At 49.3% G+C, this 70609-nt stretch overlaps 3 protein-coding genes across 3 annotated transcripts in view; 1 reads left to right on the plus strand and 2 right to left on the minus strand.

Moving 5' to 3' along the window:
- The first annotated feature begins 13614 nt into the window (after positions 1-13614).
- LOC131753108 (ATP-binding cassette sub-family C member 6-like) lies at positions 13615-30728 on the plus strand. The gene is made up of 6 exons (XM_059058066.1): positions 13615-13653; positions 16516-16646; positions 22068-22271; positions 24820-24997; positions 27716-27877; positions 30624-30728. Exons 1-6 carry the CDS (start codon positions 13615-13617, stop codon positions 30726-30728), a joined length of 819 nt encoding a protein of 272 aa, XP_058914049.1.
- Positions 30729-33106: 2378 nt separating this feature from the next.
- On the minus strand, positions 33107-33820 carry LOC131759055 (Golgi-associated RAB2 interactor protein 4-like; the record flags this gene model as incomplete). The annotated part of the gene is made up of 1 exon (XM_059067763.2): positions 33107-33820. A coding segment is annotated over one exon (714 nt), but the record flags the coding sequence as incomplete, so codon positions are not given.
- Positions 33821-69780: 35960 nt separating this feature from the next.
- The window catches only part of LOC131761706 (Golgi-associated RAB2 interactor protein 4-like), a 5768-nt gene continuing 4939 nt past the window's right edge, over positions 69781-70609 (minus strand). Inside the window, exon 2 of the mRNA XM_059072754.2 lies at positions 69781-69885. Within this exon, the coding sequence (XP_058928737.2) occupies positions 69781-69885 (105 nt within the window). The remainder of the gene's footprint in view (positions 69886-70609) is intronic.

The raw sequence follows: 70609 nt of genomic DNA on the forward strand, positions 1-70609 counted from the left end.
AGCCCCCGAGAAATCCTTCTTCAAAAATGAAATATTTCGGGCTTCCCTGGTGGCGCAGTGGTTGAGAGTCCGCCTGCCGATGCAGGGGACATGGGTTCGTGCCCCGGTCCGGGAAGATCCCACATGCCGCGGAGCGGCTGGGCCCGTGAGCCATGGCCGCTGAGCCTGCGCATCCGGAGCCTGTGCTCCGCAACGGGAGAGGCCACGGCAGTGAGAGGCGCGCGTACCGCACACACACACAAAAATAAATAAATTAAAAAAGAAAAATATTTCATAGAAGCTCTACATATATTATATATACCTCGGGTATTGTGGGCTCGGTTCCAGATCACCACAATAAGGTGAATATTGCAATAAATCGAGTCTCACAATTTTGGGCGTTCCCCAGTGTATAGAAAAGTTATGTTTACACTGTACTGCAGTCTATTAAGCCAAAGTAGTATGTCTAAAAAAATGTATTAAAAATATATAAGGGGCTTCCCTGGTGGTGCAATAGTTAAGAATCTGCCTGCAAATGCAGGGAACACGGGTTCGAGCCCTGGTCCAGGAAGATCCCACATGCCGCTGAGCAACTGAGCCCGTGTGCCACAACAACTGAGCCTGTGCTCTAGAGCCCGCGAGCCACAACTACTGAGTCCACGTGCCACAAGTACTGAAACCCACACGCCTAGAGTCCGTGCTCCGCAACAAGAGAAGCCACCGCAATGAGAAGCCTGCCCGCCGCAATGAAGAGTAGCCCCTGCTCGCCGCAACTAGAGAAAGCCCGCAAGCAGCAAAGAAGACCCAATGCAGCCATAAGTAAATAAACAAATTTATTTAAAAATAGAGAGAGAGAGAAAATAAAAATTTATTAAAAATATTTTATCACTAAAAAGTGCCAAAATAATTACAATAGTAACATCAAAGATCACTGATCACAGATCACCATAGTGTAATAATAACAAAAAAGTTTGAAATATTACAAGAATTACCAAAATGTGACACAGAGACATGAAGCGAGCAAATGCTATTGGAAAAATGGCACCAATAGACTTGCTTGATGCCAGGTTGCCACAAACCTTCAGTTTGTAAAAACCACAATATCTGTGAAGCGCAATAAAGTGAAGTGCAATAAAAAATAAAATGATATATATATACGTGTATATATATATATATCCATATGTATGTATATATGCATATATATATCCATATATATGTGTATATATATATCTTGCTCAGTTAAAGCAGGAGAAGGACCCCGAGCACCCAGGCCCTGGCCGTTCCCTTTTTTTGAGGCATCCTTACCAAGCCTTAGCTCTGGGGATCCCTGTTTGTAAACCACCAGTCTGCTCCATGGAAAACATGCTGCAATACTTAGTATGTCATTTTGATGCAAAAAATAAGGAAGTGAGATGGTTTCTTATGACCTTTTGGACAATTTGCTAACTAGTGGTGGAATGCTAAGGAATGAAATGCTAAAGAATTCACTAGTATCTAACAGAAAAGAACTGTGAACGAAAACAAGTCTTGGGGTTTGCCTGGTGGCGCAGTGGTTGAGAATCCGCCTGCCGATGCAGGGGACACGGGTTCGTGCCCCGGTCCCGGAAGAGTCCACATGACGCAGAGCGGCTGGGCTTGTGAGCCATGGCCGCTGAACCTGCGCGTCCAGAGCCTGTGCTCCGTGACGGGAGAGGCCACAACAGTGAGAGGCCCGTGTACCAAAAAAAAAAAAAAAAAAAAAAAAAAAAGTCTTATTGACTCTTCTATTATAAAAGATAATCATTGTGAGTTTAAGTAACAATTTGGTCTTAAATATTACTGATGGAATGTCACAGTTAAATGTGGGTCCTTCATGTGAAATGTAGAAGAAAAACTTCAGAAGTCATGATGGAACAGAGTTTTAACTGATAACTGACACAACATCTCTATCAGCTGCCTCTGTCTCCCCCATACCAGTGAATTCCCCATTCCTCAAAATGCCTCCACTTTCCGGTCTCCCTCCTTAAAGAGGGTTTAACCCTCTTTCTTCTCAACTCCCAACTCCATGAAGCCTCTTGTAACCTACCTAGTCCAAACCTTGTAGCACTATGTCAAGCACAGGCTGCTCTGAGTTAGGATGCGGGCCTGGCTCCCCCAGGGAGGGGATAACGTGGTGTCTGAATCACTTTGCACTTAATGGTCAGCCTACACTAGGGCAGTGGCACCAAATAACTGCCACCGTTATGCTCTAATTCTGCCTGGTACCTAACACAGTGCCAGCTTCTAAAATAATTCAAACTTTTACGGCCGTGTTGGTATAAGTCAAATATATTAATATCATATGTCAAAACATCTTCTTCAGACCTAAAATTAATTTTTTTCTTCTGATTAAAAAAAAATTGCAGCATTTTTTTTAAGTCCCGCCAAAATTCTGTAGTACTTGGTACTCGGCAGGTATATAAGTCTGCTGCCTGCTAGCTATGTGGACTGGGCAATTTACTTAACTTCTCTGGGTTTAGTTTTCTCATTTGTAAAATGAGGATAATAATAGGACCCAATTTGCAAAATTAAACGTTATCTATCACTTGTTTTGCACAGTTAAAAACTGGGAAGCACAAAGGAGAAAATCTTAATTTCTTCTTGTGCTCTGATCCAACCTCAAATCTAGTGTTTCACTGTACTCTTGGCAAAAACAGACTTCCTATTTCAAAGGAAAAGCACCACAAAAAACAAATGAAACCAAACCAAAAGCCCTTTCTGAGACATCCAAGGACTCTTGCCAAGCACCAGCTTGATGAGTTCATAGTAAATGAATCAGAGACACACGCTTTAGATTTCCCTCTCAAAGTCCCAAGAGAGAAACAGGAAGGTGAGGATTTGAGAGAGCTCCTGGCTGTGCCAGCCCCACTCCACCAGCTGAGCGAGAGATCAGAGTGTCCAAGAGCCCCTCAGACATCCTTCCCCTGGGCTCAACTCACATTTCTCATTTGAATGTGTCCTGTCCCAGAGAGTAGATGCCATCGAGGGGCCCTGACAAGAAACCAGATAGTAAACACGGCACCCCAAACCCACTATTTGGTTATTGCTTAATCCTCCACCTCTATTCCGCCCATTTCTAGCTGCAGACAGGTAGGATTTCTAAGAAAGATCTGGGGGGTGGAGGTGGTGGACTGGCTCTTTGTGGGTGATGTTCTCCAGGAAACTCAGCTAGCTTCCTGAAAGATGTCATACACTGGAATGTTCTCAGGGGCTGGCAGGGGAACCCTGGAATGACTCAAGTGAGGACCTGAACCAGGAAAGGGTGGGTTATGGCCTAAAACCACACTCTCCTCTCACTTTGTCAAACTGCCTCCATTTTACTCACAGCTTTATCTCCTACCCCAATAACCAGGAAGACTTCCTAGATGAACTAGAAGCCATTTCCACCCCAGGTCCCGCTCACACCTCCAACACCCTCATTTGCATATGCCGTTAGATTTTATTGACAGCTGAGTGATCTGTGAATAGCTTCAGCAGGGTCCACTAATGGAATGCAACGAGTTGGATCGCAGCTTTTAAAAAGATCTGCTCGACATCCAGTTTGGTTGAGCCCCGCCCCCCCCGCCCCAGAGCCAATTTGTCAGAAAGTCAGTCAATACACGTGGAGTGATCGTGCACTGCTAGCAAGTCCTTTTGCCAAGCACTGGTTAGTGCAAGACCGAGACAGATGTTAAAGAAAGACCTGACCCTGACTCCTAGAGATGGAGAAGTCAGGAAAAATATAAACGGAAGCCACCAAGAACTCCAGACACAAACATCTACAACCTGACTTGTTAACCTGTGTGGTCATGCCCAGCAGAGGTAAGTGTTCCCCACTGTCTTAATCTGGCTAAGGGTCTAGAGGCGGCTTCTTCCTCTCTGCCCAAGCAGGCCTTTATATGGAGCACACAGTATCTCCAATCCTAAGTGGAAACAAAACAAGTTTGGCACTACCGCTCACCCGCTCTAGGCATCCCCCCAGCCCCAGGAAGCAGGAGGGGCTTCCTGCCTAGAGGAGAGTAAAAGGCTCTCATCACTCAAAACTGGGCACCACGCATCCCACAGCAGAGAAGGGGAGCACTCAGCAGTTGCATCAGCAGATCTGTGTAAGAACCCACCACCTGGAGAAGACAACATGAATGCAGAATTGTAGCTGGAGGCTGTGGTTTGCGGTGACCACTGTGACCCACTGTAATTATCATGCACCAGGAGAGGGCCTGTGCTGGGCGTTTTGGAGCACAGAGATATAGAAGACAGCTCTCTGGCCTTGGGACATCCTATATGAAGAGTCAACCAAAAGCACAAGGCTGTCTGCATTCAATGCCAAATGGCTGATGTGCACAGTGTATCAGAGGAAAAGAAATAATAATGGTAACATTTATTGAGCGCTTCCCATGTGTCAGAGCGCTGTTCTAAATGGTTTATATATACTTAATTTTTCCAACAACCCGTAAGGTGGGTACTCATAGTATTCTCATTTTATTGATGAGAAAAGTGAGGCTCAAGGAGATTAAAGAATTCACTTGGTGTCACATGATTTTTAATGGTAGATCCAGGATTTGAACTCAAAATATCACTCCCACAAGCGTGTTTTTCTTAAGAGATGGGAAAGGACTCTGGGAATGAGAGGTAACAGAAGGCACAGGACTCTGACTCTTTTTTTTTTTTTTTTTTCCTGTGTGTGTGTGTGTGTGGGGGGGGGGGGGGGTACGCAGGCCTCTCACTGCCGTGGCCTCTCCCGTTGCGGAGCACAGGCTCCGGACGCTCAGGCCCAGCGGCCATGGCTCACGAGCCCAGCCGCTCCGCGGCATGTGGGATCTTCCCGGACCGGGGCACGAACCCGTGTCCCCTGCATCGGCAGGCGGACTCTCAACCACTGCGCCACCAGGGAAGCCCTGACTCCTATTTCTGTTACTTATTTTTGATATAGACAGGGAAATTCAATGGCTGAGTTTTAAAGTAGGAGCATGCCTTAACAGTCGAGAGATCGTTTCTGATGTTTAGTTTTGCAATATTTAAAATCCTCAACTTGTGAGCATGGTTTTAAATTATATATTCAGTATCTTGTAATAATTCTCTCTATATATATGAATCACTTTGCTGTACACCTGAAACCAACACGATATTTAAAATCAACTATATTTCAATTATAAAAAAATTATAAAGTGCGAGAGCAGTGGGCTGGGACTGGCTGGCTGGCTGGGAAGGGGAGGAGCTGAGGGGCAAAGAGGAAGGGAGGGCCGGGAGGGAGAAGCAGCTCTCCTGGGGGCTGCCTGCGTGTCGCTGCGGAGTCCCAGGCTTGCCTCTGCATCCTGCGCTCCCTGATGCGGCCTCCGTGTCACAGGCGGGAAGGAGGACGGAGGGGAGGGGCATCCCGGTCGGGTGGGCGTGGGAGAGCGTCCTCAACAACCTCTTTCTTCCTCCTTGGGGTCGAGTCGTTCGCGAGGCAGCTCTCTTATCCTGGTGGGTCCCGTCCCGCAAGGGTCCCGGGTCCTGACCCTCGGTCCTCGGAGACCCTGTCAGGCAGGACCCAGAGTCTCCTGAAGCACAGCGCCATCGTGTGGCCGCTGACAGGTGCCTCTGGGGCTCCTCTGGCTCCGCTCTCCCGCGCTCTACCCACCTGTGCTTGTGGGTTTCAGTTGGCTGTCTTCTGGGGCAGGGAGCCGAGAGGGAAAGTGGGCCTGCCTGCCGAGGCCGGGAGCAGATTTGCCTGGCTCTGAGAACTGGCTTCTCAGAGCGTAGCATATTGGAAGGAATGATCATTAGAGCTGGGCGGGCCAAGAGCCCTGCCCCCCTTGCTTAGGAGCTTTTGTCCCTGAGCCTCTTGGGGCCTCAGTTTTCCCATCTGTTAAAGGGGCATAATCATACCTGGTGGAAGATAAATCGCGAAGCCTCTAGAAGCCTCCACCTCCTGCAAGCGGTGGGAGCTCAACGTGTCATTGATGGTGCCATAATCCTCAGTCACCCCAACAGGTCTCAATGCTGCTGAGACTCAGGCTTGGCAGACGGCAGGTGTTCGGGGTGCAAACCACTAGGAATGCCTTCTTAGTGCCAGCTTAATAGTGGGATAGCCCCAGGGCTAAATATTTGCCTATTCTCATAAAAGATAACAGTCCAGTTGGTCTTGCAAACCACATAGGAACAGCTGGCTAATCTGTTCACCAGCCCAGGAGAATGCTCCGTCTTCACCATTTACTTCTGCCTCCCACGTCTGCCCGAGGGAAGCCCTCTGGGAGCAAACACATCCCACTTCTGAGAGGCACTGCAGTTGCAGTGGTGAGGGGGAGGCAATAATGCAGGGGATCCCGCAGACCCAGAGTTCACTTGCCGGGTGAGGACCTGGGGCAAGTCACTAACTTCTCCAAACCCCTGTCTCTCACCTGTGAGTCAGACATCTTAGCTCCCAATTCCTTAGGCTTTGTGGAATTAAATGAGGTATTCATGTGAAACGCTTAGTACACTGGATTTAGTATGTATTAACAACACCAGAGAACTTATTAAAATACTAGTAACCGGGCTCCACCCTGAGTTTCTGAATCAGTATATCTGGGGTGAGGCTCAAGAGTGTGCATTTCTAATTTGCATTTCACGAGATGCTGCTACAGTCTGTCCCAGGACCAAACTTTGAGAAGGACTAATCTCGCATATACTAGACCTGAAATTCATGTTCACGGGGACTCCCCAACCATCCAAGTACAAATCAAAAGGGAGATGACAAGATATGGGGAATATGAACCCAAACCTTATCAAGCAAAAGCTGCAAGCCCAACATCCAGCTAGTAGTAAGAACAGTTCCATTTAACAAACGTAAATTGAATGTCTTCTCTCCATTGCTTCCATATGCTCCGTTGGACAGTGCTTTGCTCACATGCACCGTCTCATTTGATACTCATCCTAGCCTTCTGAAGTGTGTGACGATCAGGAGGAAGGGACTCTCGGAGAGGTCCAGTGATTGCTGAGGGCACAGAGCTCTGGAAGGCAGAGCACAGGCAGCTGGAGCCGGCTGACTATGATGGGGGCCCTTTCAAGCTGCCTCTCAGACACCTGAGCATGCTTGGCCGAGGCTGGGTGGGCCCCTGTGAACCTGCCTCGGGCCCTGCCCTCTGACGGCTTCTGTCCCGTCTGAATTCCCATCGCGAGCACACTCTCTTAGCCAGCTGAGTCTGCTCTGGGGTCAAGGGCCAAATCATCTCACCCTTGCCAGGCTCATTGGCTCTGCCTCTCTTCTCACCCACAGGACACTTTGTCCTTCTAAGAGTGTGGCATGTATCCTCACCTCTGGCTATTTGCTCTGGGCTCCAAGGCTCCCAGCAAAAGGAGGAGGTCCTCAGGGTTTGGGGTAGCACCAGTAGGCCGTCCCTTGGCAAGCAGCACATACCAGGGCCTGCAGGTCTCAGAGGGAGTCCTCCCTTCCCTATCTTGGGCATCTGAGAGGCTGCAGAGACCCAGCCATAGCAACACCCCAGGAGCGAGCCACCTCGAGAGGCTCAGCTGGAGGTGCTGCTCTCCCCCACTCAGCCTGGGTCGGGGAGGGAAGGGGCACTAACTGCACGGACTTCAGGATGCCAGGGTTCCCTCCTCCAGGCCCAAGATCCATTTGTTTTTATGGTTGCTGGAGGGAACAGGGGCTTGAGAGCAAAAGGCCGTCATCTGAACCAACGCTGGGTCTCTGCTACCGAAATAGCTGTGTGGTCTAAGGAAGTCGCAACGTCTTCGCCTGCATTTGTTTCCTCCTTTGCAAAGAGCTGAGGAGGACCCTCCTCCTAGGGCCGCTGGGCGGGCTGAATGACATCGGTGTGTTCGAGCTGCTGGCACCTAATGAGCAGTGAATAACCCCATCTTCCTTCCTTTGGTGAGCCTGTTCCTGAAGGTACACAGGCCGTGAGACAAAGACCCCACCTGCTAGGAGCTTCTACCCCAGAGTCTTGCCCAAACAGGGCAATGGCAGGAGGTCTGAGACTGGACCCGGCTGGGGGCATTGGGTTCAGGAGGTTGAGGCTGCTGGTCCAAGGGATGGGCACCCAGTGTGTGAGCTCTGCAGCTGGGTGACTGAAGCCTGCTCCGTGCCAGCTGGGCTTGAATCAGAGCTAATGGCCTGCTAATGGTTTTCAGAGCTTTGCCTTGGAGGTGTGGAGAGCCGTGTGACTCACTGAGAGCCCCGTGTGGCTCACTGCCGTGGCAGCCGGTGCGACTGGAGGCTCTTCCATCCAGCAGCCTCTGCTCTCAGCACCTTTCGTTTCAGGTTCCTTCATTTATATTTATTCATTCTGCAAACACTAGTCAGGAACCCAGAATGTGCTTGGCCCTGGGAGCACAGGCCCGGCTGAGGAAGACAGACTTGAAGGGGGGAAGGACTGAAGGTGGGTGACCTCCCACCCATCACCCCCTCTCCTCATCAGGCTCTGAGTGGCGGGGGGTGGATGAGTCAGAGCTTTCCTCCAGGCTCCCGAGGCTCACCCCCTTTCTCATGGGGTCACAGGAAAGGCCTGATGAAGGAGAAGTGTTTGAGGTTAATTGTGCTGAACTTGGCTCCTGAAGGGATGTGGGATGGGGAAGGAGGAAGCATGGAAGATAGTGCCCGGGGGACCAAGAGAAGGTACCACTGACAGCTGCGGCCATAGAACTGCCTTGGAAGGGGAGAAGATCAACTTGGTTTCAGTTTGTTTTCTTGAGTTTCTTTTCTTTTAGAAGATGAAAAGGGAGTCAAGAAGCCCAGTGTGAGGATACTGGGGGATAAAAGTGAGGACGGAGAAAGGGTAAATGAAATGCTTCCTTGGCCCCAGCTCCCTCGAGCCTTCCTTCCCGGTTTCTCTGTCTCCAGAATCTCCCCTCTTCCTCTGGCCATCCTCTCTACCCTCTTGTCTCTTCAGTGCCTCTCCATCCCAGACTACCTCTGAAGCTCCCGAGGAATAACTGAAAAGTACAGCGACCGCCAAAATTGCTTCCCTGGCCCTGGCTCCACCTCTGCATCTGCTGTCCAGATTTTGCTTCAAAGTTCTGCCCGCCACTCACAACCAGAAAAGAAGTATTGATTAGAAAAGAAAAAGAAGTTGGGAATTTGAGTTGGAAAGTGGAAGGAGCAAGGGATCTCTTTCACATTCAGCTAATGGCACTGTGGCTAGTGAGCTGTAGTGGGACATCAATACCAACTCCAAACCCCACTCACATCCTGCTGAACTGAGGTCTGAGTAAAGGCTAACTGATGGATGGTGACAGTGAAGTGACTTGTCTAAGGGTATTCGATAAAGACTAGTTCTTCTCTCCCTCTCCTCCTCCAAATTTCCTGGAGGTCCCAGGACATTCCTAAGACCCTCCCCCCCCATCATCTCTGTGGCCATAAACTAGCTTCTAACCTCTTGTCCAATTGCCGGAGCCTAGAGGCGGTTGGGAGCTTTGGAGTAATGAGCCTGGGCTCTTACTAGCTGTGGGAACTTGGGAAGTACTTAACTTCTCAGAGTCTCAGTTTCCTCATCTTAAAAAGGGGGGTAATAATATCTACCCAATGGGATGCTGTGAGGATTCAATGAGATCATGAGTTTGAAGGGCTTAACATGGTACCCAGAAGGGAGTATGTTCTCAATATGTGTCAGTCAATAATAATTCCAATAAAATCTCTACTTGGACGACCTACGAGTACCTTACACTCAGTATTGCTTGCCCACAAACCAGCTCCCTGGCCTCACTTTCTAGTTCCCTTACTGGAGTTAGCATTCCTCCTACATGTCCTCGGTGGTCTGGTCACCTGGATTCTATTCTGGTCTTTCCTCGTGTGAACTTTCTACCATCTCCTCATGCCCAAGTTCAGCCTTTCGTTATGTTTTCCCTGGGCCCCCTGACATCAGCGCTCCTGTTCAATCCCTCTCCACAGAGCCACCAGATTTAGCTTTTGGATTATGTCACTCTCTTCCTCAGGAACCTCCGGTGACTCCCCAGTGACCACTACTAATGTAACTACACACTCGTCACCCTGACGGTTCAGGGCCTCCACACTATGGCCTGATGCACCCCACCCCCCTCCTCCCTGTCCTTTCCCTCTCCCAACTCTTCCCCTCGGATGGGACATCACTGTCCCCACCGCCCTCTTGCTCCCCAGGGTATGCTCTGTCAACAGAACAGATTGTAGAGACTATCCTAGGCAAAAAAAAAAAAAAAAAAAAAAGGAATCTTTTGATGCTACCCTCAACCCACCAGTACACTGGTCTACTCAGTCAAGGTTCTCCAGAGGAACAGATTTATATATAGAATGTATGTATATATACATGAATTGGCTCATGCAATTATGGAAGCTAGCAACTCAGAAACCTGCTGAGCTGGCAGGCTGAAGACCCAGGAGCACCAATGCTGGATCCATTCTGAAGGCCATCTGCTGTAGAATCAGGATAAGCCAATGCTGCAGATGAATTCCAAAGGCCGTCAGTTGGAGAATTCTCTCTTACTTGAGAGAGGCTGGTCTTTTGCTCTATTCAGGCCTTCAACTGATTGGATGAGGCCCACCCACATTATGAAGGGCAATCTGCTTTGCTCAAAGTCTACCAATTAATATGTTCAACTCAGTAAAACAACACCCTCACAGAAACACCCAGAATAATGTTTGATCAGATATCTGGGCATCGTGTGGCTGAGCCAAGTTGACTCATAAAATTAACCATCACCCCACTCATACTCCTCTCAATGTCTGCCCTCTTGAAAGGATCATAAAAAAGTCATCCACCTTGAAGACTTCAATGGGGCATTTTGCGTCCCAGAAATATTTACACTGTATCTCTAATTGTGGAATTTCAGCACTGATTTCCTATGCAAAGGAAATATGATTTTGAGTGGGGTGTAGGGGTCCAGATTCCTGAAGCCTGTGAAGAAATCACAGCACACTGGCATTTCAGCCAGCTGGCTGCTGTCCCTGCCTGACATTCCGGCTAGGCTTGGTTCACTCTTTTGCAGCTTTGCAGACAGTATGTACAAAAGTTAATTTCTAGCCTTTCTTCAAGCTCTCTTTGGTCCCAGCACAGCCGTAAGAAAAATTGTGAAGTAGAGCAACATACAGGGCATGAAACCAACCAGAAACCACCAAGAGTACTCATCCGTGAGAGGAAGAGGACCTCATTGCCAGGCCAGTGGGGAAACAAGAGACCCCTGGGCTCCAGGAGCTGAGAAGTGGAGCCCAGGGTGAAGGGGTGTGTGTATGTGTGTCTGTGGTGTGTGTTTGTGTGTATGTATGGGTGCCTGTGAAAGTTTGTGTGTATGTGTATGCATGGGTGCCTCTGTGTGTGTGTATGCATGGGTGCCTGGGAGTGTATGTGTGTGTGTGAGTGTATGTATGTTTGTGTGTGTGTGTGTGTGTGTGTGTGTGTGTGTGTGTGTGTGTGTGTGTGTGTGTGTATGAACCCTGACAGAAAGAGCTGGACACACATCTTGCCCTTCCTCAGGCTCTGGTGTTTCAGGTGTCTCTGGCCACAGCCCTGCTCAAGCTTAGTCCACTCTGCCCTTCTTTTGCGCCCCTTTGCCCATGACTCTCAGATGCCAGGATCCAGGCTCTGAGCCCTGGTTCCTCACCATTGCCCTGCCCAGGATGCTCAGTCTCCTCAGGGTGTTGGGGAATCTGCTATGGGGCAAGACCCAGGAGGCCACGCTTCTCCTTTTGGTTCTGTCTCTACATCTGCCTCAGGTTCTTCTATCACAAAGTGACTCAAAGCTAGTTGATCTGCCAGCTTCTCTTCTAGCTCCAACAATGTGTAAGTAATTATTTTGGAAAACAGTGAAATTTAATGAATCAGTATATCAGGATGTTTCAGCTGCAAATAACAAAACACTTGGAATAAAGAACTAAATGACCGGGCTGATTAATCACAGCAAACCTGCAGGTCAGAGACAGGTGATGCCAGGATTGGTGTGGAATCTCTGAGAGATCATCAAGGACTCAGGCCCTTCCACCTTCTCTCTCTGCCTTCTTCACGGCTGCCGCGGTCTTCCCTCATGGCGGCAAGATGGCTGCAGTGGCTCCAAGCTTCCATTCTCATGTAGCAGCTTCTCAAGTAGGAAGAAAAGGGGTAAGGGTGAAATCAGTGAGGAAAATCTTTCTCAGAGCTCTAGTAGCTTCTTTCTGGGTCTCTGGTCAGAACTGGGTCACAGGTCTAATCTTAAACCAATCACTGGACAAAGGGATGGGAAGGACCAATCATGATACATCTACCTGGGCCTGATGGATGTACGAACAATTGAAAACTTGGGATTCTGTTAGCAAGAAAGGTTTGGAGCAGCTGTTTGGTGGGTTACACTGTTTCTTTCAGGAGAAAGAAACAGTGTCTGGCTGTTGTAGCCAAAAAGGGAATTTATTGGGAAGAAAATATAGGGTGGGGCCTGGAGGAAATAGGCAGAAAACAGCAGGAGCTTTTGAAATAAATGCTTTTCAGCCAGAATGGCCTGGTACAGACCCCTCATCACTGGGAAAGAATTCTAGTGCCTCTGTGCCTTGCATCACTTGTTCAAGACAAGTCTTGGCAGAAGTAGCGTATTGAATCAGGCTGGGGTTCAGGTCTATGACCTGGACACCTGGGTGCAGAGAGGAGCACCTGGCCTGTTTAGTCTCCCAAGTAGCCACCTACCAAGACCTTATCCAATGGGAGATTCTCATCCAATAGGAAAGAGGAGTTGGAAGCTGCACAGACAACACAATGCCAGACAGCACAGCTAATATCCAGGAATTAGAAAAGCCTCTGTGAAGCCTGTGGCTTGGGAGATGCAGTCCTTGGGAAGCAGTGGTTGGCCTTATTTATTTCCACCATGATTAATTACCAGGAAACAAAGTAATGACTATATGCTCCATATCATTTTGCAAATCTTATTAACTGTTGGGTAAGTTCAATTTATTTACAACACTAATATCTGTTTATGTCAGCCAAGTTGGCAGTGTGGTTAGCCGTTGGCAACTTCAAGGAATTAGAATATGGTTAAAACAAACAACAAACATTAGAAGGAACATCGTCTCTGAGGAGGCTGGGCTGGGGAGGAGTTTGATCTCAGGGCCTAAACTGCAGCTGCTTCTCCCTTGGGTCTTTTCTGCAGCCCCGTGCCCCCACCCCCGCCACTGCCCTCCCCCATCCCGCCCAGGTAAGACATTGATAGGAGCAGAGGCTCCTGAGGGGCCCAGGTTACATCTCCAGTGACTCGGCGATGGGTTGAGTTGGTTAGGAGGAGAGAAGCAGGTGGTCTTGCATTTTACAAGTTCTATTGAATTGAGGCAAAATGTCTGGTCATCTGTAGGACCTTCAATTAAAATGAGTTGAATACAAGTTTACACAGCCCTGTTTCATCAGCCCTGAATGCAGGGACCTGGGTCTGGGATGGAGGAAAGGATGGGGAAAGAGTGCGAACAGGGCCTTCCCTGGTGGCGCAGTGGTTGAGAGTCCGCCTGCGGATGCAGGGGACACGGGTTCGTGCCCCGGTCTGGGAAGATCCCACATGCCGCGGAGCGGCTGGGCCCGTGAGCCATGGCCGCTGAGCCTGCGAGTCCGGAGCCTGTGCTCCGCAACGGGAGAGGCCACAACAGTGAGAGGCCCGCGTACCACAAAACGAAAAAAAGAAAAGAAAAATAAAGAGGGCGGACAGCCAGTGATGCACGCTCGCACCTGCGCACACTCGCGCATGCGCACAGTCACCGCTGCCCACAAGGGCGCAAACCGTGTGCGTGGGCGGTTGGTCCATTCGGCGCCGGCCTCCTGCGATGTTCGTTGAAGTGAAATTGGGTCCTGGTGCCAGTCTAGTCAGCCTTGAGAATCCTGTGCCGGCTGTTCCTTCGTCTGGAGAGGATGAAGCCAGGGAGTCTGCTGAGGTAATGGCCTGGATTTTTTTTTCTTTTTTTTTTTTTTGGTGGTACGCGGGCCTTCCACCATTGTGGCGTCTCCCGTTGCGGAGCACAGGCTCCGGACGCACAGGCTCAGCGGCCATGGCTCACGGGCCCAGCTGCCCCGCAGCATGTGGGATCTTCCCGGACCGGGGCACGAACCCGTGTCCCCTGCATCGGCAGGCGGACTCTCAACCACTGCGCCACCAGGGAAGCCCTGGCCTGGATTTTAATTGGTGCTAAGTGACCTCTTTGCGGGAGGCTTCAGGGTTCGATTCATGCTTACACTTAGGGACAGACGGGGTCCCCTCTTCTTGGGGGCCCACGGGGGTGGGGACCGTCAGCTTAGGGCACGTCAAATGTCCTTTGCTACATCCACTACAATTTAGACGCTTCAGATACTTAGTATCTTTCCTCGCGGTGCACACTCAACCTTGGCGGAGAAACTCAACAGTGGTGGTGGTCACATCATCTAAAAAGAAACATTCTCTTATCAATAAACCTCCTGACTAGAATATTCAAATCTAATCACTATGCAACTTTAGTCATCTTCTTTAAGCCCCGCTCCCCGGCCCGCCGCTTATCAGGCCCACTAAATAGCCTCCTGAGGGACCATCACAAAGTCTCTTACCAGGAGCTGCATGGGAGGAGGGATTGATCCCCGTGCTCACATCACCAGGCCTGAGGCGACCCTGCACAGCCAAAGAGGAGTGAGAGAGGGGAGAAGGGGAGCCCACCCTCCTTCTGCCACCTGGATTCCTCTGGGACTCAGGAACCCAGCTGAAGTTGTCTCTCTGCCCTCACATACCCCTCACACACTCAGATTTCCTCCTCAGAGCCTCTTCCTTGCCCAGGTGGAGCCATGGCTGTGTGTGACAGCTCAGTTTCCATCTACCCACCAAACCCAACCTTCTCAATGACCCCGTGAAGGCCTGCTTTCTTCGAAGACTCCTTTCCTGACTGTCCTGCCCCTCCTAGACCTCGCACCCCAAACTCACTCTCTCCCCCACCATCGTTAAGGCAAAGGCGTTTATTTCCCCACAACACTGAGAGTCCCGCGTACCGCAAAATAAAATAAAATAAAATAAAATAACAAAGGAAACTTTCTATCGCTACCAAAATCAGAAAAATCTAGAATCCCTTGCCATGTAGAACACCAGAAATAATTTTAGTGAAAACCAAGTACTGTGAATAATTTCTGGATCCAAACTGTTGCTTGCCTGAGTTTGCTCTGCATTAGAAAAGGGAACTGGAAAGTCTCAAAGAGGAGCTCAAGACCAGCTCCAAACAAGACCTTCTCCTTGGTGTCAGGAGAAGAAAGAGACCTAAAAAGATAAGAACACTCCTGCTGTGGAAGCCTGCAGTCGTTAATTTCTTGTGCGTGCGTGTTGGTTTGAAAACTGGCCCCAATAGACGGTAGGCTTGGAGAGACAGAAGAAAGAGGCAGCCACTCCAGACTGGTAGGAGGCAGGGTTAACGCGCAAGAGAACTTACATATGAGGCTTGTCTTGAGTGCCGCAATATGAGTAGATCTCTGCACTTGCCCACCAGAATCTCAACAGTTTACAGAGAGGCCTTAACAGGGTTCAGACACATATACGCCGTCCAGATGGTATAACACTTAACTGCTGCATCCTTGAAGTAGCTCCTAGTGTGAGAACAGTGGGTGGAATGTACATTCCAAGGACAGGGGAGGGAGGAGCCTCAGATTGCCTGGGTCCAGGTCACAGGTCCACAAGTGGTCACATCCTCTCGGTGACCTCTTCCAACAATGCACCCACTACAGTCATCTCATATACCAGTCCCAAGCACTGGGAAACACTATTATTTTAAGGTGAGAAAATTGAGGTCCATTGCTGGGCAGTGAGTGACTTGCCCAAGGTCACAGGGCTGAAAAGTAGTGACTTTTATTTGACAAATCCTGTGCCCCGAGCCAGGATGTGAGGATCCAGAAGAGGGAGAATCAAGGCAAGTACTTTCTTTGCCCCTGTGGAGCTTACTGTCCAGTGGAGGAGAAAGACTAAATAAATAATCAGACTGAAAAATTAAATAATGATAATTGCAGCAAGCATTATAAAGAAAAAGCTCAGGAAACTAGAGGATCTTGCAGTGGGAGAATCTACCTGGACTTGGGTGTGTGGGGGGTCATCAAGTGGGCTCTTAAGGAAATCACATGTAGGCTAGAGGTGAAGGACAAGTAAGAAGTGGCAGGGAATAAGTTTTAAGCAGAGTGACGTGCGTGTGCAAAGGTCCCAAGGCCAGGTGGCTGGCGCAGTGACTGAGGAGGAGAATGGGTACATTTAAAGCTGAGGGAGGAAGGAGTTCAGGTTTCCTCCACAGCAATAGTTTTCTTCAACTCAGGACTTCTGACTCCTAGGGAGGTTTATTTCCCCTGTCACATGTCACCCTTTGGTTAAGTCACTTAATCTCTCTGAGCCTCTGTTTTCTTTCTTTTCTGTAAAATGGATCAATAGTAATCTACTGTATAGGCTCACATGAGAATTAAATGAGATGTTCTTTGTAGACCAAGAAGTGCCCTCCAGTGTTAGCGCAGTTAGGTAAATTGCTTTCCTTGTGCCGAGGGGCCAGCAGAGGTGCAGAGAGGTGAAGTGACTTACTAGGGTCACACAGCTACCAAGCCAAGACCCTTCAGGGATGGACACAGGAGGAGCTTGCTCTGGTGATCCTCTTTTACAGGTTAGTTTGGAGGGGCTACTGGATGGAAGCCGCTGGGACCAAAAGACCTCTGGTCGCTTGGGAGAGAAAACTCCTCAGAAGAACTTGTTTCCCAGCTTGAAAAGGAATGGACAAGGAACCGCAGCGCAGCCCAGCGGTGAGTGTGTGGAAGATGGGCGCTCAGCCCAAAGCTGGGTCAGCAAATCACTCGACCCCAAATACAACCACGCCCCTACTCCAGGTTCCACCGCCACAGTCCCCTCCCTGTCAGCTGACCTCACTAAGCATTAGCAGGTCGGGCTCAAGATGCTTTTCCTCCCAGATGCTTTGCAGGTTCCAAAAGGATATTGACAGAGGGGGAACCTCTCCAGGCTCCCAGAAGGAAGCTCGGATGGTGGGATGGAGGCAGGGAACAGAAGGACTATTTTAAGACTGGGGGTGGAGAGGTAGGTATGGTCCATAACATGCAGGCAACTACTCACTTACTACTTAACCTGAGTGATTAGTTTCCTGGCTTTTAGTTTTCTTATCTGTTCAAGGGGTGGGGGGGCGGGGGGGATGCCATTAGCCCTAGCTCCTCATAGCTTGTGTGAGATGAGAAAAAAAATAGATTTATAGAAAAGAACTTAGCGAATTTCTTAAAAATGGTAAAATTTCCAGCAATATCGGTTATCCAGAGGATTTCAATCTCTTTCTAGTCTTGCCCACTTGCCTCACTCTTGCCCTCTCTGGCATCTCTGGAAACTTCTGTGAAGTGCTCAGAGCCTGAGGAACCTGGTTTGTGAAACTTTGGTCTAGAGAAATAAGCTCTCTAATAGGATTAATTAAACCCGGGTTAAACATAGCCCTGCCATCGAGTAGTTGATGACCTTGGACAAGTCGCTTGACCTCCCCGGGGCCAGGTGTTTCAGGGCACAGACAAAAGTAGCTCTGTGGAAAGTTACAGGGTTCCCCTGCATACTCTATTATTTTGTGGTGATTGTTATAGGTGGCTAAATCCCACAAATTAGAAGGAGCCAGAGAGAGACCGAGTCTGCTGGCTCCCATAGCTGAGAAGGTAGGTCTGGCCTCAGGTGTGGCTGGATCCAGGACTTGAATGACGTCCAAATTCTTTCCCTCCATCTCTCAGCTCAGCTGTTGTCTGGGCACTGGTCTCTCTATAAACGCCTGTCCTGTATCATGCCAACTCAGCAACCCCTACTACCATCCACATAGACAATCCCAAGGAAGGCCTTTTATTAGCTGGCTTGAATCCTGTGCCTCTCAGGGGCCATTCCCATGGCTGGAGAGCAGGCCCCATAATTGGTGGTCCCTTCAGAGCCACACAGGGAGGGGAAGAGCTGCTCCCCAAAGGAAGGGAGTATGTTTTGCAAAAGGGGTAAGTAATATGAGCAAATCAAAAGAGCAGCTCTCGCTCTCACCCCGGGCATATCTTGCTGTACGGTGAGTTTAAGTACAGCTGAAGTGACTTTTGAGTGGCAGAATTAATTCGAAAGGACCCTGGAGGTCTTGTCCACCCTCTCCCAGCTCTGGCCTCCCCTGCCAGCCTGGGAATGATAGTCACCCAGTGTTAGAGCTAGCACATAGAAACACTCTCCAGAACAGTTTGAGAATCCGTGAACAACTGACAGAAAGAGAGGAGGATGGCAGGGTTGTAGAGAGATCTGGTTCAGGCATTTTCTAAGCTGACTCATTACACACCAAGAGAACTTTGGTTTTATTTCTAAACTATTTTGCAGCCTTTGGGGGAAGGGAGAAGATGTCATCTTAAGAGGTCACAGACCAATCTGTCTGCTGGCCAAGTCAGGGTCACAGGTGTGTTTGGCCAGCACGGTGTCTTGTTGTTTAAGGTTTTTTTCTTTGTTTTGTTTTTGGAGAAGTCACCAACATTTAAAATGTTGGAGATGTCACAGGAAAATGTGGAATTTTGGCCTCTCTTAAAGTAGAATGGCAGTACGGGCCACATCCCTGCATGGCAACAGGAGGGTGGATCTGGGTAGCAGCTTCCCCATTGAACAGGGCATGTGAGCTGCAGTCGCCACCACTCCCTTTGATATCCCCCAGCTTGCACCTGGCCACTCACTCACGCCCCCTGCCTTGGCCTGTGGTCATTTTTGGGTCCTGCACTAAATGGCTTTGGGGCCACAGACCAAAGACCAGCCACCAGTCTAGAGACCTTCCCTGATGGAAAGTGAGACCAGCTAGAAAGGAAGAAGTTTGTTCCCAAGCCTGCAGGCTGAACACAGTGACTCAGAATTTTGGTGTGAGCAGCTAGAACAGAACAGAGCAAAACATCCAGCGGGAAAGAGGCTTTCACAGTGGCCTCTTCACCCACCCCATTTTATGGATGGGAACACCGAGGCTCAGAGGGAAGGGCATTTGGACCTCGGTTTTCCTGCTCAAAGGCCAGGTTCTATCAACCAAACCAAATCATTTCCTTCCTTCCTTTGCTTCCTTCCACAAATCTTTATTAATAGCAAGCAGTAGGCCCTTTGCACACATCACTCCCTCTGTTTTTTCCCATTCACTGGACAAGTATTTATTGAGCCACTTATGCATTCAGGTGCTGAACTCGGTGCTGGGGGAAATACGAGTAAAAAGAAAATACAAGCAGGAAGCCTACCCACCTGGGTCCCACTTTAGGCGGGGCCGGAGGCGGCGGGGGCGGGGCGGGGCGGGGCGGGGCGGCGGGGTTGGCCCTGGTTGGCACTTGCCCAGCCCAGTGGGTGTGCAGCAGCAGCTGAGCCAGGACCAGCACCCAACATCGGGCATCGAGGCACGGTGCGGACGCCGCGCTGGCCTTGCCTCCGACCCGGACCGACCCCAGGCAAATTGTGGGTGCCAAGGAGAGGCCACATCTCAGGGCTACGGAGGTGACAAGGGAGAGAGGTGAGCGCAGGGTTAGAAAAATGGCTGAATTGCAAATCCCGGAAGGGGAGGTTGGGGGGTGGGGGTCGGCTTCAAGACAAGGGTAGAAAGTTAACATTTGCTTATTTCTTAGCAAACCGGGTGGTAAAGACTGGTTCCTTATAGCCTCTTGTGCTAAAAATACCACTTTTCCTTTGGACTGCCTGCTGAGATTTGTCCCTCCCCTCCATCCTGAGTAGATGCTGAGAGGATTCTTGAGGGGAAGGGAGGGAGGGACTGGACGTCTGGCTTGTGGTGGAGGGGTATTCACACTGCTGGCTGGGCCTTGGGGGTAAAAAGGCTGACTTCCGGGGTCTCAACCCACCTCTCTGAAAAAGGAGGCCCAGGCACACCACCGATCCTTCAGCTAGTTCAGGTGGAGTGGGACTAGGCGGTTTGCTTTGCTGGACAACAGGAAACTTGTATCTGTTTAAACTGGGCCAAGAGACTAGTTGCACCTGGTCCTAGTGAAAGCAACCAACAGGTTAAGTCCAGTGTCACGAGGAGATCTTGAAAAGTTCAGTCTATTCCCAGGTAGTGAGTGCTTGATTCAGTGCCTGATCTGTGCCAGGCCCTGTTCTGATGCTGGGGATACAGCAGTACACAAGACAGCCGTGGCCTCTTGTTCCAGAAAGCTGCTTTTTGGTGGAGAAGACAGATAATTGCAAGTTGAAGTAAATGCTGGGACAAAAAACAAGGGACTGGGATAGAGGACCAGAGCTCCTTTAGTTGTACCCTGCAGGGAAAGTGTCTTTGAGGAGGTGATGTTGAAATTGAAGTCAAGCCTTGGGAAGAGCGGGGCAGAGACATTCCAGACCATGGAGAGTCTGTGCTGAAGTCCTGAGAAAGGTAAGTTGTGGATGTGTCAAGGAGCTGAAAGAAAACCAGAGAGGGACTTCCCTGGTGGTGCAGTGGTTAAGAATCCGCCTGCCAATGCAGGGGACACGGGTTCGAGCCCTGGTCTGGGAAGATCCCACATGCCGCAGAGCAACTAAGCCTGTGTGCCACAACTACCGAGCCCGAGTGCCACAACTTCTGAAGCCCGTGCTCCGCAACAAGAGAAGCCACCGCAATGAGAAGCCTGCGCACCGCAACGAAGACAACGCAGCCAAAAATAAATAAGTAAATAGATAAATTTAGAAACAGAGAAAGAAAAAAGAAAACCAGAGAGGACCAGGATGAAGTGGGGAGGTGGGCAGGGGCCAGGCCATGCAAGACTGTGTCTAGGAATGGAGAGTTTTTATTAAACCATTGAAGGGTTTTATGAAAAAAAAAAAAAAAGTCCACCCACCTGGAGGTCTAACAGAACAGATAAGAAAAGGAGAGAGTTGGAGACAGTGAACATGGCTATGAAGGCAATGAATTAAATGGTGTGATACGATGGGGAGGGGTGGTCAGGGGTAGCCTTTATAAGAAGGTACCATCCTTTTGGCATTCAAGACCCAAATAGCAAGACGTGAGCGGCAGGCATGCCCAGCTCACGATGGAGGCCAAGTCACAACTCTCCAGAGATGCCAAACTAAACAACAAGCCGGGTCAAGGGGTGAGGGGCAAGACCTTGACCTTGTTAATGAGGGTCTGGGTACCTGCACTCATCAAGGGTTTTTTTTTTCCGTTTTCCTTTCTTTTTAATTTTTGGGTGGGGGGCGTGGGGCTCACAAAGAGGCTCTCTGTGAATCGTGAGTCAAGATCTGGGCTTAAATCCCTGCTCCGTCCTCTATGTGTGACCTCGGGCACCTGTCACACCTCTCAGAGCCTCAGTCTCCTCCAAGGTAAAATGGGGACCCCATGACACCCATGGGGCAGGGAGGTTGAGAGGAGTTGATGAGCTTGTGTGTGTAAAGGGCTGATCCCAGTGCCTGGCCCTGGGTCCCAGCTCTGAAAACAGCACTGAAATTCTGATAACCCTGTAAGTTGTCAGAGCTGGAAGGGACTCAGAGAGTGGGGCCAGCCCCATCCTTTTGCATGTGAAGACAGAGAGGGGAGCAGCCTGCCCAAGGCCACACAGCAACTGCACTGTCAGTAGCTGCATCACTGCCAGCCTCTCCCTATGGCCTAGAACCAGCCTGCTTCCAGAAAGGCCCTCTGGCTTCCTCCCCTCCCTCCTTCCCCCTTCCTCTCCCTGTGGCCTCTGATGATGATCATGGGCCAGGGATCTTAGGCATCATGGCTGCCTGAGCTTCCATCTGTGGTTTCACTCAGACCAGGTGTGCCAGGCCCACAGACCTCATCTGTGATTCTAAACCCATTCTGAACCAGTTCTAAACTACCTCAGGGCTGGCTGGTTGTGGAAGAAGGGGAGGGCTGCGTAAGGGATCAAAAAGTTCTGGGCTCTGAAGGTTGGGATCAAATCCCAGTTCTTACACTTCTCAGCTGTGTGCCCTTGGACAAGTTGACCTTCTGAACCTCAGTTTCCTCATGTATGAAATGGGGTTACACCTGAGGGCACTTCTCCAGGGTTTTTCTTATAGGGGCACTAATCCCATTCCTGAGGGCTGCACCTGCATGACCTAATCACCTCCCAAAGGTCTCACCTCCTAATACCATCACACTGGCGATTAGTTTCAACATGAATTTGGGTGGTGGTGGTGGTGGTGGGGCGTGGGGTGGGGGAGACCCAAACATTCAATCTTTTACAAGGACCCAGAGCTGATTTCTCCTCTCCCCTAAGGCACACCAAGGCGACAACATTTAAAAGGAAAGGAAACCACGGTGCGGAGACCCCAGAGACGGAGACCCTCCTGCAGCAACAAGGGGGCAAGAGGGGCCCACTGCTGAGGGCCATCTGGCAGGTGGGCCGCTCCACCTTCCTCCTGGGGACCCTCAGCCTCATCATCAGTGACGTCTTCAGGTTCACGGTGCCCAAGCTCCTCAGGTGGGTCCAGGCCTTGGGTGCCTCGCTGAGGCTGGTGGTCCCATTAACGGCGTCCTTCCAGGGCCAGGGGACCTTCAGCCCTCCTCCTGCCTCTGCCTAGACCTCTGGTGCTCAGGGCACTGAGGGTGGGTGAAAAGGATACTCAGGAAGGACCAATTAAACAAGAAAGTGAGTGACCTTGGGGAGGGAAAACGAGTGAATTCTAGCCTGACTCTATCCGTTTGCTTTTGCTATACAACAAAGCCCCTCAAAAGTGAGGGGCTTAGGGCTTCCCTGGTGGCGCAGTGGTTGAGAGTCCGCCTGCCGATGCAGGGGACATGGGTTCGTGCCCCGGTCCAGGAAGATCCTACATGCCGCGGAGCGGCTGGGCCCGTGAGCCGTGGCCACTGAGCCTGCGCGTCCGGAGCCTGTGCTCTGCAACGGGAGAGGCCACAGCAGTGAGAGGCCTGCATATCTCAAAAAAAAAAAAAAAAAAAAAAAAAGTGACGGACTTAAAGCCACTTCTTTAGCTCATGATCCTGTGGGTCAGCAATTCAAGCTGGCTTCAGCTGGGTGATTCTTCTTTTCTTGGCTGGGTTCACTCATCTGTCTGCAGTCACCTGTGGGGCTGGCTGGGGACTGGCTGGTCCAAGACAGTCCCAGCTGGGATATCTTGTCTCTGCTTCGGTGGTCTCTCATCCTCAAAAGGCTAAATCCGGCTTGTTCACAGGGCCATTTGGCAGGATTCCAAGACAAAGCAAAAGTTGCATTTTCTCGTGAGGCCAAAGCTGGTTGCACAGCCAGCCCAGATTCAAGAGGTGGCATGTTAGTGTGTTAGGGCTGCCATAACAAAGCACTACAAACTGGGTGACTTTAAACAACAGAAATTTTTTTCTGGTGCTTATCTTTTCTACTGTTCTTTCTTTTCTTTTTTAATTGAAGTACAGTTGATTTACAATGTTGTGTCAGTTTCAGGTATACAGCAAAGCGATTCAGTTATATTGTACATACATATGTCAATATATTCTTTTTCAGGTTCTTTTCCCTTATAGCTTATTACAAAATATTGAGTAAAGTTCCCTGTGCTATACAGTAGGTCCTTGTTGGTTATCTATTTTATAATAGTAGTGTATATATGTTAATCCCAAACTCCTAATTTATCCCCACCCCTTTTCTCTTTGGTAACCATGAGTTTCTCTTCTATGTCTATGGGTCTATTTCTGTTTTGTATATAAGTTCATTTGTATCATTTTTTTTAGATTTCACATATAAGTGACATCATATGATATTTGTCTTTCTCTGACTTACTTCATTTAGCATGATAATATCTAGGTCCATCCATGTTGCTGCAAATGGCACTATTTCATTCTTTTTTATGGCTGAGTAATATTCCATTGTATACCTATACCACATCTTCTTTATCCATTCAGTGGACCTGGAGGTTGCTTCCATGTCTTGGCTATTATTGTAAATAGAGCTGCAGTAAACACTGGGATGCACGTTTCTTTTCAAACTAGAGTTTTCTCCAGATATATGCCCAGGAGTGGGATTGCTGGATCATAGGTCAACTCCATTTTTAATTGTTTAAGGAACCTCCGTATACTGTTCTCCATAGTGGCTGCCCCCATTTACATTTCCACCAACAGTGTAGGAGGGTTCCCTTTTCTCCACACCCTCTCCAGCATTTATTATTTGTAGACTTTCTGATGATGGCTATTCTGACCGGTGTGAGGTGATACCTCATTACAGTTTTGATTTGCATTCCTCTAATAATTAGCGATATTGAGTATCTTTTCATGTGCGTTTTGGCCATCTGTATGTCTTCTTTGAAGAATGTCTATTTAGGTCTCTGCCCATTTTTCAGCTGGGTTGTTTTTTTGATACTGAGCTGTATGAGCTGTTTGTATGTTTTGGAGATTAATCCCTTCTCGGTCACATCGTTTGCAAATATTTTCTCCCATTCTGTAGGTTGTCTTTTCGTTGTGTTTATGGTTTCCTTTGCTGTGCAAAAGATTTTAAGTTTAATTAGGTCCCATTTAAACAACAGAAGTTTTTGTCCTCACGTTACTGGAGGCTAGATGTCCAAGATCAGTGTTGTTTCTTCTGAGGCCTCTCTCCTTGCCCAGACAGCTGCCTTGTCGCTGTGTCCTCACGTGGTTTTTCCTCTGAGCACATGCACCCCTGGTGTCTCCTTATGTGTCCAAATTTCCTCTTCTTACAGGGACACCAGTTGTATTGGATTAAGGCCCATCCTAACGGCCTCATTTTAACTGAATCACCTCTTTAAAGGTCCTATTTTCAAATACACAGTCGTATTCTGAGGTACTGGGGGTTTGGACTTTAACATATAAATTTTGTGAGGACACAGTTCAGCCCATAACAGGTGGCGGTAAAAACTTCACCTGTTGATTGGTGGAGACGCAAGTCACGCTGAAAATGAGTGTGGACAGTGGGGGAAATGATTGCAACCATTTTTGTAGAAAACAAAAAAGAACCCCATACTGTCTGGTCCTCCAGACCTGGCCAGGCTTAGGCAGAGGCAATAGCCATGGGTGCCCTTTCTCACCAGCCTCTTCCTGGAGTTTATTGGTGACCCCAAGACCCCGGCCTGGAAGGGCTATCTTCTCGCCATGCTGATGTTCCTCTCTGCCTGCCTGCAAACACTGTTCGAGCAGCAGCACATGTACAGACTCAAGGTGCTACAGATGAGGCTGCGAATGGCCATCATGGGCCTGGTGTACAGAAAGGTGAGCCCCGGGGGAGAGGCGTGGCCTTTCCTCTCTCTCCATCCTGTCCCAATTCACAGACAAATGTTCCAGCCAAGAAGTGGAATGTTCCTGAACCGTTACTGTCATCAGTGCCTAAAACCACACTCATTCATCACTTTACTCATGTTTGCCCACACCACACCCTCACCTTCTTGGCTATTTCTGTAAGGCTTGCGTGATCTGACCCTGGCACCTCTTCTAGCTGATTACATCACACACTTCCTTCACACTTCTTTCACTTTCCTCCGGCCCCACAGGTCTTCTCTCAGTTCCTCAAGCACGCCAAACAATCTCCCACCTCAGGGCCTTTGCACTTGCTGTTCCCACTGCCTGGGCACCCTTTCCACAACCCTTCATGTAGTGAACACTCACCCCCCTGAGGATAAAGGGCTAACCTACAGGCTGTGTGGAAACTGGATAAAGGTGGACTGTCAGCTATTTTACCCGGTAACACTGCTTACAATTAAAATGACCCCTGACCCCTTGGTAAATTGCATCTGGGCTGAAAGTTCTGCCAATGAACTATGATACCCGGAGGTAAGCCATAGCATTGGGCTTGGGCTTCTCTCTGCAGTGATTCTTGTCCCCTTGGGGGACCTTGGAACCGAAACCTGTGAGGCTGCTGCTCTAAGAGATGTTGGCCCCTCTGGGGTCTGGAGCATCTGAGCAAGGCAGTCCTGTGTAAGCCCCTTTCTCTCACACCTGAGCTGTCACTTGGGGAAGAAGGGGGCAAAGGGATCAGCTCCTGGGTGGCCGTGTAGCTCCTGAATTTCAGGCCACATCCCCCTGAGCACACTGGAGCTGGTGTGGCCTGTCCGGTCTCGGGAGTCCACACATGGAGCTGAGGCTGCAGGAAGATGACCCGAAGGCTTTGCTCTTCCCATCCCCACCCTTGGGGCAGCCGCCTTCATCACCTGATGAGGTCATACCCCTCCACTCTGCCCTCTGGGCTGCTTCTGTTTTAACTGTGTCTTCTTACTTTCTGTATCTGGTGCTTTGACATCTGGGGTCTTGCTGACCCTGGAGGGACTGCCCCTCTGTCCCTCCCAGGATCAGCCAGTTCCCAGAGATGCTAAGAGACTCATCTGAAAGCATCTCTTTCACATGCAAGCCAACCAATCCAGAGCTCACACCCCAACTGCCTCCTTTTTGGGCCCTAACACTCTAGGCCACTATCCCCTGCCTTAATCGCCCCTGGGCAGGGTACCAGACAATGAGGCCCAGCTCCTATGCCTAGAGCCCGGTGGAATTATTCAAACTAGCCAATCCTAAACCTGCTTACCCTGCCTGACCTTCCCATGAAAACCACAACAAGCTCTTGCCTGTGGTCCCCCCAACCCTGCAGCATCCTGGTGCTTCCCCAGTGGCCCCCTCATAGCGTGGGGTGCCCCCTCCTCTTGAGATCTGTGAGTATAATAAACCCTCTTGTCAAGGGCAGTCTTCTCTGATCTGTGGGCTTGCCATGCCTGAATAATGATAAAAACCTATATTTGAAAACACTTCTTCATGGCACTCATCATAATTACTATTAAAGGATGAACTATGTAAATTTTTATTTAATTTTGTCCCCCAGCTCAAACTCCACTCCGAAGAGAGCAAGTGCCCTGCCTCTTGATCACAGTACTCACCTCAGAGTGAGGCCCAGAGCAGGTGCTCGGTAAAGATTTGGAGATTTTTTTTTTCAGATTTCTACACTCAATCATTGCCAGCTCACCACTTCACCCCCTCACTTCTTCCCTGACACACTCAGCAGAGAGAGAGAGAGGACTGCAAGTAGAACGTAGCATTCAACAGGTTGGAAGGGGTCCACTGCGACCCCAGAGTTAGGGCAAATTTGGGGCTGCCAGAAAACCAGCTTGGTGTCTGAGAGGCACACCGAATGCCTGCAGGGGTCAGTCTAACACCCTGTCTAGCCCATGTCGTGCCTCTGTCATCCTGGATTCCAATCCTGGCCCAGTCACTTAGGAGCCCTCTGGCTTTGGGCAAATTGGTCAATTTCTCTGTGCCTCAGTTTCCTTAGCTGTGAAATGGGGTTAATAATTCTGCATCTCACTGATTCTAGTCTCACGTTTTTTTTCTCTTTTTAACTTCTGAAATCAAGATGTTTTAATTTAGTTGGCATTGATGTTTTTTCCCATAGTGATACAAAAGTAGAGAGTACTTTATCCACAGTGTTTTAGATTGAATGAAATATGGCAGTACCTGCTCCATACAGTTGTCTGATGTGCCCCATCACGGAAAATGGTGAAACTGTTAGTTTATTGAGCACAGTGCCTAGGCTGTAGCGCTCAGCAGATGACCACCATTATCAGCATTATCACCATTATCAACTATTGCTTTCACCACTCGCTAGTAGTATGTTATTAATTGTTATTAGTCCAGTGCTTTAGGGGTTTCAGGGTATTTTCATTTTTGTCTTCTCCCTGGAGTCTCACAATGGGAGGTTAGCTGAGGAGATTTTATTAGCCCACTTTGCAGATGAGTGAACTGAGGCTCAGATGGTAAAGAAATCTGCCTCAGCCAGCAGGGGCAGCACAGCTTAGACCCCGGCCTGCTGGGTGGCTGTTCTCTTGCTCAGTCCAAGCCGTGGGCCTCCCTCCCTCCTGGGCCCTTCCTCCCTCGTGGTCCTCCCTAACTGCCCCTCACCCCCTCCTTCCCTCCCTCCTGACTCAGGTCTCCATCTTCTGCCCCTCCCAGGTCCTGGCTCTGTCCAGCAGCTCCAGAAAGGCCAGCGCAGTGGGCGACGTGGTCTACCTGGTGTCTGTGGATGTGCAGCGGCTGACTGAGAGCATCACCTACCTCAACGGGCTGTGGCTGCCGCTCATCTGGATCATCATCTGCTTTCTCTACCTCTGGCAGGTGTTCTGGGGCAGAGAGAGCTGTGATTTGAGTTGAATCCTCCTCACCCCCCCTCCCCCTCCTCCTCTCCCTGCCCCTACTCCTCTCCCTGCCCCTACTCCTTCCCCTCCCCCTCCCCCTCCTCCTCCCCCTCCCCCTCCTCCTCCTCCCCCTCCCCCTCCTCCTCCTCCTCCTGCTTCCTCTCCTCCTACCACTCCTCCTCCTTAATCCTATCTCCATCTGCACACTGCGGGCTGATGTAATGGGCAAAGTCTTAGATGAGGATGACCTTCACTTCACCTTGGGCTGGATGCTCACCTCTCAGGGCCTCAGTTTCCTCATCTGTATGATGATGATGGTGATGACATTGGCACTTTTTGGGTGTGATATCGGGGTAACAAGTGAGCAGATTAGGCATGTTTTGAAGTTACCAGTAATGGTAGGGCACCATCACCACCACCACTACCAACAACAAAAAAAAGGGAAAGAAAATTTAGGGGAAAGAATTTACTACTTGGTTTTCAAAAAGCATTAAGTAGCCAACCAGGCCAAAAAAAAAAAAAAATCAGAACTTTTTCTAACTTTCTTATATCTGTTTTGTGGTGCAGGATTTTCTTTTTTCTTTTTAATTAAAATCACAGACTTTGTAGTGGGACTGCCTGGGTTCGAAACCTGCTTTCAGCACTTGCTAGTTGTAAAACCTTCCAGTAAGTAACTTAGCCTCTCCGTGTGTCATTTCCTCATTGGCAAAGTGAGGACTGTAATTAACCGAAGTGCCCCAGCCCTTGAGTTGCTGAGGAATTAAATGAGCTAATACCTGTGAAGCACTTAGATAGCATCTGGGACACAGCTATACCCTATAGGTGTTTAATTGTCTTGTTGGTTATGCATGGGGGTGGGGCAGTTCATTTGAAGATCTTCTTCAGCTCTGCTCCATGAGGGCTGGTTCCAGGCTCACAGACTTTTCTGTAAAGGAGCAGATTGTAGATATTTTAGACGTTAGGGGCCATAGGGTCTCTCTCAAAACTATTTAACTCTTCCCTTCTAGTGCACAAGCAGCCACAGGCAATACTAATCAAACAGGCCTGGTGGTGTTCCAATAAAATTGCTTATGGACACTGAAGTTTGAATTTCATGTAATTTACACATATCATGAAATCATCTTCGTTTGATTTTCTTCAATCATTTTAAAATGTAAGAACAATAAACAATCTTTGTATGGCTTGAGGTCGGCATATAAACAGGTGGAGAGATCTGGCCCATGTGCTGTGTTTCACAGGCCCCTGGGTGAGTGTATCAACGGCATATTGATTGTGAGTGAGTGTGGAATGCTCCAGAATACCAGCTGTGTGTTATCATCATTATTGTACCTCTGCTACTGCCAGTGTCCCCACAATAAGGGCTTGGGGCCTGGACACTTTTGGACTTGCTACCTTGCAGTCTAGGACCTAGCATACAGAGGGTGCTCAGCAAGTGCATAACTGTTGGCTGTTATTATTAGAGAGAAAGGGAGGAAGGACACTGGGGAAAATGCAGGGCAGTTAAACAGGCCGACCCGTGACTCAAGTGAAACTGCAGACAACACACCCATCACTTTCCCTGACTCTTGGCAGGTGGTCCTAACATCAGAAAGTCACCATGAGACCCTGGTAAAGGGGGAGCGGTAGGAATTGGGGTTGCTACCGTTAGCATTTGTAGCATTTTTGCCAGAGAGAGTGTATTTAATCTTCTGTTCACATTCCTTTGACTATTCTCCCAGCCCCGGCTGTAGGCAGGTGTTTGCCTTCTGGGCACCTGTCCATTTGGGCACTGGGAGGCGCAGTTGCTGCATAAATGAAACACTGGCTTGCTAGGGTGTCAAGATTAGAAACTAAACATTCTTAGGGGCTGAGAGCTGAAAATGAGGCCCACAGACTGAAGAGGGGGGTGGGGCTCGTCTAGAGAATGGACCCAAATGACGTCAGGAGGAATCTCACATTACAGCCACTTAAAAATCATTTACCCTACTGTCCACCTCCACATTTTCCAGATAGAGAAATGAAAGAGGGAGGGAAGATAACTGTCCCAAGTCACAGAGCTGGGGGGTAGGGCTGCCAGACAAAATACAGGATGTCCAGTTAAAGATGAATTTCAGATAAGCAGAAGAATTTTTATTATAAGTATATCCCAAACATGACATGGGATATACTTATACTAAAAACTTATTTGCTGTTTATCTGAAATGAAAATGTCACTGGGCAGGCAGTTTAATATATTTATTTGCTAAATCTGGCAACCCTTGTCAGGGGATAATCATTGATTGTATGACACCAGCACTCACTACAGGCAGACTGGGAATAGCTCCATTTCCATTTAATGTGAGCAACTGCAGCTTAGGGAGGGTCAGTAACTTGCCCAAGGCCACACCAGTGTGTGTAAAGTCAGCATTTGAACCCAGATGCCGATTCCAGAGTCTGTCTTCACCGTTCTAGCCAGGCGCTGCCCATCTACGTGCATGACCCGTCTTGACTGTGACCCTGCCCCCATTCCATTTTGTGAGGTGCATCATTCCCCCTCTCTCCCATCCCTAACGAAGATGGACTCCATCTTCCACAGGTATTTCCATCTGAGCAGCCCATGAGTCCTGGTCTCTATAACCTGGTAGCTGCCCTCATTGGACTCTCTGACACCTCCCTGCCTTAGGGCCCAAGTCTGAGCCTCCCCCCACCCCCGTAATGACAGCTGGGCTTCTGGAATTGTCTCGTGACATCCTGCCCTTTGTCTCCAGCTTCTAGGACCCTCGGCCCTCACCGCCATCGCTATCGTCATGAGCCTTCTCCCTCTGAATTTCTTAATCACCAAGAAGAGGAACCACCATCAGATTTGGTATTGAGAAACCCTTCTGAGTAGGGCATTCCAAAGTTTAATTAGTGGCTGCAGGAGGACTGGACGCTGGGTGTTCCAGGAGTGAAGGCTGGAATTCCAGGTGGGAGCCTGTTTATGGCTGCAGCGCGGGTCATGCCAGAGGCTAGAGGTAGAAGCCAGGGAGCCAGACACAGCTCAGGGGTGGTCTGGATGCTCTCGAGAGAAGGCCAGCTAAGAGCTGTGAGCTCACTGAAGTCCGATAACCGGCTCCCAGCCCCCACCCCTCCCTCCGCTCAGTCTAGTAAAATTGATGCTCATCTCTGTAGTTTTGGAACATGATGGTAAGAATGCTGGTGCCTCGGGTTCTTGTGCCGGTCCTATCTCAGGCTTGTTTGCTTGCCTCCTTCCCGTGCCCCGGACAGGGCTTTGCGTAAAGAAGTGGGCTGGTGGATGACTGTTCTGCAAAGATCCCATGTGCGACTGGAGCAGGTTACCTTCTCTGAACCTCAGTGTTCTTATCTGGAAAGTAGGCATATCGTTCCTTCTTTTCCTAATAACCAAACCAGCGTTCTTGTACTTTACCTTAAATAAATGTAATTTAAAGATGCCAAACCTTTCGGACATCACCTTTGTGCATAAAGAAAAGTGAAAAATAGAGAAAGGCATTGGCAATAACTTCATCACAAGTGCCGCGATGCTGATTTCAGAGTTAGTAAAATGTGAAAAATACACCACCTGTGTACCTACCATCTTGCCTAAGAGACGGAGCGATTCCCAGCAGCACTGACAGCCTTGTGTCAACCTCCTTGACCTAGCCTTTCCACCCTAGAGAAAACTGTCCCAAATTTTGTGTTTACTCTTCCCTCACGTTTAGCTACAGTTGTTTTTAAAACATGTACCCTATGCAATACATTGTTTGAGCTTGTTTCAGAATGGTTCCGTGAGTGGAATTGTATCCCATTCTTTTGATGTTTTTAAAAATCAGGAGAAGTTGATCTATGCTAATGTGTGTAGCTCATTTATTTTTCACTATTGAATATTGCACTCACTTCATAGTCTGCTGTATTAATTCTGTTGATGGAAATTTGGGCTGTTTCCTGTGTTTTGCTGTTAAGTTATTTTTGCTATACACATTCTCACAGTTGTTCCTTAGAACATGTGTGTTTCTCCAGGGTATATACCTGGGAAGGGAACGGCTAAGTCTAGGTGAGAGTGCTTGCTGTTCTGATTGCTAGCCACTACTGCTGCCCTTATTTCTGTCCACTGAATAGCCCGAGGGGACATGCGTCCCTGTTCTTGCTTTGTTTACAGGCCTTCAGATGGAATAAGCGTTTATAAAAAACAATACGGGCATAGTGAAGGAGAGCTTCCCAGGCCATAGTCTGACTTTCCACCATGGCTGTGGGGGTGGGGGGGGCAAAGCCAGAAAGGAGTGGAGGCCAGATGGAGCACCGCTGTTGGCACTGAGCATGTGTGTGAAGTGGGGCTGCGCTTGACTGGACACTGGGTCTCAGACTGTGGCGCAGCTGACATCCCAGAATCCACTGTGAGGCTCCGTCTGGGCTTCGGGACCTAGAAAGTCAGACAGAACACGGCATGCATTCTCAGATTTTTATTTCAATTTCCGTAGGAAGCTGCAATGGGCTCTCGAGGGGTATTTCCCTGAGCCCTGGTTCCCTTTGCAGCTCCCAGCTCTAGGTCCTTCAACGGTCGCTGGCTCCGTGGTCTCAGATGTCACACCACCAGTGATTTCCAGGCCCTGGCCACTCTCTGCTGTCTCTGTGATGGCCTCCATTCGGGTCCCTTCCACTGCCTTCGGCGGGATGCTCACATATTCCTCGCGTGATGAGGCCACACTGTCTTTGTCGTAAGCTTGGCTCTGACATTCCTGAAGAAAGAGCCGATCCTGCTGAGTCTCTTGGTGATGGAACCTGAACTTGCTGTAGGTAAGCTCCTGCCCGATTTGTGCGAGGTCCTGGACTCGTTGGTGATGGGAGCACGGCTGATGGCTTTGTGAGCAGTGCCCTGCTTGTTGTCCCCCGGGCTGCCGTGGCCTTTCTCCTTTTGGTCGTCTCTAGTGGCTCTCCGGCTGCCTGAGCCCGGGCCGGCTGCTTTTTGGATGGTCTTGTTCCCCGCAGTGCCCCCAGTGGCTGTGTTGGTTTTACTTGCTCCTGGACCCTTGCTGGCTGTGGCTGCTACAGCCGTGCTCTGCTCTTCGGGGGCAGGAGACTTGATCTCTGCCACGCTCAAAGCACCCGCTGCGGTGCCGCCTGCCACCCCTGCTGTCTCCACCTTTGTCGTTGCCCGCGATGCTGACTCTTTGTCAAGCACTGTAGGTTTTGCTTTGGCAGTGGCCACATCGGACATGGTATCGGGCTTGTGGGAGTCCAGTTGGATCCCCTCCCCGCCAGCAAAAGCTGCAGACCCGACCGCGGCCACCTCAGAGGGCGTGTGGAGGCTCCTGATGCTCACCTGGTCCTCATCCCACTCTCCTTGGAAATCCTCCACTGCCGGGCTCCTCCCGTCCTCCTCCTCCTCCTCGAACAGAGTCCTGCAGATCATGTCCCCGGCTGGAACAGCGTAGGTGCGGCTGTGACCGTCCACTGGTGGTCGCAGGAGGTAAATCAGCTCTTCCCAGTAGGCGAAGAGGTCTTCCTGCACGTCCAGAGGGGCACACAGCTGCAGGTAGAAGGAGCGGCCAGTGGCAAACTTCACGCGCAGCTGTCGTTTGTCACGATCGTGCGTGGAGATCCTCACAAACTTCAAGGGAAGGAGCCTGGTGAGCTCTAAGGTCTTGGCAACCTTGTGGCTCTTCCCCTTGGTGGGCTGGCTGTGCTCAGCGTGCTGTTCACAGCCGATGGCCCGTCGGGCCAGCAGCATGATGTCTGGGAGTGGGAGGACGGGGCTGGTGGATGCGATGCCCACGGTCACCGTGCAGTCACAGTTGTGCACGTCAATCACGTGTCCCCTCTTCGTGATCTGGATAAAGTCGCTCTCGAATATCGGCGCGTACTTGAATATGTCGTATTCGCCGTTGTGCAGTTGCTGCTGCAGCTCCCCCATGGTGCTTTTGAACAGGCCCAGCCCGGTGCTGCTCTGGGCCGTGTGATACGGGAGCAGAGAGTCCCCACTCATGGCTGTCTTCGATCACTGCCAGGCAGCGTGGTTAAGGCGGGCCCCTGGCTCTTCCCTCCCTCGGCCTAATGGGCCGAAGAGCAGAGCGAGCTGCGGTGCTCCTGTGTCACGCAGGCGGCCTTATGGCAGGTCTTCCAAGCCCAGCCCACAGGCCCCCACCTTTGCCTCAGGGTCTCCCAGAGGCAGGGGTGTGGGTAGGGGCACCGATGGTCACAGCGGGGACTCTGTAGGGCGGCTGGACCCCAGGCTGAATCTCTTCAAGTGTGTAGAGAGGTATGGTAGGCTCCCCCTCGGCCTCAGCTCACTTCCGCTTCTGGGTTTTTATCTCCCCAAGCGGCTGTGAACGTCAGTCCTAGTGAGAGAAGTAACCACTTTCTCGGCCTAAGGCCCTGGCACAGCCTATTTATCCTCTGATGCCCTTTGTGACCTATCACTGTCACATAGGCCTTTGCCTCATCCCCCAGCTGCCCCGCCCCGCCCGCCCAGTGCAGGGCCCCCATCCTCTCCCAAACGCGCCATTGCCCCCGCGGAGGACAGGCCCATCCTGCCAGCGACTGAGGTGGCTACTAGAATAAAAATGTCTTCAACTGGGAAAATTTTGTGTGGGTCCTTTTTCTTTTCCTCCCCCAGATTTAGCTACTGGATGAAATCTATAGGAATGTATGATGATGGGCTAAATTTGAACCATTTAAGCCCATGGTTTAATTGTATCGAATAACGTAGAGCTGGCAGTGGCGATCCTTAGTCTGTCCTTTCATAACATCTCAGTAAACGTCGATGGTGATTTTTAATAATAACATTAAAAATTGGTAGGAGGAGGCAAGAAAAGATAGAGACAGACAGAAGACTACATTAACTATTTAGGGGTTCTGGCTGCTAAGATCAGGAAAGGAACCTCAGATCCAGAACTGCCCTCCAAGCCCAGAAACCGTGAGGTCTCACCAAAGATTTCTCTTCTTGTTTTTTTGGTTTTTTTTTTTTTTTTTTTTTCCACTGCGTTGGGTCTTTGTTGATGCACGAAGGCTTTTTCTAGTTGCGGCAAGCGGGGGCTATCCTTCGTTGTGGTGTGCAGGCTTCTCATTGTGGTGGCTTCTCTTGTGGCAGAGCACGGGCTCTAGGTGTGCATGCTTCAGTAGTTGCAGCACGCGGGTTCTAGGGTAGGTGGGCTTCAGTCATTGTGGTGCGTGGGCTCAGTAGTTGTGGCTCCTGGGCTCTAGAGCGCAGGCTCAGTAGGTGTGGTGCACGGGCTGAGTTGCTCCACGGCGTGTGGGATCTTCCCCGACCAGGGATCGAACCCCATGTCCCCTGCATTGGCGGGTGGGTTCTTAATCACTGTGCCACCAGGGAAGTCCTCACCAGAGATTTCTATGAGACTTCTCTCCTGGACAGTTGCACGTGCAAGCCCCTTACCTGACTGAGTGAGATGGGTTGTAGTTTTTTATGCTCAGCAAAGCCTAAGTAAATCAATGCCCACGTGGGAAGTCCTCAGTCATCTTTCAACTGCCCGTTCAAATGGTACCTCCTTTGAGGAGCCTCCCCTGAATTACCTAATCGAACCTATTCTTCCTTCCTCTGTGCTATTGTAGAATCTCATATGTGTCTCTTTTACAGCATTAATCTTATTTTATTCAATTTTAGATTTACTGTATTATTTTTAAAATTTCATATTAATTTAGAATTATCTTGTCATTGTCTAGAAACCACAGTTGTCTTCAAATATGGTTGCATTAAATTTATAGGTCCATTTGGGGAGAATTGACATTTGATAATCTTAAACCTTCTAATCCATGCGGGTGATACTATCTAGTCTTTTATTTAAACATTTTAAATATCTCTCGGCTTATACAATGTATTATAAAAATTCACTGTAGATGTGTTGCACATCTTCCAGTAAATTTATCCCTAAATATTTGATGCTTTCTGATATTATTGTCAATGGGATTTGTAAGATTGTAATTTTCCAGTTGTTCGTGCTGGTTTATTGGTTTTTGTGTGTTGATCATGTGTCCTTTCACCTTGCTAAATTCACTTACTAATTCTAGTTTTGGTGTTTTTTTTGTTTGTTTTTTTTTAAGGATTTCTTGGAATTTTCTCTGTAGACAATGATGCTGCCTGTAAAGAAAGTTTTACTTTTTCCTTTCCAAACTGTGTGACTTTTATTTCATGTTCTTGCTTTATGCATTAGCTAAAGGCTCCAGCCTAGAATTGAATAGATGGGTTAAGAGCAGTTATCTTTTCATTGTTCCCTCTCTCAGGGGAAATCTTCAATCTTTCACCATAAAGTATGTTGTTAGCTGTAGTTTTATTTCAGAGTTGCCTTTTGTCAAGTTTAAGAAATTCACTTCTAGTTTTAGTTTTCTGGGCATTTTTATCGTGAAGGATTATTGGTGTTTTTCAAATGCTTTTTCTGCATCTATTGAGCTGAATACTTGATTTTTTTTTTTTTTTTTTTTTTCGGTATGCAGGCCTCTCACCGCTGTGGCCTCTCCTATTGCGGAGCACAGGCTCTGGACGCGCAGGCTCAGCGGCCATGGCCCACGGGCCCAGCCGCTTCGCGGCATGTGGGATCTTCCCGGACCGGGACACGAACCCGCGTCCCCTGCATCGGCAGGGGTACTCTCAACCACTGCGCCACCAGGGACGCCCTGATTACTTGATTTTTAATCCTTCATTCTGTTAATGTGGTCAAGTACACTGATTGTTGTTTAGATGCTGAGTTGGCCATTCACTCCTGGGAAACCCCATGTGGTCGTGGTGCATTATTTGAACATATTGCTGGATTCAACTGGCCAGAATTTTGTCAAGAATTTTTGTATCTGTATTTATGAACGATGTCGGTCTGTGATGTTTTTCTTGAACTGTTTTTGCCAGAATTGATATAAAAGCTTGTTTTTAATTAAAATTTATTTTATAATCAAACATATACATAATTTAAAATCATCAGATAGTGCTAGAAGGCTGATGGAGTAAGTAGCATTAGTTTCAACTACAGATAATTTGGAACGCCAAATATTTGCACTTAAACAAGATATATATGTAGTCTCATTTAAAAGCAGTCTGAAAGGAAGGGAGTCAAGCTGGTATGGCAGCTCCACTGTGTCATCAGAGACCTAGGCTCATTTTCTTTTCCTGGTTATCCTTAGGGTCACTTCATATTCCAAGATGGCTGCTGGAGCCCCATTCATCAAGTCCATATTCCAGGCCATCAGCAAAGGGGAAGGAAAGAGAAAGGTGGTCTGCCTCTCACTTTTACAGAGCCTTCCAGAAGTCCCACATGACCCTTCTAGTTATGTTTCTTTGGCCATCATTGTATCATATGACCACATCTAGTTGCAAGGAATGCAGGGAAGTGTAATCTTTTAGCTAGGTACATTGCCCAGGATTTACTGAGGAAGAAGAGGAGGATGGATACAAACATTATGCTGAGGCAAAAAGGCCAAGACACAAAAAGGGTACACACTGTATGATTCCATTTATCGGAAACTCTGGAAAAGCCAAATCTAATTTCTAGTGACATTACTGATTGCAGGTCAGGACTGAATGGGATGGGGCAAAAAGAAACTTTGGGGAATGATGGAAATGTTCTGTAACTTGATTACATGGGTGTATGAATTTGTCAAAATTCATCCAAATGTATACTTAAAATGGGTGCGTTTTTGTGTATATACTTCAATAAAGTTAATTTTTATAAGTTTGGAAAATCTCAGCAACCATAACAAAACTACTCTTAAATTTTGTTCATGTCCGTCATGTCTTCATTCGTTTGCTTTCCTTTGCATGACTGAAATCAGAACGTACCTAATGACTTTGAATCTTGCTTTTTTCATTTAACATTACATCATAAAATTTTCCATATTGCTTCATTAATTTTCATAACCACCATTTTAAATGACTCTATAATCTTTTGGGAATTGAAAATGTAATCTATACTTACAGTAAAAAAAAAAAAAAAAAAACACAAACAAACTTCGGAGACCCCCTACACAGTAAGAGCTAACTCTTCCCCTGAACTCTGACCTTTAAGGCCCCTTACTTAGAAGTAGTGGACAATCCAGTTTCTAGTATGTACATTCAGAAATAGTCTATGCATATAAAGACAAGATGTGAACGTCTTTCCCTCTCCTTTTAGACATAACTAAGACAATACAAGATGCTTGCTTTTGCCCATAATACAGCTTGGTTACCATCTCATGTTCATACATCAAAAGGGGCCTTGTTCTTTTTAACCACTACATGTATGCTACAGTGTACTGAACCAATATTGATAAGCACTTAGGGTTTTCCCAGGTTTTTTTTTCTGTTTCCCATACCACAAGGTATAATGTTGAAGTTTTGACTCAGCTATCAATTTACAGTAGATGCCACATTCCAAAGGCAGTGCTAGCCTGTATGCAAAATGTACCACAAAAGTAGCTGAGAGCTTGTCACATGATCATTGAAACCTCTCAGCTAAGCTGAGGATATAAAAGGGTGGAGAGGGAAGAGATTGTGAAGGGATTTGGGAGGGCTTCCTCCACCCGTTAAGGTCAAGAAAGACTTTCTTCAACAGGTAACTCAAAGGGCTCAGTATACGTCCCTACAGTCAGGGGTCTGACTTCTGTCTAGGAAACACCGAGGAGGAAAGAAATACTAGAATGATCTCTTAAGGGTATAAAGTGGTGTGGCTCCTGCTGTGCTCATCCTGTGGGCTCAGGATTTTTCCAGAGAAAATTACACAAGTTTTCCCGTGCAGCAGTTGGCTCTAAGTCGGTGCCATCTACACCCCCCTCCCCCTCCCACTGGCTTCCTCTGGTCTGTCAGCTGGAGGCAAGGCCAGCTTTGACCTCTTTGCCCATGAATCACAACCTGTTTCTCTCATATGCTCAGCACAAGTCAGGGGCGGACAGGCCAGGACATCTGGATAAGGTCTGGGTCCAGTTCTCAGGCTGGCTCCTTGCCTTTGACCATTCTTCGGCCCCTAGCCCACCTACCCTGTGGGCTGGGCTGAAATAGAGACCCCGTGGGTCACTGTGCTGAGCCTGAAGGGCTTCTCTCTTCCTTCCTCCCACCTGCATCAAGACAGGTGCTTCTTCGCACCCCGCTGCTGCCCTCCCGGGAGAGCCTGCTTTCTGGGCTTCTTTCCCCTCATTTGCTCCTCTTGATCTAGAGGCCAGTTGCCAAGGTCATGACATGCACACACTCCCTACGTGATCTGTCCTTGCAGTCCTTGGGTTGTTCTCTCTCTGCTCCTCCCGCCCTCAACTCTGCCCAGGGCTGGCTGTCCCCAGAACAAGGCATACGCTCAGAGAAGACGAGCCCCTGTTAGCATCCTTGGGAGCAAAGCAAAATTCTGCAAGGAAAGTCACTGCCCATGAAGATAATATCCAACAAGGTGCTTCTCAAACTTTAATTTGCATTGGAAGCATCAGAGGATCTTGCTGAACCGCAGACCCTGACCCAGGATATCTGGATGATGAAAGTGTGCATCTCTAACAAGCTCCCACGTGATGCCAGTGCTGCTAGTCTGTGGACCAGACTTTGAGTGGCAAAGACTTAGGACATTCCAAAGCCAAAGTGACTTTTAAAAAGTCATTCTTTGGGGTCATCTCATAGGTAGAGAGAGCAAACAGAATTAAAAATAAATTACTGGGACTGCCCTGGTGGTCCAGTGGTTGAGAATCCGCCTTCCAATGCAGGGGACGCACGTTTGATCCCTGATTTGGGAACTAAAGATCCCACGTGCCGCGGGGCGACTAAGCCCGCACGCCACAACTAGTGAGACCGCGTGTTGCAACTACAGGGCCCATGTGCTCTGGAGCCCGCACACCATAACTAGAGAGAAGTCCACACACCGTAACCAAAGATCCCGTGTGCTGCAACTAAGACCCGATGCAGCCAAAAATACATAAATAAGTAAATAAATATTTTTAAAAGATACATCCTCAAAAATAAATAAAATTAAAAATAAATTATTTAAATATTGTAAAGCACAAGGGCTTTTATTTCTTTCAAGGATACGTATTATCATGGAGTGGAGTGACAGAGGGCTAAAAAAGAGGGTCCTGTGAATCTGCCGCAACAAAGAGGGAAGCACTAAGATTCACAGGTCTGTTTTCCTGCTACATGTGAGGGCTTCGAAACAGCTTGAAAATGCCTGATTCTCACCCATAGACCAGGGTGCTATGACGGATTCTCTTATCCATTTTTTTTTTCTTGGCCATTTTTAGGGCGTTTTCTAACCCTCCTTGAGTGTGTTCTTATCTATGCATTGAACAAATGAACAAAGAATTGGATTAGTTTGCTAAGAAATTAGTTTCCTCACTGTACAAAAGTAAACTCTGGTCCCATCACTATGTTGTCACAAAGTCTGTGCACTGTTCAAGTTAATGATGCTTTCCCCAAACCTAAGCCAGGCTTACACCTGTTTCCTTCTATTGCCGCTGCTTGCCCAGGGGTTGCTCGGGGTTACATGAATGTGTTTTCCTGAGCAAGGCTGGGCAGTCACTGTTGCTGTCCTGCAAGGACAGCCAGAAACAGCTCTTCTGTGATCACCTCTCCCCGCCTGTGCTGGGTCGGGGTGGGGATGCAGGAGGATTGGCAGGGAAGCTAAGAGGCTGCTTTGAGAGGCTGCCAAGTAAAGTGCTGCACGGTTATCTCTGAGTCATCAGGGCAGGGACGAGCTTGGAGGAGTGGGGTTTTCCTGCCAGTATTGTGGTGTCTCTGGGTATGAGCAGATGCAATTGGCTGTGTGGACTGGCAACCAGCCCCGTGGCTACTGCCTCATTTGCATCATGATTTACATGGTTGGGTCTTAGACACTCATGGGTAGGCGTTTTTCTGAAAGGTTTAGACAGACACATGCTTTATGCCTATCTAGGCAAGTGAAGAGTTCTTTGGAGTGAAGAGCAGATTTTTGGCTGTTTCTTAATTTGTGCATTTCTACCAGTGGTGCCAGCTGCTAATGCAGTGATAGCTGCACCTTATGAAAAGCTTCACGTGGGGCCCTTGGCGTTGGAGAGGAGAGGCCATAAGGAGAACTGGTAAATACAGCCCTGGTTTTTGAGGAACTGACAGTCTGAGGCAGGAGGAGAAGCAAAGGAAGATCCTGAGAAATCATGAAGGAACTTCTGTGCAAATGGGTTTAGGAAGCACAAGGGCACGGGGCGGTGACCGTGGAGAGAGCAGAGGTGCTGCAGCCCTAGGGGGCGGGGGGAAGCAGAGGGGAATTCGCTGTGTCCTCTAGGGAGTTACTTAACCTCTCTAGGCTTTAATTCCCACCCTCATCCCCACATCCCACAGCGAAATCCCACAGCAACTGCCAGCTCAGTTGCTTGGAGGATTAAATGACAGAATGCATATAAGATGTCTGGAGCAGCACCTGCTGTCAGTGGCATCTGTCACAATTATTATTGTCAATAGGATGGAACCGCGGACCAACCATGATGCTGTCTTTCACATTTAGCCTTCCACTGTGAGGAAGGCCTGCCCTGAGCTCCCTCACTCCCTCAAACCTTGGGTTTTCCTTGGAATCGACAGCACCAGTGAATGGCTGGACAGAGGGCAAAGTGCCATCTGTGGCCACCAAACAGGACAGAACAGAATGAGGCTGAGAGGTCCACTTGAGGGTAAACGTCAGAAGTGCAACCTCAGGGACAGAGAGCATCACTCACTTTCTACCCCCAGCCAGCTGGCTGGAACGGGTTGGCAGACTGAGAGGTTGCATGATGAGTAGTTACGAGCATAGGGCCAAACCGGGTTCAAATCTCAGCACTGTCACCATTCATATCCCCTTGGGAAAGTGACCTTAACCTCGCTGCATCTCTGTTCCTTGATCTGTCAGATGGAAATAATCATAGTGTTGTTGTGAGAATCAGAGAAGTTAACACATACAAAGGGGTCAGAACAGTGTCTGGCATGGAGTCAACACACTATTCTTTAAAAAAAAATGAAAAATTATTTATTTATTTTGGCTGCACCGCATCGGTATCTTTGTTGTGGCACGCGGGATCTTTAGTTGCGGCGCGTGGACTTTTAGCTGCAGCACGCATGTGGGATCAAGTTCCCCGACCGGGGATCGAACCACGGCCCCCTGCATTGGGAGCGCGGAGTCTTTTACCCACTGGATCACCGGGGAAGTCCCTGCTATTCTTATTTAGCAGAGATCCTTGGGTATGACGTTCTGGGTTTTGTCCCTCTGCGATAATTTTTGGGGAGGTGGCTGGCCTGTGTATGGTAGTGTGAGGGGGGGCTGTGGCGGCAGAGGACTGAAGACACCCAGGTGGGCAGGCAGAGCCCTGCCTTTGCCCTGGTCTGTGGGTTGTCAGGGAAGGGGAGGATAAGGCTGCTTGCCAGGAGGGAGGAGGATGTGCTTGTCCAGGGTCTTAAAGTTCCTTTAAAGGACTCTAACGAATTTTCTAGGAACATCCATGAGGAGCTCGGGGCCCTGCCCAAGGTGTCATCTCCTCTTGCAGGTGGAGAATGGCTGTGTCTCCATGACCCTTCTGGGGCACCATGCCCACCAGCTGCAGCCTCTGCTTCCCAACCCGCCAGCAGCCCCTCAGCCCAGGCACTGGTGCCTAAACCTTACCCTGGCAACATCTGACTTTTCCCACCACTACTTTCCCCTCTTTCGTGTTCCTTCTTTACTGAAACAAAACAAACAAACAAACAAACAAGCAAAAAACCCTTGTTGTGTCATATCTAGTCTTGTAAGTCACTTTAGGTCGCTCTTGGAATAGGCAGAGTATAAATAAATAAACTTGTTCCTGGAGTTCTCGTTTACCTTTCTTCAAGTTTTTACAGCAGTGATTTTCAAACATTTTTTTCAGAGAAATCCCCCCTCCTCCGCTTTTTTTTTTTTTTTTTTTTTTTTTTTTGATGTGGACCTTTTTCTAAAAGAAGATGTTGGGTGTAGGAGTTTATTAATTTATTTTATTTATTTTTGCTGTGTTGGGTCTTCGTTTCTGTGCGAGGGCTTTCTCTAGTTTGGCAAGCGGGGGCCACTCTTCATCGCGGTGAGCGGGCCTCTCACTATCGCGGCGTCTCCTGTTGCGGAGCACAGGCTCCAGACGCGCAGGCTCAGTAATTGTGGCTCACGGGCCCAGCCGCTCCGCGGCATGCGGGATCCTCCCAGACTGGGGCTCGAACCCCTGTCCCCTGCATTAGCAGGCGATTCTCAACCACTGCACCATCAGGGAAACCCGATGTGGGCCGTTTTTAAAGTCTTTATTGAATCTGTGACAATATTGCTTCTGCTTTATGTTTTGGTTTTTTGGCCATGACGCATGTGGGATCTTAGCTCCCCGACCAGGGATCAAACCCACACGCCCTGCACTGGAAGGCAAAGTCTTAACCACTGGACTGCCAGGGAAGTTCCGAGAAATCCTTTAGAAAAATTTTTTTTTTAATTTTTGGCTGCATTGAGTCTTCACTGCTGCTCACGGGCTTTCTCTAGTTGCGGCGAGCGGGGGCTCCTCTTTGTTGTGGTGCGCAGGCTTCTCATTGTGGTGGCTTCTCTTGTTGCGGAGCATGGGTTCTAGGCGTTTGGGCTTCAGAAGTTGTGGCGCACGGGCTTAGCTGCTCCACGGCATGTGGGGTCTTCCTGAACCAGGGCTCGGACCCGTGTCCCCTGCATCGGCAGGCGGATTGTTAACCACTGAGCCACCACGGAAGCCCCCGAGAAATCCTTTTTCAAAAATGAAATATTTCGGGCTTCCCTGGTGGCGCAGTGGTTGAGAATCCGCCTGCCGATGCAGGGGACACGGGTTTGTGCCCCGGTCCCGGAAGAGTCCACATGACGCGGAGCGGCTGGGCTTGTGAGCCATGGCCACTGAACCTGCGCGTCCAGAGCCTGTGCTCCGTGACGGGAGAGGCCACAACAGTGAGAGGCCCGTGTACCAAAAAAAAAGTCTTATTGACTCTTCTATTATAAAAGATAATCATTGTGAGTTTAAGTAACAATTTGGTCTTAAATATTACTGATGGAATGTCACAGTTAAATGTGGCTCCTTCATGTGAAATGTAGAAGAAAAAACTTCAGAAGTCATGATGGAACAGAGTTTTAACTGATAACTGACACAACATCTCTATCAGCTGCCTCTGTCTCCCCCATACCAGTGAATTCCCCATTCCTCAAAATGCCTCCACTTTCCGGTCTCCCTCCTTAAAGAGGGTTTAACCCTCTTTCTTCTCAACTCCCAACTCCATGAAGCCTCTTGTAACCTACCTAGTCCAAACCTTGTAGCACTATGTCAAGCACAGGCTGCTCTGAGTTAGGATGCGGGCCTGGCTCCCCCAGGGAGGGGATAACGTGGTGTCTGAATCACTTTGCACTTAATGGTCAGCCTACACTAGGGCAGTGGCACCAAATAACTGCCACCGTTATGCTCTAATTCTGCCTGGTACCTAACACAGTGCCAGCTTCTAAAATAATTCAAACTTTTACGGCCGTGTTGGTATAAGTCAAATATATTAATATCATATGTCAAAACATCTTCTTCAGACCTAAAATTAATTTTTTTCTTCTGATTAAAAAAAAATTGCAGCATTTTTTTAAGTCTCCCAAAATTCTGTAGTACTTGGTACTCGGCAGGTATATAAGACTGCTGCTTGCTAGCTATGTGGACTGGGCAATTTACTTAACTTCTCTGGGTTTAGTTTTCTCATTTGTAAAATGAGGATAATAATAGGACCCAATTTGCCAAATTAAATGTTATCTATCACTTGTTTTGCACAGTTAAAAACTGGGAAGCACAAAGGAGAAAATCTTAATTTCTTCTTGTGCTCTGATCCAACCTCAAAGTTAGTGTTTCACTGTACTCTTGGCAAAAACAGACTTCCTATTTCAAAGGAAAAGCACCACAAAAAACAAATGAAACCAAACCAAAAGCCCTTTCTGAGACATCCAAGGACTCTTGCCAAGCACCAGCTTGATGAGTTCATAGTAAATGAATCAGAGACACACGCTTTAGATTTCCCTCTCAAAGTCCCAAGAGAGAAACAGGAAGGTGAGGATTTGAGAGAGCTCCTGGCTGTGCCAGCCCCACTCCACCAGCTGAGCGAGAGATCAGAGTGTCCAAGAGCCCCTCAGACATCCTTCCCCTGGGCTCAACTCACATTTCTCATTTGAATGTGTCCTGTCCCAGAGAGTAGATGCCATCGAAGGGCCCTGACAAGAAACCAGATAGTAAACACGGCACCCCAAACCCACTATTTGGTTATTGCTTAATCCTCCACCTCTATTCCGTCCATTTCTAGCTGCAGACAGGTAGGATTTCTAAGAAAGATCTGGGGGGTGGAGGTGGTGGACTGGCTCTCTGTGGGTGATGTTCTCCAGGAAACTCAGCTAGCTTCCTGAAAGATGTCATACACTGGAATGTTCTCAGGGGCTGGCAGGGGAACCCTGGAATGACTCAAGTGAGGACCTGAACCAGGAAAGGGTGGGTTATGGCCTAAAACCACACTCTCCTCTCACTTTGTCAAACTGCGTCCATTTTACTCACAGCTTTATCTCCTACCCCAATAACCAGGAAGACTTCCTAGATGAACTAGAAGCCATTTCCACCCCAGGTCCCGCTCACACCTCCAACACCCTCATTTGCATATGCCGTTAGATTTTATTGACAGCTGAGTGATCTGTGAATAGCTTCAGCAGGGTCCACTAATGGAATGCAACGAGTTGGATCGCAGCTTTTAAAAAGATCTGCTCGACATCCAGTTTGGTTGAGCCCCCCCCCCCACCAGAGCCAATTTGTCAGAAAGTCAGTCAATACACGTGGAGTGATCGTGCACTGCTAGCAAGTCCTTTTGCCAAGCACTGGTTAGTGCAAGACCGAGACAGATGTTAAAGAAAGACCTGACCCTGACTCCTAGAGATGGAGAAGTCAGGAAAAATATAAACGGAAGCCACCAAGAACTCCAGACGCAAACATCTACAACCTGACTTGTTAACCTGTGTGGTCATGCCCAGCAGAGGTAAGTGTTCCCCACTGTCTTAATCTGGCTAAGGGTCTAGAGGCCGCTTCTTCCTCTCTGCCCAAGCAGGCCTTTATATGGAGCACACAGTATCTCCAATCCTAAGTGGAAACAAAACAAGTTTGGCACTACCGCTCACCCGCTCTAGGCATCCCCCCAGCCCCAGGAAGCAGGAGGGGCTTCCTGCCTAGAGGAGAGTAAAAGGCTCTCACCACTCAAAACTGGGCACCACGCATCCCACAGCAGAGAAGGGGAGCACTCAGCAGTTGCATCAGCAGATCTGTGTAAGAACCCACCACCTGGAGAAGACAACATGAATGCAGAATTGTAGCTGGAGGCTGTGGTTTGCGGTGACCACTGTGACCCACTGTAATTATCATGCACCAGGAGAGGGCCTGTGCTGGGCGTTTTGGAGCACAGAGATATATAAGACAGCTCTCTGGCCTTGGGGCATCCTATATGAAGAGTCAACCAAAAGCACAAGGCTGTCTGCATTCAATGCCAAATGGCTGATGTGCACAGTGTATCAGAGGAAAAGAAATAATAATGGTAACATTTATTGAGCGCTTCCCATGTGTCAGAGCGCTATTCTAAATGGTTTATATATACTTAATTTTTCCAACAACCCGTAAGGTAGGTACTAGTAGTATTCTCATTTTATTGATGAGAAAAGTGAGGCTCAAGGAGGTTAAAGAATTCACTTGGTGTCACATGATTTTTAATGGTAGATCCAGGATTTGAACTCAAAATTCCACTTCCACAAGCGTGTTTTTCTTAAGAGATGGGAAAGGACTCTGGGAATGAGAGGTAACAGAAGGCACAGGACTCTGACTCTTTTCTTTTTCTTTTTCTTTTCTTTTTTTTTTTTTTTTTCTGTGTGTGTGTCTCTGTGTGTGTGTGTGTGTGTGGTACGCAGGCCTCTCACTGCCGTGGCCTCTCCCGTTGCGGAGCACAGGCTCCGGACGCTCAGGCCCAGCGGCCATGGCTCACGAGCCCAGCCGCTCCGCGGCATGTGGGATCTTCCCGGACCGGGGCACGAACCCGTGTCCCCTGCATCGGCAGGCGGACTCTCAACCACTGCGCCACCAGGGAAGCCCTGACTCCTATTTCTGTTACTTATTTTTGATATAGACAGGGAAATTCAATGGCTGAGTTTTAAAGTAGGAGCATGCCTTAACAGTCGAGAGATCGTTTCTGATGTTTAGTTTTGCAATATTTAAAATCCTCAACTTGTGAGCATGGTTTTAAATTATATATTCAGTATCTTGTAATAATTCTCTCTCTATATATGAATCACTTTGCCGTACACCTGAAACCAACACGATATTTAAAATCAACTATATTTCAATTATAAAAAAATTATAAAGTGCGAGAGCAGTGGGCTGGGACTGGCTGGCTGGCGGGGAAGGGGAGGAGCTGAGGGGCAAAGAGGAAGGGAGGGCCGGGAGGGAGAAGCAGCTCTCCTGGGGCCTGCCTGCGTGTCGCTGCGGAGTCCCAGGCTTGCCTCTGCATCCTGCGCTCCCTGATGCGGCCTCCGTGTCACAGGCGGGACGGAGGACGGAGGGGAGGGGCATCCCGGTCGGGTGGGCGTGGGAGAGCATCCTCAACAACCTCTTTCTTCCTCCTTGGGGTCGAGTCGTTCGCGAGGCAGCTCTCTTATCCTGGTGGGTCCCGTCCCGCAAGGGTCCCGGGTCCTGACCCTCGTTCCTCGGAGACCCTGTCAGGCAGGACCCAGAGTCTCCTGAAGCACAGCGCCATCGTGTGGCCGCTGACAGGTGCCTCTGGGGCTCCTCTGGCTCCGCTCTCCCGCGCTCTACCCACCTGTGCTGGTGGGTTTCAGTTGGCTGTCTTCTGGGGCAGGGAGCCCAGAGGGAAAGTGGGCCTGCCTGCCGAGGCCGGGAGCAGATTTGCCTGGCTCTGAGAACTGGCTTCTCAGAGCGTAGCATATTGGAAGGAATGATCATTAGAGCTGGGCGGGCCAAGAGCCCTGCCCCCCTTGCTTAGGAGCTTTTGTCCCTGAGCCTCTTGGGGCCTCAGTTTTCCCATCTGTTAAAGGGGCATAATCATACCTGGTGGAAGATAAATCGCGAAGCCTCTAGAAGCCTCCACCTCCTGCAAGCAGTGGGAGCTCAACGTGTCATTGATGGTGCCATAATCCTCAGTCACCCCAACAGGTCTCAATGCTGCTGAGACTCAGCCTTGGCAGACGGCAGGTGTTCGGGGTGCAAACCACTAGGAATGCCTTCTTAGTGCCAGCTTAATAGTGGGATAGCCCCAGGGCTAAATATTTGCCTATTCTCATAAAAGATAACAGTCCAGTTGGTCTTGCAAACCACATAGGAACAGCTGGCTAATCTGTTCACCAGCCCAGGGGAATGCTCCGTCTTCACCATTTACTTCTGCCTCCCACGTCTGCCCGAGGGAAGCCCTCTGGGAACAAACACATCCCACTTCTGAGAGGCACTGCAGTTGCAGTGGTGAGGGGGAGGCAATAATGCAGGGGATCCCGCAGACCCAGAGTTCACTTGCCAGGTGAGGACCTGGGGCAAGTCACTAACTTCTCCAAACCCCTGTCTCTCACCTGTGAGTCAGACATCTTAGCTCCCAATTCCTTAGGCTTTGTGGAATTAAATGAGGTATTCATGTGAAACGCTTAGTACACTGGATTTAGTATGTATTAACAACACCAGAGAACTTATTAAAATACTAGTAACCGGGCTCCACCCTGAGTTTCTGAATCAGTATATCTGGGGTGAGGCTCAAGAGTGTGCATTTCTAATTTGCATTTCACGAGATGCTGCTACAGTCTGTCCCAGGACCAAACTTTGAGAAGGACTAATCTCACATATACTAGACCTGCAATTCATGTTCACGGGGACTCCCCAGCCATCCAAGTACAAATCAAAAGGGAGAATGACAAGATATGGGGGAATGTGAACCCAAACCCTATCAAGCAAAAGCTGCAAGCCCAACATCCAGCTAGTAGTAAGAAGAGTTCCATTTAACAAACGTAAATTGAATGTCTTCTCTCCATTGCTTCCATATGCTCCGTTGGACAGTGCTTTGCTCACATGCACTGTCTCATTTGATACTCATCCTAGCCTTCTGAAGTGTGTGACGATCAGGAGGAAGGGGCTCTCGGAGAGGTCCAGTGATTGCTGAGGGCACAGAGCTCTGGAAGGCAGAGCACAGGCAGCTGGAGCCGGCTGACTATGATGGGGGCCCTTTCAAGCTGCCTCTCAGACACCTGAGCATGCTTGGCCGAGGCTGGGTGGGCCCCTGTGAACCTGCCTTGGGCCCTGCCCTCTGACGGCTTCTGTCCCGTCTGAATTCCCATCGCGAGCACACTCTCTTAGCCAGCTGAGTCTGCTCTGGGGTCAAGGGCCGAATCACCTCGCCCTTGCCAGGCTCATTGGCTCTGCCTCTCTTCTCACCCACAGGACACTTTGTCCTTCTAAGAGTGTGGCATGTGTCCTCACCTCTGGCTGTTTGCTCTGGGCTCCAAGGCTCCCAGCAAAAGGAGGAGGTCCTCAGGGTTTGGGGTAGAACCAGTAGGCCGTCCCTTGGCAAGCAGCACATACCAGGCCCTGCAGGTCTCAGAGGGAGTCCTCCCTTCCCTATCTTGGGCATCTGAGAGGCTGCAGAGACCCAGCCATAGCAACACCCCAGTAGCGAGCCATCTCGAGAGGCTCAGATGGAGGTGCTGCTCTCCCCCACTCAGCCTGGGTCGGGGAGGGAAGGGGCACTAACTGCACGGACTTCAGGATGCCAGGGTTCCCTCCTCCAGGCCCAAGATCCATTTGTTTTTATGGTTGCTGGAGGGAACAGGGGCTTGAGAGCAAAAGGCCGTCATCTGAACCAACGCTGGGTCTCTGCTACCGAAATAGCTGTGTGGTCTAAGGAAGTCGCAACGTCTTCGCCTGCATTTGTTTCCTCCTTTGCAAAGAGCTGAGGAGGACCCTCCTCCTAGGGCCGCTGGGCGGGCTGAATGACATGGGTGTGTTCGAGCTGCTGGCACCTAATGAGCAGTGAATAACCCCATCTTCCTTCCTTTGGTGAGCCTGTTCCTGAAGGTACACAGGCCGTGAGACAAAGACCCCACCTGCTAGGAGCTTCTACCCCAGAGTCTTGCCCAAACAGGGCAATGGCAGGAGGTCTGAGACTGGACCCGGCTGGGGGCATTGGGTTCAGGAGGTTGAGGCTGCTGGTCCAAGGGATGGGCACCCAGTGTGTGAGCTCTGCAGCTGGGTGACTGAAGCCTGCTCCGTGCCAGCTGGGCTTGAATCAGAGCTAATGGCCTGCTAATGGTTTTCAGAGCTTTGCCTTGGAGGTGTGGAGAGCCGTGTGACTCACTGAGAGCCCCGTGTGGCTCACTGCCATGGCAGCCGGTGCGACTGGAGGCTCTTCCATCCAGCAGCCTCTGCTCTCAGCACCTTTCGTTTCATGTTCCTTCATTTATATTTATTCATTCTGCAAACACTAGTCAGGAACCCAGAATGTGCTTGGCCCTGGGAGCACAGGCCCGGCTGAGGAAGACAGACTTGAAGGGGGGAAGGACTGAAGGTGGGTGACCTCCCACCCATCACCCCCTCTCCTCATCAGGCTCTGAGTGGCGGGGGGTGGATGAGTCAGAGCTTTCCTCCAGGCTCCCGAGGCTCACCCCCTTTCTCATGGGGTCACAGGAAAGGCCTGATGAAGGAGAAGTGTTTGAGGTTAATTGTGCTGAACTTGGCTCCTGAAGGGATGTGGGATGGGGAAGGAGGAAGCATGGAAGATAGTGCCCGGGGGACCAAGAGAAGGTACCACTGACAGCTGCGGCCATAGAACTGCCTTGGAAGGGGAGAAGATCAACTTGGTTTCAGTTTGTTTTCTTGAGTTTCTTTTCTTTTAGAAGATGAAAAGGGAGTCAAGAAGCCCAGTGTGAGGATACTGGGGGATAAAAGTGAGGACGGAGAAAGGGTAAATGAAATGCTTCCTTGGCCCCAGCTCCCTCGAGCCTTCCTTCCCGGTTTCTCTGTCTCCAGCATCTCCCCTCTTCCTCTGGCCATCCTCTCTACCCTCTTGTCTCTTCAGTGCCTCTCCATCCCAGACTACCTCTGAAGCTCCCGAGGAATAACTGAAAAGTACAGCGACCGCCAAAATTGCTTCCCCGGCCCTGGCTCCACCTCTGCATCTGCTGTCCAGATTTTGCTTCAAAGTTCTGCCCGCCACTCACAACCAGAAAAGAAGTATTGATTAGAAAAGAAAAAGAAGTTGGGAATTTGAGTTGGAAAGTGGAAGGAGCAAGGGATCTCTTTCACATTCAGCTAATGGCACTGTGGCTAGTGAGCTGTAGTGGGACATCAATACCAACTCCAAACCCCACTCACATCCTGCTGAACTGAGGTCTGAGTAAAGGCTAACTGATGGATGGTGACAGTGAAGTGACTTGTCTAAGGGTATTCGATAAAGACTAGTTCTTCTCTCCCTCTCCTCCTCCAAATTTCCTGGAGGTCCCAGGACATTCCTAAGACCCCCCCCCCCATCATCTCTGTGGCCGTAAACTAGCTTCTAACCTCTTGTCCAATTGCCGGAGCCTAGAGGCAGTTGGGAGCTTTGGAGTAACGAGCCTGGGCTCTTACTAGCTGTGGGAACTTGGGAAGTACTTAACTTCTCAGAGTCTCAGTTTCCTCATCTTAAAAAGGGGGGTAATAATATCTACCCAATGGGATGCTGTGAGGATTCAATGAGATCATGAGTTTGAAGGGCTTAACATGGTACCCAGAAGGGAGTATGTTCTCAATATGTGTCAGTCAATAATAATTCCAATAAAATCTCTACTTGGACGACCTACGAGTACCTTACACTCAGTATTGCTTGCCCACAAACCAGCTCCCTGGCCTCACTTTCTAGTTCCCTTACTGGAGTTAGCATTCCGCCTACATGTCCTCGGTGGTCTGGTCACCTGGATTCTATTCTGTTCTTTCCTCGTGTGAACTTTCTACCATCTCCTCATGCCCGAGTTCAGCCTTTCGTTATGTTTTCCCTGGGCCCCCTGACATCAGCGCTCCTGTTCAATCCCTCTCCACAGAGCCACCAGATTTAGCTTTTGGATTATGTCACTCTCTTCCTCAGGAACCTCCGGTGACTCCCCAGTGACCACTACTAATGTAACTACACACTGCTCACCCTGACGGTTCAGGTCCTCCACACTATGGCCTGATGCACCCCACCCCCCTCCTCCCTGTCCTTTCCCTCTCCCAACTCTTCCCCTCGGATGGGACCTCACTGTCCCCACCACCCTCTTGCTCCCCAGGGTATGCTCTGTCAACAGAACAGATTGTAGAGACTATCCTAGGCAAAAAAAATAAATAAATAAAGGAATCTTTTGATGCTACCCTCAACCCACCAATACACTGGTCTACTCAGTCAAGGTTCTCCAGAGGAACAGATTTATATATAGAATGTATGTATATATACATGAATTGGCTCATGCAATTATGGAAGCTGGCAACTCAGAAATCTGCTGAGCTGGCAGGCTGAAGACCCAGGAGCACCAATGCTGGATCCATCCTGAAGGACATCTGCTGTAGAATCAGGATAAGCCAATGCTGCAGATGAATTCCAAAGGCCGTCAGTTGGAGAATTCTCTCTTACTTGAGAGAGGCTGGTCTTTTGCTCTATTCAGGCCTTCAACTGATTGGATGAGGCCCACCCACATTATGAAGGGCAATCTGCTTTGCTCAAAGTCTACCAATTAATATGTTCAACTCAGTAAAACAACACCCTCACAGAAACACCCAGAATAATGTTTGATCAGATATCTGGGCATCGTGTGGCTGAGCCAAGTTGACTCATAAAATTAACCATCACCCCACTCATACTCCTCTCAATGTCTGCCCTCTTGAAAGGATCATAAAAACGTCATCCACCTTGAAGACTTCAATGGGGCATTTTGCGTCCCAGAAATATTTACACTGTATCTCTAATTGTGGAATTTCAGCACTGATTTCCTATGCAAAGGAAATATGATTTTGAGTGGGGTGTAGGGGTCCAGATTCCTGAAGCCTGTGAAGAAATCACAGCACACTGGCATTTCAGCCAGCTGGCTGCTGTCCCTGCCTGACATTCCTGCTAGGCTTGGTTCACTCTTTTCCAGCTTTGCAGACAGTATGTACAAAAGTTAATTTCTAGCCTTTCTTCAAGCTCTCTTTGGTCCCAGCACAGCCGTAAGAAAAATTGTGAAGTAGAGCAAAATACAGGGCATGAAACCAACCAGAAACCACCAAGAGTACTCATCCGTGAGAGGAAGAGGACCTCATTGCCAGGCCAGTGGGGAAACAAGAGACCCCTGGGCTCCAGGAGCTGAGAAGTGGAGCCCAGGGTGAAGGGGTGTGTGTGTGTGTGGGTGCCTGTGAGTGTGTGTGTATGGGTGCCTGTGAGTGTGTGTGTGTGTGTGTGTGTGTGTGTGTGTGTGTATGAACCCTGACAGAAACAGCTGGACACACATCTTGCCCTTCCTCAGGCTCTGGTGTTTCAGGTGTCTCTGGCCACAGCCTGCTCAAGCTTAGTCCACTCTGCCCTTCTTTTTTGCCCCTTTGCCCATGACTCTCAGATGCCAGGATCCAGGCTCTGAGCCCTGGTTCCTCACCATTGCCCTGCCCAGGATGCTCAGTCTCCTCAGGGTGTTGGGGAATCTGCTATGGGGCAAGACCCAGGAGGCCAGGCTTCTCCTTTTGGTTTGTCTCTACATCTGCCTCAGGTTCTTCTATCACAAAGTGACTCAAAGCTAGTTGATCTGCCAGCTTCTCTTCTAGCTCCAACAATGTGTGAGTAATTATTTTGGAAAACAGTGAAATTTAATGAATCAGTATATCAGGATGTTTCAGCTGCAAATAACAAAACACTTGGAATAAAGAACTAAATGATCGGGCTGATTAATCACAGCAAACCTGCAGGTCAGAGACAGGTGATGCCAGGATTGGTGTGGAATCTCTGAGAGATCATCAAGGACTCAGGCCCTTCCACCTTCTCTCTCTGCCTTCTTCACGGCTGCCGCGGTCTTCCCTCATGGCGGCAAGATGGCTGCAGTGGCTCCAAGCTTCCATTCTCATGTAGCAGCTTCTCAAGTAGGAAGAAAATGGGTAAGGGTGAAATCAGTGAGGAAAAGCTTTCTCAGAGCTCTAGTAGCTTCTTTCTGGGTCTCTGGTCAGAACTGGGTCACAGGTCTAATCTTAAACCAGTCACTGGACAAAGGGATGGGACGGACCAATCATGATACATCTACCTGGGCCTGATGGATGTACGAACAATTGAAAACTTGGGATTCTGTTAGCAAGAAAGGTTTGGAGCAGCTGTTTGGTGGGTTACACTGTTTCTTTCAGGAGAAAGAAACAGTGTCTGGCTGTTGTAGCCAAAAAGGGAATTTATTGGGAAGAACATATAGGGTGGGGCCTGGAGGAAATAGGCAAAAAACAGCAGGAGCTTTTGAAATAAATGCTTTTCAGCCAGAATGGCCTGGGACAGACCCCTCATCACTGGGAAAGAATTCTAGTGCCTCTGTGCCTTGCATCACTTGTTCAAGACAAGTCTTGGCAGAAGTAGCGTATTGAATCAGGCTGGGGTTCAGGTCTATGACTTGGATAGCTGGGTGCAGAGAGGAGCACCTGGCCTGTTTAGTGTCCCAAGTAGGCACCTACCAAGACCTTATCCAATGGGAGATTCTCATCCAATAGGAAAGAGGAGTTGGAAGCTGCACAGACAACACAAAGCCAGACAGCACAGCTAATATCCAGGAATTAGAAAAGCCTCTATGAAGCCTGTGGCTTGGGAGATGCAGTCCTTGGGAAGCAGTGGTTGGCCTTATTTATTTCCACCATGATTAATTACCAGGAAACAAAGTAATGACTATATGCTCCATATCATTTTGCAAATCTTATTAACTGTTGGGTAAGTTCAATTTATTTACAACACTAATATCTGTTTATGTCAGCCAAGTTGACAGTGTGGTTAGCTGTTCGCAACTTCAAGGAATTAGAATATGGTTAAAACAAACAACAAACATTAGAAGGAACATCGTCTCAGAGGAGGCTGGGCTGGGGAGGAGTTTGATCTTAGGGCCTTAACTGCAGCTGCTTCTCCCTTGGGTCTTTTCTGCAGCCCCATGCCCCCCACCCCCGCCACTGCCCTCCCCCACCCCGCCCAGGTAAGACATTGATAGGAGCAAAGGCTCAGGACGGGCCCAGGTTACATCTCCAGTGACTTGGCGATGGGTTGAGTTGGTTAGGAGGATAGAAGCAGGTGGTCTTGCATTTTACAAGTTCTATTGAATTGAGGCAAAATTTCTGGTCATCTGTAGGACCTTCAATTAAAATGAGATGAATACAAGTTTACACAGCCCTGTTTCATCAGCCCTGAATGCAGCGACCTGGGTCTGGGATGGAGGAAAGGATGGGGCAAGAGTGCGGACAGGGCCTTCCCTGGTGGCACAGTGGTTGACAGTCCGCCTGCCGATGCAGGGGACACGGGTTTGTGCCCCGGTCCGGGAAGATCCCACATGCCGCGGAGCGGCTGGGCCCGTGAGCCATGGCCGCTGAGCATGCGCGTCCGGAGCCTGTGCTCCGCAAAGGAAGAGGCCACAACAGTGAGAGGCCCGCGTACCGCAAAAAGAAAAAAAGAAAAAAGAGGGCGGACAGCCAGTGATGCGCGTGCGCACAGAAACCGCTGCCCAGAAAGGCGGAAACCGTGTGCGTGGGCGGTTGGTCCAGTCGGCGCCGGCCTCCTGCGATGTTCGTTGAAGTGAAATTGGGTCCTGGTGCCAGTCTAGTCAGCCTTGAGACTCCTGTGCCGGCTGTTCCTTCTTCTGGAGAGGATGAAGCCACGGAGTCTGCTGAGGTAATGGCCTGGAGTTTTTTTTTTTTTTTTTTTTGGTGGTACGCGGGCCTTCCACCATTGTGGCGTCTCCCGTTGCGGAGCACAGGCTCCGGACGCACAGGCTCAGCGGCCATGGCTCACGGGCCCAGCTGCCCCGCAGCATGTGGGATCTTCCCGGACCGGGGCACGAACCCGTGTCCCCTGCATCGGCAGGCGGATTCTCAACCACTGCGCCACCAGGGAAGCCCTGGCCTGGATTTTAATAGATGCTAAGTGACCTCTTTGCGGGAGGCTTCAGGGTTCGATTCATGCTTACACTTAGGGACAGACGAGGTCCCCTCTTCTTGGGGGCCCACGGGGGTGGGGACCGTCAGCTTAGGGCACGTCAGATGTCCTTTGCTACATCCACTACAATTTAGACGCTTCAGATATTTAGTATCTTTCCTCGCGGTGCACACTCAACCTTGGCGGAGAAACTCAACAGTGGTGGTGGTCACATCATCTAAAAAGAAACATTCTCTTATCAATAAACCTCCTGACTAGAATATTCAAATCGAATCACTATGCAACTTTAATCATCTTCTTTAAACCCCGCCCCCCGGCCCGCCGCTTATCAGGCCCACTAAGTAGCCTCCTGAGGGACCATCACAAAGTCTCTTACCAGGAGCTCCATGGGAGGAGGGATTGATCCCCGTGCTCACATCACCAGGCCTGAGGCGACCCTGCACAGCCAAAGAGGAGTGAGAGAGGGGAGAAGGGGAGCCCACCCTCCTTCTGCCACCTGGATTCCTCTGGGACTCAGGAACCCAGCTGAAGTTGTCTCTCTGCCCTCACATACCCCTCACACACTCAGATTTCCTCCTCAGAGCCTCTTCCTTGCCCAGGTGGAGCCATGGCTGTGTGTGACAGCTCAGTTTCCATCTACCCACCAAACCCAACCTTCTCAATGACCCCGTGAAGGCCTGCTTTCTTCGAAGACTCCTTTCCTGACTGTCCTGCCCCTCCTAGACCTCGCACCCCAAACTCACTCTCTCCCCCACCATCGTTAAGGCAAAGGCGTTTATTTCCCCACAACACTGAGAGGCCCGCGTACCGCAAAAAAATAAAATAACATAAAATTACAAAGGAAACTTTCTATCGCTACCGAACTCAGAAAAATCTAGAATCCCTTGCCATGTAGAACACCAGAAATAATTTTAGTGAAAACCAAGTACTGTGAATAATTTCTGGATCCAAACTGTTGCTTGCCTGAGTTTGCTCTGCATTAGAAAAGGGAACTGGAAAGTCTCAAAGAGGAGCTCAAGACCAGCTCCAAACAAGACCTTCTGCTTGGTGTCAGGAGAAGAAAGAGACCTAAAAAGATAAGAACACTCCTGCTGTGGAAGTCTGCAGTCGTTAATTTCTTGTGCGTGCGTGTTGGTTTGAAAACTGGCCCCAATAGACGGTAGGCTTGGAGAGACGGAAGAAAGAGGCAGCCACTCCAGACTGGTAGGAGGCAGGGTTAACGCGCAAGAGAACTTACATATGAGGCTTGTCTTGAGTGCCGCAATATGAGTAGATCTCTGCACTTGCCCACCAGAATCTCAACAGTTTACAGAGAGGCCTTAACAGGGTTCAGACACATATACGCCGTCCAGATGGTATAACACTTAACTGCTGCATCCTTGAAGTAGCTCCTAGTGTGAGAACAGTGGGTGGAATGTACATTCCAAGGACAGGGGAGGGAGGAGCCTCAGATTGCCTGGGTCCAGGTCACAGGTCCGCAAGTGGTCACATCCTCTCGGTGACCTCTTCCAACAATGCACCCACTACAGTCATCTCATATACCAGTCCCAAGCACTGGGAAACACTATTATTTTAAGGTGAGAAAATTGAGGTCCATTGCTGGGCAGTGAGTGACTTGCCCAAGGTCACAGGGCTGAAAAGTAGTGACTTTTATTTGACAAATCCTGTGCCCCGAGCCAGGATGTGAGGATCCAGAAGAGGGAGAATCAAGGCAAGTACTTTCTTTGCCCCTGTGGAGCTTACTGTCCAGTGGAGGAGAAAGACTAAATAAATAATCAGACTGAAAAATTAAATAATGATAATTGCAGCAAGCATTATAAAGAAAAAGCTCAGGAAACTAGAGGATCTTGCAGTGGGAGAATCTACCTGGACTTGGGTGTGGGGGGGGTCATCAAGTGGGCTCTTAAGGAAATCACATGTAGGCTAGAGGTGAAGGACAAGTAAGAAGTGGCAGGGAAAAAGTTTTAAGCAGAGTGACGTGCATGTGCAAAGGTCCCGAGGCCAGGTGGCTGGCGCAGTGACTGAGGAGGAGAATGGGTACATTTAAAGCTGAGGGAGGAAGGAGTTCAGGTTTCCTCCACAGCAATAGTTTTCTTCAACTCTGGACTTCTGACTCCTAGGGAGGTTTATTTCCCCTGTCACATGTCACCCTTTGGTTAAGTCACTTAATCTCTCTGAGCCTCTGTTTTCTTTCTTTTCTGTAAAATGGATCAATAGTAATCTACTGTATAGGCTCACATGAGAATTAAATGAGATGTTCTTTGTAGACCAAGAAGTGCCCTCCAGTGTTAGCGCAGTTAGGTAAATTGCTTTCCTTGTGCCGAGGGGCCAGCAGAGGTGCAGAGAGGTGAAGTGACTTACTAGGGTCACACAGCTACCAAGCCAAGACCCTTCAGGGATGGACACAGGAGGAGCTTGCTCTGGTGATCCTCTTTTACAGGTTAGTTTGGAGGGGCTACTGGATGGAAGCCGCTGGGACCAAAAGACCTCTGGTCGCTTGGGAGAGAAAACTCCTCAGAAGAACTTGTTTCCCAGCTTGAAAAGGAATGGACAAGGAACCGCAGCGCAGCCCAGCGGTGAGTGTGTGGAAGATGGGCGCTCAGCCCAAAGCTGGGTCAGCAAATCACTCGACCCCAAATACAACCACGCCCCTACTCCAGGCTCCACCGCCACAGTCCCCTCCCTGTCAGCTGACCTCACTAAGCATTAGCAGGTTGGGCTCAAGATGCTTTTCCTCCCAGTTGCTTTGCAGGTTCCAAAAGGATATTGACAGAGGGGGAACCTCTCCAGGCTCCCAGAAGGAAGCTCGGATGGTGGGATGGAGGCAGGGAACAGAAGGACTATTTTAAGACTGGGGGTGGAGAGGTAGGTATGGTCCATAACATGCAGGCAACTACTCACTTACTACTTAACCTGAGTGATTAGTTTCCTGGCTTTTAGTTTTCTTATCTGTTCAAGGGGTGGGGGGGCGGGGGGGATGCCATTAGCCCTAGCTCCTCATAGCTTGTGTGAGATGAGAAAAAAAAAAGATTTATAGAAAAGAACTTAGCGAATTTCTTAAAAATGGTAAAATTTCCAGCAATATCAGTTATCCAGAGGATTTCAATCTCTTTCTAGTCTTGCCCACTTGCCTCACTCTTGCCCTCTCTGGCATCTCTGGAAACTTCTGTGAAGTGCTCAGAGCCTGAGGAACCTGGTTTGTGAAACTTTGGTCTAGAGAAATAAGCTCTCTAATAGGATTAATTAAACCCGGGTTAAACATAGCCCTGCCATCGAGTAGTTGATGACCTTGGACAAGTCGCTTGACCTCCACGGGGCCAGGTGTTTCAGGGCACAGACAAAAGTAGCTCTGTGGAAAGTTACAGGGTTCCCCTGCATACTCTATTATTTTGTGGTGATTGTTATAGGTGGCTAAATCCCACAAATTAGAAGGAGCCAGAGAGAGACCGAGTCTGCTGGCTCCCATAGCTGAGAAGGTAGGTCTGGCCTCAGGTGTGGCTGGATCCAGGACTTGAATGACGTCCAAATTCTTTCCCTCCATCTCTCAGCTCAGCTGTTGTCTGGGCACTGGTCTCTCTATAAACGCCTGTCCTGTATCATGCCAACTCAGCAACCCCTACTACCATCCACATAGACAATCCCAAGGAAGGCCTTTTATTAGCTGGCTTGAATCCTGTGCCTCTCAGGGGCCAATCCCATGGCTGGAGAGCAGGCCCCATAATTGGTGGTCCCTTCAGAGCCACACAGGGAGGGGAAGAGCTGCTCCCCAAAGGAAGGGAGTATGTTTTGCAAAAGGGGTAAGTAATATGAGCAAATCAAAAGAGCAGCTCTCGCTCTCACCCCGGGCATATCTTGCTGTACGGTGAGTTTAAGTACAGCTGAAGTGACTTTTGAGTGGCAGAATTAATTCCAAAGGACCCTGGAGGTCTTGTCCACCCTCTCCCAGCTCTGGCCTCCCCTGCCAGCCTGGGAATGATAGTCACCCAGTGTTAGAGCTAGCACATAGAAACACTCTCCAGAACAGTTTGAGAATCCGTGAACAACTGACAGAAAGAGAGGAGGATGGCAGGGTTGTAGAGAGATCTGGTTCAGGCATTTTCTAAGCTGACTCATTACACACCAAGAGAACTTTGGTTTTATTTCTAAACTATTTTGCAGCCTTTGGGGGAAGGGAGAAGATGTCATCTTAAGAGGTCACAGAGCAATCTGTCTGCTGGCCAAGTCAGGGTCACAGGTGTGTTTGGCCAGCATGGTGTCTTGTTGTTTAAGGTTTTTTTCTTTGTTTTGTTTTTGGAGAAGTCAGCAACATTTAAAATGTTGGAGATGTCACAGGAAAATGTGGAATTTTGGCCTCTCTTCAAGTAGAATGGCAGTACTGGGCCACATCCCTGCATGGCAACAGGAGGGTGGATCTGGGTAGCAGCTTCCCCATTGAACAGGGCATGTGAGCTGCAGTCGCCACCACTCCCTTTGATATCCCCCAGCTTGCACCTGGCCACTCACTCACGCCCCCTGCCTTGGCCTGTGGTCATTTTTGGGTCCTGCACTAAATGGCTTTGGGGCCACAGACCAAAGACCAGCCACCAGTCTAGAGACCTTCCCTGATGGAAAGTGAGACCAGCTAGAAAGGAAGAAGTTTGTTCCCAAGCCTGCAGGCTGAACACAGTGACTCAGAAGTTTGGTGTGAGCAGCTAGAACAGAACAGAGCAAAACATCCAGCGGGAAAGAGGCTTTCACAGTGGCCTCTTCACCCACCCCATTTTATGGATGGGAACACCGAGGCTCAGAGGGAAGGGCATTTGGACCTCGGTTTTCCTGCTCAAAGGCCAGGTTCTATCAACCAAACCAAATCATTTCCTTCCTTCCTTTGCTTCCTTCCACAAATCTTTATTAATAGCAAGCAGTAGGCCCTTTGCACACATCACTCCCTCTGTTTTTTCCCATTCACTGGACAAGTATTTATTGAGCCACTTATGCATTCAGGTGCTGAACTCGGTGCTGGGGGAAATACGAGTAAAAAGAAAATACAAGCAGGAAGCCTACCCACCTGGGTCCCACTTTAGGCGGGGCGGGAGGCGGCGGGGGCGGGGCGGGGCGGGGCGGGGCGGCGGGGTTGGCCCTGGTTGGCACTTGCCCAGCCCAGTGGGTGTGCAGCAGCAGCTGAGTCAGGACCAGCACCCAACATCGGGCATCGAGGCACGGTGCGGACGCCGCGCTGGCCTTGCCTCCGACCTGGACCGACCCCAGGCAAATTGTGGGTGCCAAGGAGAGGCCACATCTCAGGGCTACGGAGGTGACAAGGGAGAGAGGTGAGCGCAGGGTTAGAAAAATGGCTGAATTGCAAATCCCGGAAGGGGAGGTTGGGGGGTGGGGGTAGGCTTCAAGACAGGGGTAGAAAGTTAACATTTGCTTATTTCTTAGCAAACCGGGTGGTAAAGACTGGTTCCTTATAGCCTCTTGTGCTAAAAATACCACTTTTCCTTTGGACTGCCTGCTGAGATTTGTCCCTCCCCTCCATCCTGAGGAGATGCTGAGAGGATTCTTGAGGGGAAGGGAGGGAGGGACTGGACGTCTGGCTTGTGGTGGAGGGGTATTCACACCGCTGGCTGGGCCTTGGGGGTAAAAAGGCTGACTTCCGGGGTCTCAACCCACCTCTCTGAAAAAGGAGGCCCAGGCACATCACCGATCGATCCTTCAGCTAGTTCAGGTGGAGTGGGACTAGGCGGTTTGCTTTGCTGGACAACAGGAAACTTGTATCTGTTTAAACTGGGCCAAGAGACTAGTTGCACCTGGTCCTAGTGAAAGCAACCAACAGGTTAAGTCCAGTGTCACGAGGAGATCTTGAAAAGTTCAGTCTATTCCCAGGTAGTGAGTGCTTGATTCAGTGCCTGATCTGTGCCAGGCCCTGTTCTGATGCTGGGGATACAGCAGTACACAAGACAGCCGTGGCCTCTTGTTCCAGAAAGCTGCTTTTTGGTGGAGAAGACAGATAATTGCAAGTTGAAGTAAATGCTGGGACAAAAAACAAGGGACTGGGATAGAGGACCAGAGCTCCTTTAGTTGTAGCCTGCAGGGAAAGTGTCTTTGAGGAGGTGATGTTGAAATTGAAGTCAAGCCTTGGGAAGAGCGGGGCAGAGACATTCCAGACCATGGAGAGTCTGTGCTGAAGTCCTGAGAAAGGTAAGTTGTGGATGTGTCAAGGAGCTGAAAGAAAACCAGAGGGACTTCCCTGGTGGTGCAGTGGTTAAGAATCCGCCCGCCAATGCAGGGGACACGGGTTCGAGCCGTGGTCTGGGAAGATCCCACATGCCGCAGAGCAACTAAGCCTGTGTGCCACAACTACCGAGCCCGAGTGCCCCAACTTCTGAAGCCCGTGCTCCTAGAGCCCGTGCTCCGCAACAAGAGAAGCCACCGCCATGAGAAGCCTGCGCACCGCAACGAAGACAACGCAGCCAAAAATAAATAAATAAATAGATAAATTTAAAAACAGAGAAAGAAAAAAGAAAACCAGAGAGGACCAGGATGAAGTGGGGAGGTGGACAGGGGCCAGGCCATGCACGACTGTGTCTAGGAATGGAGAGTTTTTATTAAACCATTGAAGGGTTTTATGAAAAAAAAAAAAAAAAAGTCCACCCACCTGGAGGTCTAACAGAACAGATAAGAAAAGGAGAGAGTTGGAGACAGTGAACATGGCTATGAAGGCGATGAATTAAATGGTGTGATACGATGGGGAGGGGTGGTCAGGGGTAGCGTTTATAAGAAGGTAGCATCCTTTTGGCATTCAAGACCCAAATAGCAAGATGTGAGTGGCAGGCATGCCCAGCTCACGATGGAGGCCAAGTCACAACTCTCCAGAGATGCCAAACTAAACAACAAGCCGGGTCAAGGGGTGAGGGGCAAGACCTTGACCTTGTTAATGAGGGTCTGGGTACCTGCACTCATCAAGGGTTTTTTTTTTCCGTTTTCCTTTCTTTTTAATTTTTGGGTGGGGGGCGTGGGGCTCACAAAGAGGCTCTCTGTGAATCGTGAGTCAAGATCTGGGCTTAAATCCCTGCTCCGTCCTCTATGTGTGACCTCGGGCACCTGTCACACCTCTCAGAGCCTCAGTCTCCTCCAAGGTAAAATGGGGACCCCATGACACCCATGGGGCAGGGAGGTTGAGAGGAGTTGATGAGCTTGTGTGTGTAAAGGGCTGATCCCAGTGCCTGGCCCTGGGTCCCAGCTCTGAAAACAGCACTGAAATTCTGATAACCCTGTAAGTTGTCAGAGCTGGAAGGGACTCAGAGAGTGGGGCCAGCCCCATCCTTTTGCATGTGAAGACAGAGAGGGGAGCAGCCTGCCCAAGGCCACACAGCAACTGCACTGTCAGTAGCTGCATCACTGCCAGCCTCTCCCTATGGCCTAGAACCAGCCTGCTTCCAGAAAGGCCCTCTGGCTTCCTCCCCTCCCTCCTTCCCCCTTCCTCTCCCTGTGGCCTCTGATGATGATCATGGGCCAGGGAGGGATCTTAGGCATCATGGCTGCCTGAGCTTCCATCTGTGGTTTCACTCAGACCAGGTGTGCCAGGCCCACAGACCTCATCTGTGATTCTAAACCCATTCTGAACCAGTTCTAAACTACCTCAGGGCTGGCTGGTTGTGGAAGAAGGGGAGGGCTGCGTAAGGGATCAAAAAGTTCTGGGCTCTGAAGGTTGGGATCAAATCCCAGTTCTTACACTTCTCAGCTGTGTGCCCTTGGACAAGTTGACCTTCTGAACCTCAGTTTCCTCATGTATGAAATGGGGTTACACCTGAGGGCACTTCTCCAGGGTTTTTCTTATAGGGGCACTGATCCCATTCCTGGGGGCTGCACCTGCATGACCTAATCACCTCCCAAAGTTCTCACCTCCTAATACCATCACACTGGCGATTAGTTTCAACATGAATTTGGGTGGTGATGGTGGGGGTGGGGTGGGGGAGACCCAAACATTCAATCTTACAAGGACCCAGAGCTGATTTCTCCTCTCCCCTAAGGCACACCAAGGCGACACCATTTAAAAGGAAAGGAAACCACGGTGCGGAGACCCCAGAGACGGAGACCCTCCTGCAGCAACAAGGGGGCAAGAGGGGCCCACTGCTGAGGGCCATCTGGCAGGTGGGCCGCTCCACCTTCCTCCTGGGGACCCTCAGCCTCATCATCAGTGACGTCTTCAGGTTCACGGTGCCCAAGCTCCTCAGGTGGGTCCAGGCCTTGGGTGCCTCGCTGAGGCTGGTGGTCCCATTAACGGCGTCCTTCCAGGACCAGGGGACCTTCAGCCCTCCTCCTGCCTCTGCCTAGACCTCTGGTGCTCAGGGCACTGAGGGTGGGTGAAAAGGATACTCAGGAAGGACCAATTAAACAAGAAAGTGAGTGACCTTGGGGAGGGAAAACGAGTGAATTCTAGCCTGACTCTATCCGTTTGCTTTTGCTATACAACAAAGCCCCTCAAAAGTGAGGGGCTTAGGGCTTCCCTGGTGGCGCAGTGGTTGAGAGTCCGCCTGCCGATGCAGGGGACATGGGTTCGTGCCCCGGTCCGGGAAGATCCCACATGCCGCGGAGCGGCTGGGCCCGTGAGCCGTGGCCACTGAGCCTGCGCGTCCGGAGCCTGTGCTCTGCAACGGGAGAGGCCACAGCAGTGAGAGGCCTGCATATCTCAAAAAAAAAAAAAAAAGTGAGGGACTTAAAGCCACTTCTTTAGCTCATGATCCTGTGGGTCAGCAATTCAAGCTGGCTTCAGCTGGGTGATTCTTCTTTTCTTGGCTGGGTTCACTCATCTGTCTGCAGTCACCTGTGGGGCTGGCTGGGGACTGGCTGGTCCAAGACAGTCCCAGCTGGGATATCTTGTCTCTGCTTCAGTGGTCTCTCATCCTCAAAAGGCTAAATCCGGCTTGTTCACAGGGCCATTTGGCAGGATTCCAAGACAAAGCAAAAGTTGCATTTTCTCGTGAGGCCAAAGCTGGTTGCACAGCCAGCCCAGATTCAAGAGGTGGCATGTTAGTGTGTTAGGGCTGCCATAACAAAGCACTACAAACTGGGTGACTTTAAACAACAGAAATTTTTTTCTGGTGCTTATCTTTTCTACTGTTCTTTCTTTTCTTTTTAAATTGAAGTACAGGTGATTTACAATGTTGTGTCAGTTTCAGGTATACAGCAAAGCGATTCAGTTATATTGTACATACATATGTCAATATATTCTTTTTCAGGTTCTTTTCCCTTATAGCTTATTACAAAATATTGAGTAAAGTTCCCTGTGCTATACAGTAGGTCCTTGTTGGTTATCTATTTTATAATAGTAGTGTATATATGTTAATCCCAAACTCCTAATTTATCCCCACCCCTTTTCTCTTTGGTAACCATGAGTTTCTCTTCTATGTCTATGGGTCTATTTCTGTTTTGTATATAAGTTCATTTGTATCATTTTTTTTAGATTTCACATATAAGTGACATCATATGATATTTGTCTTTCTCTGACTTACTTCATTTAGTATGATAATATCTAGGTCCATCCATGTTGCTGCAAATGGCACTATTTCATTCTTTTTTATGGCTGAGTAATATTCCATTGCATACCTATACCACATCTTCTTTATCCATTCAGTGGACCTGGAGGTTGCTTCCATGTCTTGGCTATTATTGTAAATAGAGCTGCAGTAAACACTGGGATGCACGTTTCTTTTCAAACTAGAGTTTTCTCCAGATATATGCCCAGGAGTGGGATTGCTGGATCATAGGTCAACTCCATTTTTAGTTGTTTAAGGAACCTCCGTATACTGTTCTCCATAGTGGCTGCCCCCATTTACATTTCCACCAACAGTGTAGGAGGGTTCCCTTTTCTCCACACCCTCTCCAGCATTTATTATTTGTAGACTTTCTGATGATGGCTATTCTGACCGGTGTGAGGTGATACCTCATTACAGTTTTGATTTGCATTCCTCTAATAATTAGCGATATTGAGTATCTTTTCATGTGCGTTTTGGCCATCTGTATGTCTTCTTTGAAGAAATGTCTATTTAGGTCTCTGCCCATTTTTCAGCTGGGTTGTTTTTTTGATACTGAGCTGTATGAGCTGTTTGTATGTTTTGGAGATTAATCCCTTCTCGGTCACATCGTTTGCAAATATTTTCTCCCATTCTGTAGGTTGTCTTTTCGTTGTGTTTATGGTTTCCTTTGCTGTGCAAAAGATTTTAAGTTTAATTAGGTCCCATTTAAACAACAGAAGTTTTTGTCCTCACGTTACTGGAGGCTAGATGTCCAAGATCAGTGTTGTTTCTTCTGAGGCCTCTCTCCTTGCCCAGACAGCTGCCTTGTCGCTGTGTCCTCACGTGGTTTTTCCTCTGAGCACATGCACCCCTGGTGTCTCCTTATGTGTCCAAATTTCCTCTTCTTACAGGGACACCAGTTGTATTGGATTAAGGCCCATCCTAACGGCCTCATTTTAACTGAATCACCTCTTTAAAGGTCCTATTTTCAAATACACAGTCGTATTCTGAGGTACTGGGGGTTTGGACTTTAACATATAAATTTTGTGAGGACACAGTTCAGCCCATAACAGGTGGCGGTAAAAACTTCACCTGTTGATTGGTGGAGACGCAAGTCACGCTGAAAATGAGTGTGGACAGTGGGGGAAATGATTGCAACCATTTGTGTAGAAAACAAAAAAGAACCCCATACTGTCTGGTCCTCCAGACCTGGCCAGGCTTAGGCAGAGGCAATAGCCATGGGTGCCCTTTCTCACCAGCCTCTTCCTGGAGTTTATTGGTGACCCCAAGACCCCGGCCTGGAAGGGCTGTCTTCTCGCCATGCTGATGTTCCTCTCTGCCTGCCTGCAAACACTGTTCGAGTAGCAGCACATGTACAGACTCAAGGTGCTACAGATGAGGCTGCGAATGGCCATCATGGGCCTGGTGTACAGAAAGGTGAGCCCCGGGGGAGAGGCGTGCCCTTTCCTCTCTCTCCATCCTGTCCCAATTCACAGACAAATGTTCCAGCCAAGAAGTGGAATGTTCCTGAACCGTTACTGTCATCAGTGCCTAAAACCACACTCATTCATCACTTTACTCATGTTTGCCCACACCACACCCTCACCTTCTTGGCTATCTCTGTAAGGCTTGCGTGATCTGACCCTGGCACCTCTTCTAGCTGATTACATCACACACTTCCTTCACACTTCTTTCACTTTCCTCCGGCCCCACAGGTCTTCTTTCAGTTCCTCAAGCACCCCAAACAATCTCCCACCTCAGGGCCTTTGCACTTGCTGTTCCCACTGCCTGGGCACCCTTTCCACAACCCTTCATGTAGTGAACACTCACCCCCCTGAGGATAAAGGGCTAACCTACAGGCTGTGTGGAAACTGGATAAAGGTGGACGGTCAGCTATTTTACCCGGTAACACTGCTTACAATTAAAATGACCCCTGACCCCTTGGTAAATTGCATCTGGGCTGAAAGTTCTGCCAATGAACTATGATACCCGGAGGTAAGCCATAGCATTGGGCTTGGGCTTCTCTCTGCAGTGATTCTTGTCCCCTTGGGGGACCTTGGAACCGAAACCTGTGAGGCTGCTGCTCTAAGAGATGTTGGCCCCTCTGGGGTCTGGAGCATCTGAGCAAGGCAGTCCTGTGTAAGCCCCTTTCTCTCACACCTGAGCTGTCACTTGGGGAAGAAGGGGGCAAAGGGATCAGCTCCTGGGTGGCCGTGTAGCTCCTGAATTTCAGGCCACATCCCCCTGAGCACACTGGAGCTGGTGTGGCCTGTCCGGTCTCGGGAGTCCACACATGGAGCTGAGGCTACAGGAAGATGACCCGAAGGCTTTGCTCTTCCCATCCCCACCCTTGGGGCAGCCGCCTTCATCACCTGATGAGGTCATACCCCTCCACTCTGCCCTCTGGGCTGCTTCTGTTTTAACTGTGTCTTCTTACTTTCTGTATCTGGTGCTTTGACATCTGGGGTCTTGCTGACCCTGGAGGGACTGCCCCTCTGTCCCTCCCAGGATCAGCCAGTTCCCAGAGATGCTAAGAGACTCATCTGAAAGCATCTCTTTCACATGCAAGCCAACCAATCCAGAGCTCACACCCCAACTGCCTCCTTTTTGGGCCCTAACACTCTAGGCCACTATCCCCTGCCTTAATCGCCCCTGGGCAGGGTACCAGACAATGAGGCCCAGCTCCTATGCCTAGAGCCCGGTGGAATTATTCAAACTAGCCAATCCTAAACCTGCTTACCCTGCCTGACCTTCCCATGAAAACCACAACAAGCTCTTGCCTGTGGTCCCCCCAACCCTGCAGCATCCTGGTGCTTCCCCAGTGGCCCCCTCATAGCGTGGGGTGCCCCCTCCTCTTGAGATCTGTGAGTATAATAAACCCTCTTGTCAAGGGCAGTCTTCTCTGATCTGTGGGCTTGCCATGCCTGAATAATGATAAAAACCTATATTTGAAAACACTTCTTCATGGCACTCATCATAATTACTATTAAAGGATGAACTATGTACATCTTTATTTAATTTTGTCCCCCAGCTCAAACTCCACTCCGAAGAGAGCAAGTGCCCTGCCTCTGTTGATCACAGTACTCACCTCAGAGTGAGGCCCAGAGCAGGTGCTCGGTAAAGATTTGAAGATTTTTTTTTCAGATTTCTACACTCAATCATTGCCAGCTCACCACTTCACCCCCTCACTTCTTCCCTGACACACTCAGCAGAGAGAGAGAGGACTGCAAGTAGAATGTAGCATTCAACAGGTTGGAAGGGGTCCACTGTGACCCCAGAGTTAGGGCAAATTTGGGGCTGCCAGAAAACCAGCTTGGTGTCTGAGAGGCACACCGAATGCCTGCAGGGGTCAGTCTAACACCCTGTCTAGCCCATGTCGTGCCTCTGTCATCCTGGATTCCAATCCTGGCCCAGTCACTTAGGAGCCCTCTGGCTTTGGGCAAATTGGTCAATTTCTCTGTGCCTCAGTTTCCTTAGCTGTGAAATGGGGTTAATAATTCTGCATCTCACTGATTCTGGTCTCACGTTTTTTTTCTCTTTTTAACTTCTGAAATCAAGATGTTTTAATTTAGTTGGCATTGATGTTTTTTCCCACAGTGATACAAAAGTAGAGAGTACTTTATCCACAGTGTTTTAGATTGAATGAAATATGGCAGTACCCGCTCCATACAGTTGTCTGATGTGCCCCATCACGGAAAATGGTGAAACTGTTAGTTTATTGAGCACAGTGCCTAGGCTGTAGCGCTCAGCAGATGACCACCATTATCAGCATTATCACCATTATCAACTATTGCTTTCACCACTCGCTAGTAGTATGTTATTAATTGTTATTAGTCCAGTGCTTTAGGGGTTTCAGGGTATTTTCATTTTTGTCTTCTCCCTGGAGTCTCACAATGGGAGGTTAGCTGAGGAGATTTTATTAGCCCACTTTGCAGATGAGTGAACTGAGGCTCAGATGGTAAAGAAATCTGCCTCAGCCAGCAGGGGCAGCACAGCTTAGACCCCGGCCTGCTGGGTGGCTGTTCTCTTGCTCAGTCCAAGCCGTGGGCCTCCCTCCCTCCTGGGCCCTTCCTCCCTCGTGGTCCTCCCTAACTGCCCCTCACCCTCTCCTTCCCTCCCTCCTGACTCAGGTCTCCATCTTCTGCCCCTCCCAGGTCCTGGCTCTGTCCAGCAGCTCCAGAAAGGCCAGCGCAGTGGGGGACGTGGTCAACCTGGTGTCTGTGGATGTGCAGCGGCTGACTGAGAGCATCACCTACCTCAACGGGCTGTGGCTGCCGCTCATCTGGATCATCATCTGCTTTCTCTACCTCTGGCAGGTGTTCTGGGGCAGAGAGAGCTGGGATTTGAGTTGAATCTTCCTCACCCCCCCTCCCCCTCCTCCTCCTCCTCCTCCCCCTCCTCCTCCTCCTCCTCCTTCCTCTCCTCCACCCACTCCTCCTCCTCAATCCTATCTCCATCTGCACACTGCGGGCTGATGTAATGGGCAAAGTCTTAGAGGAGGATGACCTTCACTTCACCTTGGGCTGGATGCTCACCTCTCAGGGCCTCAGTTTCCTCATCTGTATGATGATGATGGTGATGACATTGGCACTTTTTGGGTGTGATATCGGGGTAACAAGTGAGCAGATTAGGCATGTTTTGAAGTTACCAGTAATGGTAGGGCACCATCACCACCACCACTACCAACAACAAAAAAAAGGGAAAGAAAATTTAGGGGAAAGAATTTACTACTTGGTTTTCAAAAAGCATTAAGTAGCCAACCAGGCCAAAAAAAAAAATCAGAACTTTTTCTAACTTTCTTATATCTGTTTTGTGGTGCAGGATTTTCTTTTTTCTTTTTAATTAAAATCACAGACTTTGTAGTGGGACTGCCTGGGTTCGAAACCTGCTTTCAGCACTTGCTAGTTGTAAAACCTTCCAGTAAGTAACTTAGCCTCTCCGTGCGTCATTTCCTCATTGGCAAAGTGAGGACTGTAATTAACCGAAGTGCCCCAGCCCTTGAGTTGCTGAGGAATTAAATGAGCTAATACCTGTGAAGCACTTAGATAGCATCTGGGACACAGCTATACCCTATAGGTGTTTAATTGTCTTGTTGGTTATGCATGGGGGTGGGGCAGTTCATTTGAAGATCTTCTTCAGCTCTGCTCCATGAGGGCTGGTTCCAGGCTCACAGACTTTTCTGTAAAGG

This window comes from Kogia breviceps, chromosome 1 (genome assembly GCF_026419965.1).
Source record: "Kogia breviceps isolate mKogBre1 chromosome 1, mKogBre1 haplotype 1, whole genome shotgun sequence".
Lineage (NCBI taxonomy): Eukaryota > Metazoa > Chordata > Mammalia > Artiodactyla > Physeteridae > Kogia > Kogia breviceps.

Excerpts from the sequence above, each read along its gene's own strand:
- LOC131753108 (XM_059058066.1), top strand. The coding sequence starts at position 13,615 with ATGCGCACAGTCACCGCTGCCCACAAGGGCGCAAACCGT. Across the intron at positions 24,998-27,715 it reads TGGGCCTGGTGTACAGAAAG|GTCCTGGCTCTGTCCAGCAG; the intron begins GTGAGCCCCGGG and ends TGCCCCTCCCAG. Across the intron at positions 27,878-30,623 it reads GCTTTCTCTACCTCTGGCAG|CTTCTAGGACCCTCGGCCCT; the intron begins GTGTTCTGGGGC and ends CTTTGTCTCCAG.